This window comes from Maylandia zebra, linkage group LG6 (genome assembly GCF_041146795.1).
Source record: "Maylandia zebra isolate NMK-2024a linkage group LG6, Mzebra_GT3a, whole genome shotgun sequence".
In the NCBI taxonomy this organism is placed as follows: Eukaryota; Metazoa; Chordata; class Actinopteri; order Cichliformes; family Cichlidae; genus Maylandia; species Maylandia zebra.
In genome coordinates, this window is record NC_135172.1 from 610,620 (window position 1) to 682,708 (window position 72,089).

A 72,089-nucleotide genomic window follows, 5' to 3' on the forward strand; every position below is an offset into this window, starting at 1 on the left:
TCCTGCATTCAGAGTAGTGAGAACTAGCCTCAGAGTGAACAGAGAAAGTGTCTTTGTCACTCACCCCAGCCGGCTGCCCAGTAGTCCCGGAATCCGACTGAGGAGAGGACCGGCGACGGCGTCTCCTCCTTAATGAGGGAACGGAGGTGACGGGGAAAACCGGTGATGATGCGGGGGTGACGGTCTCCTCTTCATCATCCGACCACATCGCTGCTAGGAGAGCAGCGGGAGAGCGACGGTCAGAGCTGAGAGGGGATGGAGAAGGGCTCTGCGGCAGCGGCGCCAAAAAACCCTCTCGTTTTAGCAGCTGCTGTTGCGACACCGAGAGCCCCGTCTGCTGCTGCGGTACCGTTGCGGCGAGCTTAGTTTGCTGCTGCTGCGGCGGCTGATGGGCGGAGATCTCCGTCTGCAGTCGCTGTGGCGTGGAATCCCGGGAACGGACATTGTCTGCCAGCTCACGGGCTTGTAATGCCTCCTTAGCTCGGCTCAATTCGTCGATAAAGCCTTCATAGCAGGTGAGCTGCTGAAGGAAAGGGTTTCCCTCGATTATTGCCTTTATGGCGTTAAGTCCGACGGAAATTGTCCGTGAGTCCGAGGCGTGGGTTATTCGTTGCACCAGACTCTGTACACGGAGAATATCTCCCTCACGGGCGGAGCCTGCTGGGTCCATTTCGTGGTTGCGTCGTTCTGTCATGCGGCGGCTGTGTGAAGGCAAGAGAGGACCCAAATGCACGGCTCTAGACACACGGGGATGAACTCAAAGGCCGGTCTTTATTAACAGGAACATAAGAAGTCATATAAAACTATACTGGGAGCAACTAAAAGCTGAGGCGCTGGGAAGACACGGAAAATGCACACAACCTAGAGGGACGACGCAACACAGAACAAAGGGACACTCTGACATAAATACACAGAAGGTAACGAGGGGAGTGGGAACACACGGGGAACACAGCTGAAGACAATTACTCATGGCCGAGCAGGGAGGACACGAAACTGACGATACTGACACCAAGATGTGGACCTTAAACACAACACAGTACACAGAGATGAGCACGGAGAGAGAGAGGCAGAGAGAGGCAGAGAAGAAGGATGAATACGAGGGGATGAGGAGAACACAGAACACATAGGGTGGGAACACGGTACCAGAGCAAACACCACAATAAAAACATGGACACAGAGGGAATCCAAATACCAAACCAAACAATCCAATGGACATAAGAAACAAAATACAAAACTACAGAAAAACTAAGAACACTGGGTCAAAATGACCCAGGACCATGACACTAAGGTCTCAAAAGGCACCTCTGAGAGCCCCTTATAACCTGTGGGAAAATCCCAGGAGGAATCAACAGGCTAGTGTGCGAGTCCCTTTCATTAACCTACTAATAAGAGAATGCTGGCAAGTTGGTGGAATGGCATTCATGTCTTGTTTGATGGTAAATGGTAAATGGACTGGTTCTTATTAGAGATGGCACGATACCACTTTTTTATGTCCGATACCGATACCGATATCATAAATTTGGATATCTGCCGATACTGATATGAATCAAATATAGTGTTTTTTAATCAACAAAGCTGTTTTTTTAAATATCTTGCTGCATTTTGTATAAGTTCATACTCAAGTTTAAAACAACAACTACACTAAAGCTATTCTGTTATACCTGTATGCAAAAAAACATATTTCATAGTTCAGCAATACTGATCAATCTAATAAACTCAAACCTACACCATCCTCCCTATTCTGGTATTTTAAAGAGTACTTAGCGTAAATATTAAGCAACTTAACTAATAGGGTTCCAACTCTCAGCAACAACAAAAATAAATAAATAAAAAATAGGGAACCACCCCTCACGCTCCACCTCATGATGCTTAATCGATGTAATCAACCTTAATTTGATGCAGTGTGAAAAAAAATGTACAGAAATCAATTATTTTTCAAGAAATATTAATTCAACATCTTTCTTCAACAAAATTGCAGACTGCACAGATGGTACCTTCCCAAAGTAAAAAGTACTATAGCTTACTAGGGTATATATATTAGACTTAATAGTCACTATATACAGTAATTGACTTCTATTCATTTTACATCAAATTAAAACTTTGGGTGTCAGATAATTATTTATTAAAAGCTAGACATTTTAAATGAGAATAAGAAAGAAAAGTATGTCTTTGTGCCCCTTTTCCCTGTTCATGCCCTATCGGCCCCCCTGGCTAAACTTTGCTAGATCCGCCCCTGCACAGTTACCAGCGTCAGCTATGTAGAAAAAGATCCTGGTGTAGAAATTAATATTAAATACATTCTAACAACAGCTTATCAAGCTTAAACGTGCTGCTGTTGTTCAGTCGCTGGTTTCCTCTTTCTGGCGTGAAGTGGGCCAAAAACAAACAAGAGAGACGGACTCGCACAGAAAAGCCGATCAGCTGATCATTAAGCAGTTTCATGATTGAAGTAGCAGCAAGAAGCGGCAGTCACTTGTTAAGCTTAATGCAAGAATGCTTTACAAACATTCAGAGATGGACTTACACACTTGCTTTACTTCTCTCGGGGATAACTTTGTCGGAGATGAAATGCCGGGTTGCTAGCGAAGCTCCACATGCTATCCAGACCACCACAGGTCCCGCATGCCACAGCTGCTCTATCACGTGATGCATACTGCTCCGACGTGCTAACGTTCTGAGGTGAGTTACGGCGTGTTGCAAGTTTTGTGAGGTGCTTTCGTGATATTTAAGATAAGATAAGATAAGATAACCTTTATTAGTCCCACACGTGGGAAATTTGTTTTGTCACAGCAGGAAGTGGACAGTGCAAAAGTTATGAGGCAAAAATTAGAATACAATAAGAATAAATACAGTACACAACTGTACAGAATAGAATAAAATACTATATACAGTAGAATAAGATAAAATAAATATACAATAAGATAAAAATAGAATACAAATACAAATACTATATACAACTGAGTAAAAATACAACGATGGATCAGATTACATTTTTTATTTTTCTCCGATATCCGATCCAGTAATTTAGGTCAGTATCGGACCGATACCGATACGTAATATCGGATCGGTCCATCTGTAGTTCTTATATAGCGTTTTTCTACTCTGAGAACTCAAGCGCTTTATACAACAAAAAAACAAACTAAAAACCAGCAAAAAAATGACTTAAATATAAAAAATCACAAAGAAAGAACAATACAGTTTCCCTATCTGAACCAAAGAGTAAAACAGTGAAATGTGGATTATTAAATATTAGGTCTCTCTCCTCCAAGTCTCTGTTAGCTCATGACTTAATGATTGATCAACAAATTAATTTACTCTGCCTTATAGAAAAAAAGGGCCTCAAATCAGAAGTACCTGACTCCGTGGTATAATTCTCAAACACGTAGCCTAAAGCAGTTGACTCGTAACCTGGAGAGGAAATGGCGTGTCACAAATTTACAGGATCATCATTTAGCCTGGAGAAATAGTTTGTTGCTTTATAAGAAAGATCTCCGCAAAGCCAGAACATCTTACTATTCATCACTGATTGAAGAAAATAAGAACAACCCCAGGTTTCTCTTCAGCTCTGTAGCCAGGCTGACAAACAGTCAGAGCTCTGTTGAGCCAACCATCCCTTTAACGTTAACTAGTAATGACTTCATGAACTTCTTCACAAATAAAATTCTTATCATTAGAGAAAGAATTACTCATAATCATGTCACAGATTTAACATTATCTACAGCTACAGGAGTGGGGTGGCATGGAAGACCCGAGCCTGGATCAGCCAGGGAAGGTGCTGGCCCGAATGGTGGCCAAACTCGTGGTCACACAACAGGAGCCGGCATATGACCAAGCGTCATATGGAGGAGGAGAATCTGGCAGCTTGGATCTGGTCCTGGATGGTACCACCGCAACCCCCACTGGCGGTCCCTGAAAGCGTGGAAGTGGCGGAGGTCCATACTATTCTGACCAAGCTGCAGATGGAGGACGAGGCACGTGGGAGTCCTTCGAAGCTTGAGGTCAGTGTGTTGGCCAGAGTGGCCTCACCTACACCAGGGACCAGGACACCTGCCCAGCCACCTGCAAAGCCGCCTGTGGCTCACGACCATGCCTGCTTCACTTGACCAGCATCACGCCATTGATGCTGGTCAAGCCTGACACCTGGAAGGTGTGCGTGTCGCTACCTGATCCGTACCGGAAACCAGATCGGTACCCCGCATATGCAAATCTTACGTCACTTCCTCTCTTTGCCAACATTGCGACATTCATTATATTTGAATGGTGGCGCCCAGTTAGCTCCTAGCATTTCTCAACAGCTCTGCCTCCTTTTCGACTGCCGGGACATTTAAACAATGGATAATCCGTATACAAACAAATTCATGCTTTTCTCCTCAACAGAGAGCATCCCCCGATTGAGCAACAGCGCCGTAAAATAAGAAGAATGGCGCCTAATTACAGAGTTAATAATGCAGACTTTGTAATATGTCACGCGAAGATTCATCAGCCAGATTAAGTGTTTAATGACAATTGACAGTGATAGCGCACATCATCATCACTATTCCAACAATCTTCTCCTCACAGACAAGCATAAACACACGACTATCGCTAAATCAAATTTAACACGCATTTGAAATGACGAAAATTCAGTTTACAATAGGGTTCATTTGCTCGGTCAGCAGGTGGCGGTATCCTCGTACACTGGGGAGTAAACTGCCATTAAACGAACAGAAGAAGAAGAAAACATCTGCACATGTGCAGTACGGATCGGGTAGACCCGATTTATACGGTCCGACTTTATACATGCGCAGTAAGGATCGGAGAGTCCTGATCCGTAACTATCGTTTTATTTTTAGTTTTTGTCTACATTGTACTGAAATGCTTCATTATTGCAAACATTTTAAGATATACTTATTATTCTTAACATCTTAACAGATACTCTGACCCGTAACTATCGTAAAAGGCTTCGACCGGAAGTAGAAGCCTTTCACACATGGGTGGTACGGAAAGGGTTTCCGGTACGGATCGGGTAGTGACAGTGCGTTCAGGGGTCTCCCATGGTGGGTGGGTTGGAGTGGGGTAGGTTTGGCCGGATTTTCCCACGGCCTTATTCGAGCGATAGCGGTTTGTGGCGGGCATGGTCTGCAGTGCTGCTGCAGGTGAGATTAAAGCACCTGCACAGCATCTGCAATCACACCCAGATTTTCCATCTGATCCATCAGAATCGTCAGGATTGAAATGTCAATGCAAAATCAGTGTTGAAACAACATTAAAATACTGATGAAACCTGACATTGACATTGAAATAAGATTGATTCACTGTTGTTCTGTTATTGTTGATTGTTGATCTTTTTATAGTTGACAAGGTAACAACAATCACATTGAAAAATCATCGATTTATGGTTGAGCGGGAAATTAAAGCTGCTACCACGTAAAGTTGCCTCTAGGAATGCGTACACAAGGGAAGGACAACATCACACGAACATCAACATCAATGACACGACAAAGAACTGGTGAAACCGAGGAACTTAAAGGGTTGAATAATGGCAATGATTGGAAACAGGTGAGTACAGGGCTGAACATAATCTGACTAATGACACAAGAGACAAGCTGACACGGGGAAAAAACATGTGATCAGGAGATATTTTATTTTGTATTCTTATAATCAGTTATCATTGATTAATCATTTACCATTGTTGAATCTGTTGACAGAATAATCTTTTAATTACATCTGTGTTACTCTGAGCAAATATTAATGCACACTGACTGTTTATTGAGGTTCTGTATCATTCTTGTTATCTGCTTAAGTTGTTGCACTTTAGTGCAGTCACACCGCTCAGACCCACCAGTCCTGTTGGGCCCAGGCCCGTCTGCGTTCAGTTCTGCACGTACGCCGGCCTGTAACCACATGCACGCACTTATGTAACACACGCACGTTCACCTACACACTTAGTAATAATAGGAGGGTCGTCTGAGGACAGTTTCTCTGATAGATACACTTTCACAAAATGCACAATGTAATACACACTTGTTTTTCTCTTAAGAGTAGCAGTTGATGTCTATATAAGGGAAAACTCTTTGAGAGGCGGGGAATTGTTATCATTTGTGATCATTTCCAGTAAAGATCCAACTGTGATGTCATGATGGCAATATAAGGAGACGGGACGGTCCAGTCGACGAAGGATTGTATTGCAAATTGTCTTTCCCACACTGACTGCGCAAAGTGTGTAATAAAGATCACTATTTTTTGACACCTACTTCGGCCTGGGCTTGCTTTCTTCTCTTCCCTAAATCGAACGAACCATAACAAACAGGAAGTGAGAACATTGATGTGGCAACATAACCTAAATGTGACAAAACTGAAAACACAGGGTCACCGACCCAGGAACCCTGACAAACTGCTGTATGTTCTGATTGAATATACAACAGCAGGCTATCATTGGAAGATCCAACAAATAGGAATAGAAATGCATTTCACTGCAAATAGTTTGGTTTATATATTTTATCTGTAGAAAATTAGGCTTTGAGCTTTTTGGCTAATGGCTCTTTGAGAATCAAAGTGAAGTAGCAGTTTGCTGATTATTGCCGTGTGACTTTTAGATTAATCCCATAATTTCTCCCTGCTGAAGACAATTGACAAGATGTTACTCATATTTAAGCTCTAATTTGGCCTTTTTTTCTTTTGTATTTTGTCGCGGTTCGAATTTTGAGGAAGAGACATACGACTGAAAGTCCATAGTGGGTCAACACAAATTATTTTATTAAAACACATATATGTGGTGAAGATAGGCTCTGCAAAACATCAAGCTCCATCTCCCCCTTACAATAGGTGGGTGATGACCAGTACCTCGCGTCACTAAAACAGAACAGTTCCTCTTTCAGTTCCTCCAGATGCATCCTGTTATTCTGCTTGTCCAGACTTAAACAACACTTGCAGTCAGTTTACCCAGACAGGCTATGTGTCTGTGTCGTTAATCTAAGTGCATGACCCCCCTCTACGTCATCTGTTACCAGGCAAACTCCAGTGCAGCCTGCTGAATGCACACAGGCAACATGTAGTAAATTATACTGTAAACATGTAGGCAACCTTTCAATAGCTGAACTTTGCTCCATTGATCGGCCAGACATCGCGCTGCCCGTAGCTTCAATTAATTAACTTAACCGAGCTTCAACCCTTTAATTATGCAATATGTGTATAACATGATTACAGTTGCACCTGCAATGAAAGATTATGTGCTTATGCTAACACCTGAAATACAGACTTTAATATAACCTCACCAGTTTCAATAAATGTGTCAATGAAATGATAACAATGATAAATCATAAGTGATGCCCCAGTAATAATAAGGATCATGGATGTAAAATAATATTTCATCTCGACAATTTGTTTGTGTTTTAGATAGCCTGACTCAGCAGGTGGGGGTAAAGGCTGTTTCTGAGTTTGCCTTCGGCCAAGCAGTGCAGAAATGTCTCTGCTATGCTCCAGATCGCATGGGTGGTGCAGGATGCCTAATATCCAGCTCGATCCCAGAGTAAACTAAAAAAACTAAGTGACCTGTAACCAATACATGTTTTTAATATAATAAATTACTTTTTAAGTTGATAAAGAGATGTCAGTCATTTTTTTATTACATAATGCCAGATGCTTCATATTATAGGGATATTATTATGGACATGACAAATTGTAAGACTATGTCCAGCATATAATGGGTTTCCTATTTGTGGATCATACACAAATGTCTTTCTTGCAGGTTTAAATATTGCTGGTACTTTGCAGCGGTTTAGTATTAATACAAATACTGATTTTGAATTATGACTTTATTGTTGTTTCAATAGTAACCAATGGTGCAAAAGTGATGGAAAATCAACATCCGAGTTCAAGAGTGATTCAGCGGAAAAATGTGAGTTTCATGCCTCAACTGTCTCTTTTCTGGGTTTCATCATTGAACAGGGCCGGTTGCGAGCGGACCCGGATAAGGTCAAAGCTGTGTTGGAGTGGCCTGTGCCCGGCACCCGGAAGAAGTTGCAAAGTTTTCTGGGATTCAGCAACTTCTACAGACGTTTCATCCGGGACTTCAGTAAGGTGGCATTGCCTCTTACTCAAATCACATCGCCCAAACAGCCGTACCTGTGGTCTCCAGAAGCTCAGCAAGCATTCGACAGTCTCAAGAGCCTGTTTGCCTTGGCCCCCATCCTGGCCCAGGCTGACCTCGCCCTGCCGTTCGTGGTGGAAGTGGACGCTTCTGATTCGGGAATTGGGGCGGTTCTCTCTCAGCGCAAGGAAGGTAAATTACAAACAACTCTCCCCGGCCTCCCCGTCCTGCGACCTCCTTCTCCTCCGTTCTCCTGCTCCTTGCAGGGGAGGGCTTAGCTGGACGGGTCCCGGGTTACGCGTAAACCGGCCTAAGTGAGGACCTCGGACTCTCACAGCCTCCTAGTTCTCCTTGCTCCTTCTGCTCCGTTCTCCTGCTCCTCGCAGGCGAGTGCTTAGCCGAATGGGCCCCAGGTTACGCGTAAACCGGCCTTCATGAGGACCGGGGGTGCTCTCTGCTCCGTGGGTACACTGTGACCCCTTTGTAATCGCGATGGGGTATTTCGCAACCCCAATGCACATTCGTAAGTTACGATGGCAAACACTGGGGTCTGGAGGGACCCCGAACCGCCGGAGCAAACAACTCTCAACTTCACATCATCATAATCATCATCATCAATGTCTCCTTCTTGGCAGTGTTCGCGTAAACTGGCCTAAGTGAGGACTTCGGACTCTCCCTGCCTCCCCGTCCTGCGACCTCCTTCTGCTCCGTTCTCCTGCGCCTCGCTAGTGAAAGAGCAGCTGCTTGGCCTGCCTATTACGTGAACACCGCCCTCCAGTTGGACCTCAGGCTCTCCGAGCCTCCTCGTCCTCCTTGCTCCCTCTATATCCTTGTCACGCTCCTTGCTAGAGTACGCTTAGGTTTGCAGAGGGTGGGTTTTGCGAAAACCGCCGTCGGTGAGGACATCGAGCTCTCCGTTGCTCCTCGTCCTTCTTGCTCCTTCTCCATCGTTGTCCTGCGCCTCGCTAGTGAAAGAGCAGCTGCTTGGCCTGCCTATTACATGAACACCACTCTCTGTTTGGACTTCAGACACTCCTTGCCTCCTCCTCATCTATGCTCCCTTTACGTCGTTCTGATGCTCCTCACTAGCGTACACATAGGTCTGCAGAGGGCTGGTTTCGCGAACACCCCCTTCGGTGAGGGCCTTGGGATGTCCGTTGCTCCCCGTCTTCCTTGCCCCCTCTACATTGCTCTTATCTGCCTCGCTAGTGAAAGAGCAGCTGTTCGGCCTGCCTAGTACGCAAACACCGTCCTCCATTTATGCTCCTCGCTAGTGTATGCTTAGGTCTGTGGAGGGCCAGTTAAGATAAGATAAGATAAGATAAGATAAAACTTTATTAATCACTCGGGTGGGTTCCTCTGGGAAATTCGGTTTCCAAAAGCACAGCACCGACAGAAGTTACAGTTACAGAATATTATATATATATATATCAGGGCTCTAGAGTGCGACCAATTTGGTCGCAAATGCGACCAAATTTTTCAGTGGTGCGACTAAAAATAAATATTTGGTCGCACAGGTGCGACCAACTGTTCCGGTAACAAAAAAAAATCTCTGCAACTCTCCGTGTGGTCAACAACAGACACACATTATGCCCCTATCGTGGACTAAACCAATCAGAGATAGTCAGGGGCGGGACCTCTCTGATTGGCCGTGGTCCAGTTGAAAGTGCAGGTGGAAGAGAGAGGTGAGTAGCTTGAATAAAGCGATATCAATTCATTAACGGATTCCACACAAAGACCTAAACACGGAGCGGACCCAACACATCAGAATCAGCTTCGTCTTTCTCGGCTTTCTCACCCGACGGCCCGAACACGGACACGCTGTCGGAGCTCAGCGATTCTGATGCGTCAGGTCCGCGCTGTGTTTACGTCTTTTTGCGCTGATTCTGAGCTGCAGGTTTTGCCTCTCTCCAACCAAAATTCACCGAGCCAGCAGCAAAAGAAGCAGCAAACTGCGCTTCACATTTGATCAATGTCGTCATGAATTCCCTCTGACTTTTGCTGTTTTGCTTCCACCACGATAAAAATCACACTTCCTGCACAGCTCTCTCTCTCTCTGTACTTCAGGAACAGTTTCCCGTCTCAAATCTGTTTTCTGCATTATTCATTCGCTTATTACCCACCAGTCTAGAGTTGTTTACAGCGCTTTTTATTTTTTCACTTAAATGACCTCGGACAAGAAAGCCTAATTTCTGCTGTTCAATACTGAAGAAATTTAAATTTCTTAAAATTATGCAAAATTGCAGAATATTACAGAATATTTTTAAGGTTATCTGCTATAAAAAGCCAGACCAGGAAAATCTCCTTCATGTTTTCCTGTGTTTTATTTTCAGTTACTTTCACACAAAGGCATCTGCTGTGATTTTCACAATTCTGATGAAGTCTCATGTGTATCAGTACTGATAAATGATCAGAATTATAATATTTCTGACTGTCTGAGGCTAAATAGAATCAAATCAGGACTTTGAGAACCGGAATTGAATGGATTATAGAAATCAGTGATGATACTCAGCCCTAGTGAGCAGCCTAGGCCTGAGAGAAGTGGATGTAGCTGTGGGTAATAAGAAAAGATGAAAAGAACTATTGATAACTTTTTTGTTAAATTAAGGCCTGATCTGTCTGAAATTCATAGCCAGTGCTCTGACACGGTGCCATCAATATTTGAATGCTGAAAAAGCACAGTGTATCCAGAAAACACATTAGATGCTGCAATAAATGCACTGCCCAAGTGTCCCCTCTCCCCACGGCCTTTCAGCAGCAGACAGCAGCAAACAGGTCGTCAGAGGAGGCCAAGATGATGATTAAGTTTAACATTTTCTACAATATTGACATAGCACTTTAAGCACAAGTTTGTTAGTTAATAATCTAGAAATTAATATTGTCTGTATGGACTCCCCCCCCCCCCCCCCCCCCCCCCCCCCAAAAGAAAGTGCACATGTAAAACTGCGGTGTTAAGCGATGCGGTTGAAAAATTTGAGTGCGCCTAACTTTTGTGCCGGTGCGCCTAAATTTTTAAAGTTAGGCGTACCGGTGCGCCCATGTCAAAAAGTTAGTCTAGAGCCCTGTATATACACACACACACACACACATATATAAATACAGAGACATATATAAATAAAATATACGAAGGGGATAAATAGAATAAATAGGAATAAAAATAAAAATACAAGTGAATTGCACATTTCAATTATGGAGTCTATTGCACCGTTGACTATTAACAAAAGTATTGCATTAAAGTTTCGCGAACACCCCCTTCGGTGAGGACCTCGGGCTCTCCATTGCTCCTTGTCCTCCTTGCTTCTTCTCTACCGTTGTCATGCGCCTCGCTAGTGAAAGAGAAGCTGTTTGGCTTTCCTACTATGCAAACACCGCCCTCCAATTGGATCTCGGGCTCTGCATTGCTTCTCGTACTCCTTGTTCCCTCTACATCGTTCTCAAGTGACTCACTAGTGAAAGCGCAGCTGTCTGGCCTGCCTATTACGCGAACACCGCCCTCCATTTATGCTCCTCGCTAGTGTATGCTTAGGTCTGTGGAGGGCCAGTTTCGCGAACACTCCTTCGGTGAGGACCTCGGGCTCTCCATTGCTCCTTGTCCTCCTTGCTTCTTCTCTACCGTTGTCATGCGCCTCGCTAGTGAAAGAGAAGCTGTTTGGCCTTCCTATTACGCGAACACCACCCTCCAGTTGGACCTGGGGCTCTCCATGCCCCTCGTCCTTCATGCTCCCTCGCCTTCGTTCTCATCTGCCTCGCTAGTGAAAGACCAGCTATGTGGCCTGCCTATTACGCGAACACCGCCCTGCGTTTGGACTGCAGACACTCCTTGCCTCCTCCTCATCCTTCCTCCCTCTACATTGTTCTCAAGAGCCTCGCTAGCGTACGCTTAGGTCTGCGGAGGGCGGGTTACCTGAACACAGCCTTCCGTTTAGACCTCGGACCCTCAGTGTCTCCTCATCCTCCTTTCCCTTTTTTAAAACATTTTCCTCGCTCTCACGCGCCTCGCTGGCGAGCCCTTAGCTTTGGGGAGGGTGGGTTTCGCGAACACCACCGTCTGTGAGGAACCCAGTACCTCCTACACACACACACACACACACACACACACAGGAGGCAGTGAGGAGTAGAAGGAGGTTGTTGCTACGCCTGCGTCGCGAAACCAGGGCTCATTGTGTTTGCGCCCGGAGCAGCTACGGGCGAAACACATGGGACAACCGACCAGTTTGGGGCCATGGTTTATTCAACGTGTATTTTCAGTGTGGTTTAACTTGCTAATCTGATCTGAAATACTTTCCTTGAATATGCCTTAATTTCACCTCTTTTTTCTTTCTTCTTTTCTTAGCTTACTGAAAATGTTGGTGACCAAAGGCCGGATCCAGGGATGTGTGCTGCTTGTGCTACTGGCGTTATGTGGGCAAACTGCTCGCTGTCAACATCGATACAAAGGTAAAGTGCAATCCCAGGGTTGTGTGCTGCTTGTGGTACTCGCTTTATGTGGACAAACTGCTTGCTGTCAACATCGATACAAAGATAACAAAAGAAAAGCCTAGTGTAACGTAGTGTTTTATGGGTTTTTATTTCTGGAATGATTCAAACGTTACTATCATTTCCCCAACCCCGCAGGCTCTGCGACCCGTGAAGAACTGAGACTCCTTCTGGTCGCTAAAACAGGATCGGGAAAGAATGCATCCAGAAACACCATCCTGGGTGATGCGAACGCTTTCAAAGAAGACGTTTCGCCTGAGTCTGTCACCGACAGCTGTCTCAGAAAAGAGGCAGAGGGCGACGACGGAAGAAATATCGCTGTGATCGACACTCTGGGGCTGTCTTTTGGATGAAATAGATGAAATGGAGGATTTCAATGGAGGAAACCACTACACCGACGAGATGTATAAGGCAGCCCAGAAGAAACTCGAAGGAGAAAGGCTGAAGAGGAGAAAGGAGGAAGAACAAAGAAAAAGGGAAGAAGAGGAGAGGATCGAATTGAAGGAGTGGTGTAAATTCTTCTGCCTCGCTTCCCTGGGATTATTTGGCACAGGAGCGTACTTTACATCTTATGTTCTCATGGGGCTCGGTGGAGCCCTTGGATATTCTCAGTTAAAGACGCCGAGCTTGACGGTTGGGCGTCTTCTTTACTCGTTGATACTGTGAAAACTGCGTAGGTGTATCACCTACTCGACCTAGTGATCAACGAGTACCGCACCGAAGCATGCAACGGGTGCAAGACCAATCACCCCAGCCAGAGACAACATGAGTGTCTGCGAGTCTTGGTGTCAGGGTCAGCTCACCTGTCAGCTCACCTGTGGGCTTCTGCCCTTGGTCCACGCACCTGGTCGCCATCACGCACCTGTGGCTCGTTACGAGAGTGTTCCAGCTCCTTTACAAGACGGCAGCTGTGTTTCTCGTCGCTGGACCGTTGCCGACCCGCATTCCCTGGACCAACCCCTGAGTTTCCTGACTGATTGAGTGTGCGAGGAGTGGAGTACGTCATCGTGTTTTCTGTGGAGTGTGGAGAGGAGCGTGAAGAGTGGACGGAGTGCGTGTGGACTTTCAGCGTCTTTTCCGTGTGTTTCCCCGGACCCCGGAGCCCGGGGTCCACACACAAACAGAAACACACAAACTTCCCCCTCACCTCTGTAAATAGATCACCTGGTGTGCTGTAATAAAGATTCTTGTGTTTCCCAACTAAGAGCCTGCGCGTGTGTCCGTTCCATCCCGCTGTGACACTTGGAGGATGACTTTTACGCTGAACATTATTACAGCATCAGGAAAAGACTCCTCACGCCGTGTTTCATTCCTTCCATTCAACGTCTCCTGATCATGTATTCACAGCCACCGAAGGCGCTGTACAGCACCGAGCACCTGAAACACGGACAGTTTGTCAGGCCCATCTTATCTTAATGACCTTGTAGTACCATATCACCCTATTAGAGCACTTCGCTCTCGCTCTGCAGGCCTACTTGTTGTTCCTAGAGTATTTAAAAGTAGAATGGGAGGCAGAGCCTTCAGTTTTCAGGCCCCTCTTCTGTGGAACCAGCTTCCAGTTTGGATTCAGGAGACAGACACTATCTCTACTTTCAAGATTAGGCTTCAAACTTTCCTTTTTGCTAAAGCATATAGTTAGGGCTGGACCAGGTGACCCTGAATTGTCCCTTAGTTATGCTGCAATAGACGTAGGCTGCCGGGGGATTCCCATGATGCATTGAGTTTTTCCTTTCCAGTCACCTTTCTCACTAACTATGTATTAACAGACCTCTCTGCATTGAATCATATCTGTTATTAATCTCTGTCTCTCTTCCACAGCATGTCTTTTATCCTGTCTTCCTTCTCTCACCCCAACCAATCACAGCAGATGGCCCCGCCCCTCCCTGAGCCTGGTTCTGCCAGAGGTTTCTACCTGTTAAAAGGGAGTTTTTCCTTCCCACTGTCACCAAAGTGCTTGCTCACAGGGGGTCATATGATTGTTGGGTTTTTCTCTGTATCTATGAAGCGCCTTGAGGCGACTTATGTTGTGATTTGGCGCTATATAAATAAAATTGAATTGAATTGAATTGAATTTGTTGATACTGTAATCAAAAATACAGCCCCGGGGGGGGGGGGGGGGGGGGGGCATTTTAAAAATGCACCCTCCCTATTGCGCATGTCCCTAAAAGGTATGGCCTCCCAGATTGCCTCAGTTGTATCGTGAGTGTAATTTCAAATAAAATAAAATAAAACTCAGAAGCGTCTGTGTGTTGTATTCTTCTTTTTCTTCTTCTTCATCTTCATCTTCTTCTTCTTATTATTATTATCATTATTATCATTATTGTGATTATGCTTCATTTTCATGTACTGGGGTATCAATGACCCCCACGCTGCCGCAGCGGCTTCTGTGCGTGGCCCCCAAGTGCTACGTTTTCTTTCCCGATCCCCTGACGAACCCATTAGAATCGCTCTGGGGCACTCTTCGACCCCAAATGATCGTTCTGTTTTTTTCATTTTCATTCACCTGTCTCTACTGAGGGTGGGGTACTTTGGGACCCCGGGGTCTGGGGCTGCCCCGAAGGGGAACACAAGGGTTAAAACACCTGAGACAGGGACTATCAGGGTTCCTGCAAAAGAAACAGGAAGCACAGTGACATTGTCACTGCCCCACAGCTTATGCTGACGGTGATGCTGACAGTTTTTATAACCAGTCAAAATGATATCAGCACACTCACACAAAAACTGCAATTAAATGAGCAGGCACCTTCTCCAAAGGTTAACTGGTTGAGAAGGTCTCATGTTGAGAGGGTGGGTCAATAAAGAGGAGCCAAAATTACCAGCAGGATTACAGTGGAACAGGGAGAAATTTAAATATTTGGGTGTCTTTTAGAGAAGTAACGACTTTAAGGGTAAAAATTGGGAGGGTGTTGCTGAAAAAAAGAAGTGCTGTCAACTTGGCCGCTTGGCTGATGTTGTTGAACCTCCAGACACACTTATCATGGAGGTACAAAAAAGACTGGTTAATTTCTTCTGGGGAGGATTTCACTGGACCAGGTTTGCTGTGCTGTTTCTAACTGTGTCAGAGGAGGGTCAGTTTGATTGACCTTCGTACACGGGCGTAGTTTTGGCATTGGTGGGGACGGATGATTCAACCACCGAACCCTGCCCTGTTTCTTTTTCTTTTTTTTCATTTTGTCTTTACTTCGTGATAAAAAAGGAGAAATATACTTGCCTACATATGCTATTCTACATGCTTTTAAACCATTTAAAATCACAATTCATAGTTTTATATGTGAATTATATAATGTTAAATTACTATTAAACAAATGACTAAGTATTTTAGACTTTAGTTTACTTCAGCCATATTCCATATAAATCAGGTATCATACAAAAAGAAAAATAGCTTCAAATACAGTCATGACAATAAAAGAATATGACTTTAAGGACTTAACAACATTACTTCTACTATCCTTTATTTAAAATGTATTTAGTGCAATAATAATAATAATAATGATAATAAAAGTAAGAACATATTTTGTGTACATCTGCAAAAAACAGTTGGATTCAAACAAAACAAGGTCAAAGGTCTAGCAAGAATTGGGTTGTTTATCCATTTGCTTACAGTATTTCATATTACACAGTATCTCACTATAATGTAGCAGTCACTTGACTTTGAAATTATCTGTCAGTGATACAGTAAACACTTCTTTCTTTCTTCTTTTGGAAATAGGCTCATTCTCCAGCTCCCTCAGAGTTACAAATACAGCGTCTTCTTTCTAGATCCATACGTTAATAGGACTCTGGAGCGTGATCTTATGGGATGGGGCGTGGCCAGGATTTTTGGTCGAGGCACCATATACGAGGGCCAAACAAATGCTTGCTGTGTGGTTGGTTGTAATGTTAGATTGCACTACCGGCAAAGGAATAAGCTTGAAAATGGGCTCTCTTTTCATTGTTTCCTCACCTGGAAGCATCATGAGGGAGCTTATGTGTTGGATGTTACCAAAAGAAGCCGTCTAGCCTGGATAGCAGCTGCGAGACGAGCTGATATCCAGTTCTCTACCATCCCCAGATATCTGTTGGTGTGCTACAGTATTTTCATTCTGATAAGTCCTAAATAAGTTCATATTACTCTTTATAACCTATTAGTTTTATTTTCAATTCGCTCTGAGGTCACAGCAAATTAGAACAAACATCCTAACGAGTGATTTTGTAGATAAACATTCTATTTATAGAGTTGCTAATTATTTGGCATTTCTGCAGCAAACCAGCCTATGAAATGGATGAAACAAATCCTGCTTCAAACTACATGCTACATACCACCATACCAATCAGATTACTTCTTCCATGTCAGGGTGAAGAGGTGAGCCTTCTGGATAAGATGGTGAAGGTTTGCTGTGTTTTGGTGAACATGTGCCCCAGTGTGGTAGTAAAACCAGGGAAAAATACTCTTGTTACATACTCTTAAAAGTCTTGTGCTGTATATGTAGTGATAAGTTTTCTTTTTTTTTTTTTTTTTTTTTTGCCTGTCCCGTTTGGCTCTTTTGCATCAGAATTGTTGTCTAAAGGCAAAGAAAGATGCCCAACGGATTTACTTTACCAAATTGACCATCCCAGCCTTGCTGTAATGGTCCATTTGATTCACCTTTTATTGTTTATTTTATTTTCACTTACTGAATACGGGACAGACTTGACTGGGGGAAAGAAGGGGAGAAAGAAAGAGGGAAAGAGAAACAGCTGAGAAGAGGGACGGGGGAGAAGGGCAAAAAACAAAAACCAACAGAATGAGCAGGAAAAAAAAAAAGAAATAAAAAATGCATTTATCAATCACCTGGATCACCTGCTGAGAAAGAAAAAAGAAAACAAGCAGAAGAGAACAAGAGTAATACAATAAACAACATCACAATGATATATGGGGATATGACAGTAAATACTAAATATTAAACATTATTGTGCAGCACATAAGATCAACAGAACAGTGTGCTTTGAGGTAGGAGCCAAAAAGGGTGTAGTTTGTGGGTGTGATCGTGTGTACACCTGTGAGCATGGACGCGCTTGTTTTTTTAAAAGGTTCCTTCATGTAATGATCTGCTAGAGGGTGTAGGGGGGCCACAGCCCCGTCCTCCAGGGCATGAAGCAGGTATGGAGGAGATCAAAACTCCAGACATCCAGAGGCCCCCAGAACACAAGAGACCAAGGAAGACCAACAGAGGGGCAGCCGCGCCACTGTCCCAGAAAGAGCTGAGGAGAGTCCCAGATGAGGGCTCACTCAGCAGCCGCGGAGCAGAAGCCAGGGGGAGTTGCAGTGACGCGCCCGTGAGCTCCGCCGGCAGCCAGCCGTGCCTGAGTGACCGAGCCCCAGGCCGAGAGGCCGGGGGCACCCCACCTCCGAAGTGGCCCGAGCGAGCCCCAGGCTCCAGGCCCCGATAAGCGGCCGCCAAGGAGTGAGCCGGTGTGTACCTGGACGCCCATCCCCGGACACAAAGAACCACCAACGCACCGACACTTAAAAGTCTTGTGCTGTATATGTAGTGATAAGTTTTCAAAAGAGACAGTGAATTGCAGAATGCTAGTAGTGGGTGATATTATTTAAATGCTGCCATGATTTTATGTGAACATTTTGTCATTTGTAAACTATACATGACATTGATTCTACATTGTAACTGATGTGATGTTCAAAAAATTGGTTTTAATTAAAAATAGGAGAACATTTGTTAGTTTCTTTATTCAACTTTTGAACAGTGTTACTTAGTAAGTACATATTTAGTAAATGCAAATTACATTGCAATGCACTTCAGGCACAAAGGTAGACCCATTAATAAAACATTATGGTTGTTCAGAACAGAACTATGCTTGGAGAAATACTTTCCCATCAGTTCAGACAACTCCTCCACAGTAGCAGGTGGGATTTCTGTTTTGAGGACAGCTTCTTTTACCTTTCACTACGGATGGTCTTATGTTTTGATTGAGAGCCTTTTTTTGGGCAGCTGAAGAGGAGAAATCTATCTTATGGCCAACCTCTGGCTGTATTTTTGTCATATTACCCAGCAAAACCCAGTATGCAGGTTCATCTGTAACAGTCCTTGTACCACAGATCCGCACTGTTGCTTCTACTTTAAACAGAAGAGCAGTGCCATGGCTGCAGGTCTCCACGACTCGGGCCATGCAGGTGCAGCGGGCGGCTTCAACCTTCCCTGTGATGCTCACAATGACCCATGGCTGCAATGCTGGTTCATTCAGTCTTTGAGAGTGCAGGACCTGAAACACACACACAAAGTTCATTTAAAGACAAGAACTATGAGCCAAGGCCATGTATAGGAATTTCTTTTATTTATGTATTAATCACATTATTTTATTGTATGATACCTTGGTGCCACTGGATTTAAACATGTTCCACACCCATACAGTAAGACAAATGGTGGGGGTGTAGTAAGGAAGTTGGGGGAAGCAGACAACTCCACAGGAAGAGTCTTTTGTGTCTTCGAGGACTCTGGGAGGTAGCAAGGGAGTGTGAAACAGCTGTGTACTGCCTTTTGTTCCTGGAGAAGGTATTTAATTAAACTCCCGGAGAGCAGCCATTTGGCTTTTCTACCTTTAAAACCTGGAGAGCAGCCAAATGTAACCCCCCACAAGATGACAATTGCAATAAATGCCATTAGTTCAGGGAGGTCCATGAACCAATGAACATGCTCCGTGCACCACTCAGCAGGCCATTTGTAAATATGTGTACAAATGGTTGGTTTTTTGTACTTTTTTATCAATAAATCTCAGCAACAAAGGACATACACCCACGTGTGTTGATTTCTCCCTAAGATGGCAAACTGAAACACTCCAAGTTGGTGACTTTTGGAGATTTATTTCCCTGGATGATTGAGAATGCATCAAGATGAAACACAAAAGGAAGTGCACAGCTTTTAGCAGCTCCCCCACGCCCTCAATCACACACCCCCACTCCCCTCCCTCCAGAATTCCCAGGTAACAACCTAATTTACATATGAATGACTAGCCAATTTAGCTTCCACTTGGCTGAAGCTAAAGCTTAGCTAAAAGCCTACCAGCCATTTGGCTGCTCTCCGGGTTTTAAAGGTAGAAAGGTAGAAGCCTGGGGGTGCTACTGTTAACTGAGAGCCATGCTGGGCTCAGACTCTGCTGACCGTCTGTCCCGCGGTCATGCATGGACTTCATCAAGCTTGGTTGTCTGTTCTTTGTGTGTTTGATTAAAGAACGTTAGCTACCGCTCACCGCTTGTCTGCAGGCTTTATTATTATTTATTATTATTATTATTTATTGTGTGAATGTGAGAGTGAATGAATAGTGGCATTGTAAAGCGCTTTGGGTGCCTTGAAAAGCGCTATATAAAACCAATCCATTATTATTATTATTAACAGCCGACACTGTTAGGTTTTGTATAGGGCTTTGGAGCGTGATGTCACGGGGGTGGGCGTGGAAAGGATTTTGGCCCGATCCGCCATTTTGGGGGTCTAAGTAAGGAGCGAAAGCATAGCCATGGTTCGTACTTGCTGTGTGGTCGGCTGCAATGTTCGATCTTACGACCGGCACGGGAGTACGTTTGGATTGTCTTTTTATGCTTTCCCAACCTGGAAGCAACATGAAGGAGCTCATGTATCGGATATTACCAAACGAAGGCGTCTAGCCTGGATAGCAGCCGTGAGACGAACTGATATCAAGTTCTGTTACGTCTCCAGATATCAGTTGGTGTGCTCAAGACATTTTCATTCCGGTAAGTTCTAAATATGTTCACATCACACTTTATAGCTGAATAATATCATCGTCGGTGGTCTCGGAAGTTATAGAAATTGCAATCAAACATCGAATGGAGTGACTTGATTGGTTGATGTAAAGACAATAAATGAAATGAGACAGGGAGGACACAAATTGGCGTTAATAATTTGCCCGATTATCAAAGTGTTAATTGGCATGTACTTTACAATTATGGGCATATAATATGATAACGATATTTTAGCAGTTCAATGATAAATGTATAACATTAATTATGGTGGGGGGTGGAAAATGGCTATTTCACTCGATGCACTCCAGCTGACTTACTTTGACGACGTACTCAGAGTTTGGCGGCTGGAAAATAGCCAAATCTTGCGCCCAGCCATTTGTAAATTGGATGTGCGCCTCCAGTGACTTGTAATTACGAAACTGGTTCACTGTGTAAGCGCTTACTCCACAAACAAGATACGTGAAGATATCGGGGTAGGACAGTGGCGGTAAGTCGTCTGGGTCTTTACTCCACTGCCGTATTTCATATGGGTCCAGATTTGCGATGCACTCTATTTTTTTTCAAGTACCGCTGCTTCGCCTCTGGACGCAATCGGTCTCTATATCGTCCATTTCCTTTTGAGCTGCTTTTAAGCGTGTTTCTTGTCGTCGTCGTTCCAACACAGTGTGTTTGTTTTGATTCGTAGACCCCGAAAATGGAGCTGCGCTCCCACAATGCATTGCGACGTGACGTCAACTCCAAAGCCCTATTGTTGATTGTCATTTATGCTTAGAAATATTTAACCATATATGCTTAGAGGTGCACAATCGATTGTGTAGTGATAGGATGTGTGATCTTTGGCAGGCTGCAAAGGCTTGGTGTGTATTCCACACTGGAGTCCACACCTACATCCTGGGAGCATGCGAAGAGGTCGTGCCCTGTTTTATTGTTTTGTGGTAGGATAAACGTGGCTATGTCTGTTTTAGGCTAAGTGCCTTTTGTTTAGATGAACTGTTTGACTTCCAGACCAGCAGGTTTAGGGAAGTCATTTATGGGGTCACACTCTGACCCCCCCCCCCCCCCACACACACACACACACACACACATACAGTATTCTTTGTTCACATGTATACCTATGTAAGATGCCATATGTTAATGACCCTATGCATATTCATGTAACCACAATAAAAGGAGGACGGAGGTCAAGTGGTGGAACGACACTTGGCTCCAGGCAGGTCTCCCTCATGCATGAGTAACAAGAAGAACTTTGCTTACTTCGTGTCTTGCTTGCTGTGTAATTATATTGCCTTCAACGTTCCAGCGAATAGGTTCAAGCTACAAACCTATCAGACACAAATGTGTTTTATCTACTTTAAAGAACTTTAACATTTAAGCCTATTTTCTTCACATTCCAGCACATAAAATAAAATAGGTTTTTGTGTTTACTAGTGATGGTAAATTTGATTCTTTTTACTGAATCGAGTGTTAATGAGTCACTCACCAAAGTGAATCGGATTTTTTGAGTCATTTGATTCACTGAGTCAGTTGACCAGAGAGTGCAAAAATTTTACATTTTCACTCAAACTTAATTTGTTTCCCTTTTCATGTAAATCCGACTGCTAAGATGAATGATTAAAAAAACAAACAAAAAAAACCTATTTTATAAAGAAAAAAGAGCAAAAACATTTCTAAAATTAAGCAATTTCCTATCAAAATTGCTTAATAAACATTTATTTTGTTTATTTGTATTTTATTAGTATTTTCCTTAAGTGTGTCAAATATATATTTTCTCATCTAAATGTCCACTGCGCTGTGAGCCAGGGGGCGGTAATGCGCCTTAACATTGGTTGCCAACCAAGAAGAAGAAGAAGCTGTGAGCCAGGACGGAGGGGGTGAGTGACTGATTCGTTCGCTCGCTCTATGATTCAGCACAGGAGGGAGGGGGTGAGTGACTGATTCGTTCGCTCGCTCTATGATTCAGCACAGGAGGGAGGGGGTGAGTGAGTGATTCGTTCGCTCGCTCTATGATTCAGCACAGGAGTTAGGGGGTGAGTGAGTGAGTGATTCGTTCGCTTGCTCTTTGATTCAGCACAGGAGGGAGGGGGTGAGTGAGTGATTCGTTCGCTCGCTCTATGATTCAGCACAGGAGTTAGGGGGTGAGTGAGTGAGTGATTCGTTCGCTTGCTCTTTGATTCAGCACAGGAGGGAGGGGGTGAGCGAGTCCTGAGTGATTCGCTTATGCTTACGATTCAGCACAGGAAGCGAGGGGGTGAGTAGCTCAAATGTGTTGTTAGCATGTTAGCAGCGCGATGCTACTCTGAACCGAGGAGCTATTTTCTTGATGTGAGCTTCTACTCAGGGTTTTTTCTTCCAGTTCAGAGCAGAAATGCTTTTGTTACGAAACTGGCTGTTGTTTTTCCCCCCACAATTTTAATTACAAGCTAGATATATTTCTACTAATGGAATTAATTTGCTAACAGCAACAGGGATGAGTCAGTGAGTCAGTTGGGCTTGTGAATCATGATTCACGAGTCAGTAAAGTGATTCTCGAGTATTGAACGATTCGTTCACGAATCAAACATCACTAGTGTTTACACTCAGTCTTTCAAATAGATGCAAGTAAAACACAGCAGAAAATAAATGAAATCAAAGACTCGCGGTCCTGTTGCTCTATTTTCACCTGTATAGCAGGAGTGGGGCAGGCGGAGGTTTACCCTGGTGCGGGTGTGCCACAGTGGTCAGTGGATGAATCCCCAGGTTTGTCTGTGAATTTCCCAATACGTCGTAGCGTATTCGGTGCTTGCTCGGAAGTTACAGGGTTTTTTGCTGTAAAAAGGGTTTTTTTCTTTTTACAGAATTAAAATCAAAGTAAGGTCAGTACTTCCACGCTTTACAGGGAGTGCAGAATTATTAGGCAAGTTGTATTTTTGAGGAATAATTTTATTATTGAACAACAACCATGTTCCCAATGAACCCAAAAAACTCATTAATATCAAAGCTGAATGTTTTTGGAAGTAGTTTTTAGTTTGTTTTTAGCTTTAGCTATTTTAGAGGGATATCTGTGTGTGCAGGTGACTATTACTGTGCATAATTATTAGGCAACTTAACAAAAAACAAATACATACCCATTTCAATTATTTATTTTTACCAGTGACACCAATATAACATCTCCACATTCACAAATATACATTTCTGACATTCAAAAACAAAACAAAAACAAATCAGCGACCAATATAGCCACCTTTCTTTGCAAGGACACTCAAAAGCCTGCCATCCATGGATTCTGTCAGTGTTTTGATCTGTTCACCATCAACATTGCGTGCAGCAGCAACCACAGCCTCCCAGACACTGTTCAGAGAGGTGTACTGTTTTCCCTCCTTGTAAATCTCACATTTGATGATGGACCACAGGTTCTCAATGGGGTTCAGATCAGGTGAACAAGGAGGCCATGTCATTAGTTTTTCTTCTTTTATACCCTTTCTTGCCAGCCACGCTGTGGAGTACTTGGACGCGTGTGATGGAGCATTGTCCTGCATGAAAATCATGTTTTTCTTGAAGGATGCAGACTTCTTCCTGTACCACTGCTTGAAGAAGGTGTCTTCCAGAAACTGGCAGTAGGACTGGGAGTTGAGCTTGACTCCATCCTCAACCCGAAAAGGCCCCACAAGCTCATCTTTGATGATACCAGCCCAAACCAGTACTCCACCTCCACCTTGCTGGCGTCTGAGTCGGACTGGAGCTCTCTGCCCTTTACCAATCCAGCCACGGGCCCATCCATCTGGCCCATCAAGACTCACTCTCATTTCATCAGTCCATAAAACCTTAGAAAAACCAGTCTTGAGATATTTCTTGGCCCAGTCTTGACGTTTCAGCTTGTGTGTCTTGTTCAGTGGTGGTCGTCTTTCCGCCTTTCTTACCTTGGCCATGTCTCTGAGTATTGCACACCTTGTGCTTTTTGGGCAGTGATGTTGCAGCTCTGAAATATGGCCAAACTGGTGGCAAGTGGCATCTTGGCAGCTGCACGCTTGACTTTTCTCAGTTCATGGGCAGTTATTTGGTGCCTTAGTTTTTCCACACGCTTCTTGCGACCCTGTTGACTGTTTTGAATGAAACGCTTGATTGTTCGATGATCACGCTTCAGAAGCTTTGCAATTTTGAGACTGCTGCATCCCTCTGCAAGATATCTCACTATTTTTGACTTTTCTGAGCCTGTCAAGTCCTTCTTTTGACCCATTTTGCCAAAGGAAAGGACGTTGCCTAATAATTATGCACACCTGATATACAGTGTTGATGTCATTAGACCACACCCCTTCTCATTACAGAGTTGCACATCACCTAATCCGGTTGTTCAGTGATGACGGGACGAATCCTACTTCCGGGTCTAAAGTAGTCTGCGTTTAATATGGCTTTTGTGTTGTTAACATGTTTAATGTTATGTATTTTCTGATATTTGATCTCAAAAAGCTCCTAAAACAGTCAGTGATCCCTGTTGACCTCCCTCGGCTTTTATTACCGCTAATCATTTATTTAAGCTCAGTTTTTAAAACCTTAGGATGTAACTACAGCCCAGCCCATGCAGCAGTATATGAATGACTAACCTCGTATTATGGATGGATTATCTCAGTTGTTCTCCTGGCTGAAGTTTGGTCCTTTTACAGCATCCTGCCATGCGATTACATTTGTTCCTGACCACCGAGAAAACTCACGTTAACTTTTATCGAGTGGAAAAAAAGTTAGCTTGTTTATATTATGCTAACATAGCTATGTCGCTAGCGGTCACGTAGCAAATCATTATATACCAGCTAGCCCAACTTCAGTAACCCTACAAACATCACTGCTGTTTAGTTTTCTGTCTTCATTTATGCTGGAAGTGATAGCAGAGCTGTACGTTTTAATTTGTTTCCAAAACCCCACAGTCAGGACATGCTATATTGTATTTAGATAGAAGCTAGCGAGCTAACTCCCTGCTAACCTAACTCCGTTAAATGTCATAAATTCCGTTTTCATGGATGCCTGGATGTTAAACTCAATTGTTACACCTGGTAGAGCAGAACGCTGATCATTTTATTAAAGATGAAAGACTTTAGACAGTTTTTCAACTCTCAGTAATGCCATAGTGATCGTTTGATATATGGACCTGCAGCGGAGTTTAGACCCAGACACGGCTAGTGACGTCAGACTGAACAACCGGATATGCTTAATTGGTAGTAGGCTTTCGAGCCTATACAGCTTGGAGTAAGACAACATGCATGAAGAGGATGATGTGGACAAAATACACATTTGCCTAATAATTCTGCACTCCCTGTAAACACTACACGGCCATACTCTCTCCCGCACTCAATATATTATCCATCGTTGATCTGCACACAGCTGTTGCCACAAACGTCACACTCGCTTACGTCATTGTCATGAGACACTCACAAAAAAATCACGGTTTTAGTAACGCAGCGTGCTTACAGGAAAGTAACGGTAATCTAATTACCGTATTTGCAATCCCTTACTTTACTCATTACTTGAAAAAAGTAATCGGATTACGTGTTACTACGTTCAGGACAATGTCACATCAGTACACTGAACTCACTATGTTATCCCTCTAACAGCCTCCACATGTTCTCACTGTAATTTCCCCTCATGAATGAATTTATGCTTGCACTAATGTGAATGTTCGGAGGGAAATCAAAAGCATTTTACTCGCAGTACTCAAGATTACTTACCTTTGTTTGAATAATGACGTATTCACACCGTGGAGGCTTAAAAAAAGCCAAATCTTGTACCCAGTCCTTGGTGGATGTGCACCTTCAGAGATTTATAATTGCAAAATTGGGGCACCCTGTATGCGCTGACTCCACAGACAAGGTACGAGAATATATCATTGTAAGTCAATAGCGGTTGGTCTTGAGGGTTAATACACCACTGCTGTATTTCATATGGGTCCACATTTCCAATGCATGCTATTTTTTGCAAGTACCGTCTCTTTGCATCTGGACGCAATCTGTCTCTATAATGTCCTTTTTCTTTTGAGCTGCCTTTTAGAATGGTTCGTAGCAATTTTCCTTCCAACACAGTGTGTTTGTTTTGATTCATGGCCTGCCAATATGGTGCTGCGCTCCCACAATGCATTGCGGCATTACGTCAACTCCAAAAGCCTATGCGTGCAGGAGAGTATGCGCATGCGCACTGCCATGGTGATTTTAAAAATAAACAAAAAAAAAAAAAAAAAAAAAAAAAAATATATATATATATATATATATATATATATATATATATATATATATATACACACAAATGTGTGTGTGTGTTTCTTTTACAATGTTTAAGTATGTAATGAGAATAAAATTATAAAATGTATGTTTTTTGCTTGATTGATATGCTATATGTATGTTTTAGACATCAAATAAAGATTTTTTTTTCAGCTGTTACATGTGAATGTGTTTGCTTAGATTGAAATATATTAAGGGTAAAAAAAAAAATATATATATATATATATATATTTATATATATATTTTTGAATAATTTTAAATAGTTTTAATTTGTATTTTGAAATACAGTGGAACCCCAACTTACGAAATTAATTCGTTCCCGAGGGTCTTTCGTAAATCGAAAATTTTCGTAAGTCGAAGCACCCATCGCGCGTTTTGACTGAGGCGATGCTGAACGATAGCTAGAACAACTAGAACAACAATACGTCTTTCAAGTGGAACAGCGAAGCACAAGTACGGAAGACAAGGGGTTGTGACATGATTCGGAAGGCATTGTGGGCATTGTAGGCTCAGCCAATCAGAGCCAGCGGATTTCGCTACACGGGCATTTTGCCGTAACACGTGCAAAAATATTGCCGTTCAGTGCCTTCGTAACTTGAATTTTTTGTGAAACGGGGTATTCGTAAGTTGGGGTTCCACAAAAAAAGGCAAAAAATACATGTGCTAAAATACATTTCTTTGAAAAATACTTTCTTATATCCAGGTTCTTCCTTTTTTGCTGCCATCCTACACCCCCCTTCTTTGTAGGTCCTCGCAGCGCAGGATTGCCACTTTTGGAGTTTTTACGTGCTTCGGGGTTTGTATGTGTGTTGGAGTTCGTACGTGTTTTGGAGTTTGTACGTGCTTTGTCTCTAGGGGCGACCACAAATATACTTTTATTTATTCACTCCACATAAAATGTAATAAATAAATCATATAATACAAAAACTGTCAGGGTCCTGGGTCTGAGCGACCAAGGATCCCTGAACAGTTATGGACTTGTTATTGTGATATGTATTTTTAAGTCTATGCTTCTGTTCGGTGTTCCACTTATTGTATGTGTAGGCGTGTGTAGGTATGTGTGCGTATATATTTGTGTGGATGCCAAGCACCTGCAGGCCTGATGGGCGTGGTCCTGCTAGAGGATTGGCCACGCCTGAAGCCACACACACACCTGCTGGTGATCAGGCTCGTCGGGGGAGCTTTTTAGGAGACCGATGGAGCTCCCACTGACTTCATGTCAGTCTTAGCTCAGTTAAAGTCTGTGAGTGTATGCCTACTGGAATACAGTGTCTTTACGGCTGGCTCTGTTATTTTCCCCTCAAGAGGAGCGTGACACATCGGAGGGCAGCAGGCACGGGGTGTGTGTGGACACACGAGAGTGGAGAACACAGAGCACGGACTTTTTGAGAAGACACGACACGGGAGTCACGGGAGAGCATGGAGATTTACTGTTATTGTTTCATTCACCATAAATAAACGCACTGCTTAGACAGAGTACCGCAACTGGGTCCTCCTTTTCCCACATCCCCACGGTTTGCCCTGCCAAAACTGTGACAGAGTGATCCCGCCAAGCATGGACCCAGCGGTCTCTGAGGAGAGGCTCAGGAGGGAGGTAATGGACACCATTTATAAACTGTATGACTTATGGTGGGAGAAGCCCAGGGAAGGGTTTTGTCGCGCTGTAGAAAGTCGGCTGCAGGAGACGTTTTTTAAGTTCCCCTGGCTGGTGGACTCCCTCAACCCAGTTGTCCTGGACTTTCTGCTTTCTATCCTCCGCCACCACTCTCCTACTCAGGCTGCTCACCGGCCTGGACAGCCGGTGGATTTACAGCCTGACGTGCCGGCACCGACATCTACACGGAAACTACGTTCACGCCGCCGGCGCTCCTCGCCGCAGCCGGATTCCCGGACATCTCCAGAGCCGGCTGTGGTGAGTAATAAGGACGATTTTTCGTTTTCCTTACCATCTTTGTCTGTGTCTACAGTGGGTGATGACGTCGCTGACGCTGCTTTTAGCCAGCCGTTAGCTCAGGCAGCGTTACCTCAGTCGGATGTCTCTACACCCCTCGCTGCTCCAACATCTGCAGCTGTGGCGCCTCTGTCGTCTCATCTGCCTGTAGCCACGGCTCAGCCATCTTTTTCGCCACCCGGACCTGCTGAGCCCGAGCCGGAGGAGCCCGTGCTGCTGCCGGAGGAGCTCGGCGATGACCAACCTGGAAGCGTCCAGGCACCAGACTGCCATCGACGGTTGGAAGCCCATGGGCCGCGTCGAGTTCCGAGCCTACGTAGGGCTTCTGATACTCGCCGGTGTGTACACGTCGCGAAGCGATTCCTGTGAGAGCCTGTGGGACGCAGAGAGTGGCAGGTCCGTGTTCAGCGCCACCATGCAGCTCAAGACCTTCCGGGCCTACTCGAGCGCCCTTCAGTTTGACGACCGAGAGACCAGAGACGCCAGGCGTCACGACGACCACGGTAGATACGACAAGCTTGCCCCGGTCAGAGCGGTGTGGGACGAGTGGTGTGGGCGCTTGCCTCTCATGTACCGACCGGGGCCCAAGGTCACCGTGGACGAGAGACTGGTGCCGTTTAGAGGTTTGTGTGATGATGATGATGATGATGGGACATATAGGATGGATCGGTTTTCCTCAATGTATTTTTGGGGGGGCTTTTATTTGGTTTTTCTCCCTGCGTGCTTGTGAAACTGAGTTCTGAACTCTTTCTCTCTCTTGGTGTATGTGTGTCCAACTGTCTGTCTCTGTGTGATGATTGTGATGATAATGATATTGGCACGTATGGGACGGATACTCAGTTTTCCTCAATTCCTCAATGTATTTTTTTGTACTTTTTGTATTTTTGTGGGGGGCGGCTTTTATTTGTTTTTTTGTTCTCCCTGTGTGTTTGTGAAATTTGGACACCTTCTGAACTCTCTCTCGGTTTCTCATCGTCTCACCTACAGGAAGGTGTCCGTTAAAGCAATACATGGCAAGCAAACCGGCCAGGTACGGGATTGAGATTTGGGTCACGTGCGACACCCGGTCCAGCTATGCATGAAAAATTGATGTGTACGCCGACAAGCCCAACAAGCTTGGTCCTCCCAAAAAGAACCTGGTCGCTCGAGTGGTCATGGATCCGGACGCAACATCACTACGTCGGGCCCTCCGGGTCGCCACTGGAGCCGAGCATCAACCCTGACGGCGGTGGCCCCGCGAAACCCTCAATGGTGCTGCATTACAATCAAACCAGGGGAGGTGTTGACAACCTAGACAAGGTCGCGGGGACCTACAGCTGCAGAAGAAAGACTTCTAGATGGTTTTCCACAACATGGTGGACGTGGTGGCCTACAACGTGTTGGTCCTCTGGAGGGAGATCCACCCGGACTGGATGTCAGGCAAACTCAACAAACGAAGGCTGTTTCTCGAGCATCTGGGCAAAGCGCTCAGTCTCCTGACGAGGAGGAACGCAAGGAGGAAGGCGAGAAGGAGAAGCTCTCTCCGCTCTCGATTTCCGCCGCAACAAGCTACAGGAAACCCCAGTCAAGAGGCCGCGGCCCCCTGGGGTCCAACTGACCCCTCTCTCTCTATCTCTCTCTCAAAACCGAAGATGGTTGAAAAAAGCTACCTATTGACACACTGGCTACGTTCACACTGCAGGCGAAAGCGCATCAAATCCAATTTTTTTGACTCTATGCGACCCATATCCGATCATGGTCTGACAGTGTGAACGGCACAAATCCAATATTTTCCAATCCGATCTGGGTCACTTTCGTATGTGGTACTGAATCCGATACATATCCGATGTTTTAGAAAGCGACTGCTGTTTGATGGTCATGTTGCATTAAATACGTCTTTTACGTCACTGACACAAGACAGACGACAATTATCAGCTCCGGAGAAGCGCCCGAGAAGACATCGCGAACGCTTCCTGGCCGTCCAGCGTAGATGTCAGTGAAAGTGTTGGGAAGACAACATTGGAGAAATGTGAACATTTTATTTGTACTGTATAATCTGCAGATTCTGACAGAAATCTGCAACTATCCTTTGAAGCACCGCTTCTCTCTAAAACAGCAATAAGGATCATTATTAGGTTATTAGGTAAATAAAATAACTTAAAGTAAAAATTGGGAAACATAAAGTCCGAAGTCTTTATATTAAGGGCCATCAGTCAAACAATACTGTTTGCTCTGGGTCTAAACAGAGCGCGTTGTGTGTGACGTCTTCTTTTGCGCATGTGGGCGCTTTGAGCGTTCACACTAGAGAGCATTTGCTGTTGCATTTTATTTGTAGTGTGAACGAGCAGACAAAAAAATCGGATTTGATCAAAAAATCGGAATTGAGCATCAAGACCTGCAGTGTGAACCAGGGTTTTAATAGTTTTGCAATTTTCATTAGTTTTTATTTTTATTTAGTTTTGACTTCAGATTTTCAATTTTATATCAGTTTTAATTAGTTTTTACCAATTGTTTGCTAGTTTAGTTTAGTTTTTATTTTTTTGAAAGTCCTTAGTTTCAGTTTAGTTTTGATTAGTTTCAGTTATAGTTTTAGTTGTGTTTGCAATAATTAAGTGTAACAAAATCCCAGTTTCATCACATCAGTCATGCTCTTCTGCTTATCCTTGGGTATGTTGCTATTCAAGCTACCATACCCTGCACCCTGGACAGGTCGCTTGTCTGTCACAGGGCTAACACGCAGAGACAGACAACTCACATTCCCGCCTATGGGTTCTTTAAATAAATAAATAAATAAATAAAGGCAGGTGAACAACCATTGATACCAGGCAACTATAAAAGCTATATCTTGGCCCCAATGAGACTATTAGCTCTTGCAACACCGGGTGTTCGTAATTTTGGTTCAAGTGAATTGATAAACTTTTTGAAGGCAATTGACTCACACAGTTATGTAGATGTCCCCGTCCTGTTGTCTCGGGATGCATCACGCTGCCTTGCCTGGGGTTAGCTTCTGTTTCTGGGGATGAGGGTTGAGTGTGCTCCCGTACCTTCTCAAGGTAAGCTAGGTTAGCCTTCTTGTGTGAGCTTTTCAAGTGCACTTTAAGGTTTGTGGGATTTTTTCCCTTTAGAAATGTCCCTCATAATTTGTCTCTTTCCACTACAAGACACTTGCTTTATCCAAAACACAGTCATATTCAAAGTAATCCCAAATTGGACTCTGGCGCTTTCTCCCGACTTTTCCTGACATGATTCTGCGCGTGGACGGAGCAGCAACACAGACGACTTGACTAACATGCTGCCACCTGCTGGCATAATGAGACACAGCAAGCAAAAATCTGGAAACTAAACTTCATTTTCACCCTTGGCTATTGTAGGACACGCACACATCAATGAAAACTAAACACATTTTTGCTATAAATTCAGTTAACTTTAGTTAGTTTTGTGAACACTCATTACAGTTTTAGTTAGTTTTCCTTTTTTTCTTTTTCTTTTTATTTCCGTTAACGAAAATGTTTTTCACTTCTAGTTTTCGTTATTTCGTTAGTTTTCGTTAACGATAATAACCTTGGTATGAACGTACCCACTGACTACTTGTAGGCCGAGTGCATCTGCGTCGATGACTCGGGACATTTACGAGCTCTTTCTCCATAGCTCACGTAACCGGGAATGGAGCCGTTTGGTCGCAACGGCAGCGAGAACGGTGACGAGGGGATCTGCATCTCTGAATCGGACTGCGTCGCGATTGGAGAGCGCGAAAGGGGGGAGCAGCGATTGTCGCGGAAACCAACCGACCGTCCCCGTGTACTTCAGTGGTCACCCGCCAGTCGCTACTGGGACAAACACAAAAGAAACGCACCGGTTCAAGCAATCGATGGAGGGCTACAGCCGTTTAGGTGTCTTTGTCCGATGCTGCGACGAGACCCGCTATAGACGGGGTTCCGCCTGACCCCCACCTCCCCCACCCCGAGCCGCCGCCGCGGCCCTTCGTCCCGTTTCATGACGAGGATGATTATAATGAATGGGTCAAGTATTTTTCATATACAGGTCAGTGACGTATCCGGCTTAGGTATTGATTAATTACAACAGCTGTAATTGGGCTTATGTGAACTATTGGCAGCATTATTTATTTATGTTATATTTTGATCAGCTGAAAGACTCAGTTTATTTAAATCCAGGTTGAAGACTCACCTATTCTCAGCTGCATTTGAATAAAGCACCAAATCCACATTTTTAAGCTTAAATTTCAAAACTTACATTTAACTACTGATTTTATCTGTTTTGATTTTATATACTGTTTTGTTTGTTGTTAGTTAGTTAGTTAGTTAGTTTGCTTGTTTTAATCAATTTTAAATCATGCTTTTTATTTGTCTCTGTAAAGCACTTTGAATCACCTTGTTGTTGAATTGTGCTATACAAATAAACTTGCCTTGCCTTATATTTTGCACTCTGTTGACATGGTGTGCAGATCTTCAATACATTTGCCATTTTAACTGTCTTAAGGAGTGTAATGTCCATTCAAAAAGTAAATAAATAAACAAAATCACAGTAAATTTTGGAGCACAAAAGGTGGTCCTTTGGATGGCTTTCACTGTCTTCTCTATTTTTCTCTTATCTCTGTCTTATATGGCAGTTTTAGGAATAGGTACATTTAACATAAATGGGGGTAGGGATAAACTAGGGTGACCAACCGTCTTCTTCTCCCCGGACAGGTCCACTTTTCACGTTCTGTTGGGGGGGATTTTTGAGATTGATGAAAATGTCCGGGTTTTCCTACAGAAGACCCATATGTGTGATGTCATCCCCGAGCTGCTGCTTTGTGAGTTGATGTTCTGCGCTCACAAATGGGACAGACAGTGCGCAGCAGTGCGCCTGATGATCTTTAAAAGATGCCAAAGCGCAACTGCAGCTTTTCAGACAGAGAAATTTGTTTCTGTTATGTGTACAGTGACAATGACTGTTCAGTTGTTAAGTGATGACATATGAACCCTGCTTCTGGGTCCAAACTCTTCTGCGTTTATTAAGGCTGTTGTCACGTGGCCGGGTGGCCGGTACTGAACAGGACTCAGGTGCAGAAACCCAGAGCGGAGACAGCAGATGATGCAACAATTTATTAGGTTTAAGTGCAAGAGAAAAACGTGGCAAAGACAAAAAACAACGAGACGTGGAGTCTTGGTGCAGCGTGGCCTGGGGAACGTGGCTATGGCGAGGGAATGAGGCCTGAGATGCGGAACGGAGCTGAGTGGGGAGCAGTCACACTGAAGGAAGAGGATATAGGAGTTAGGTAGGTAGTGAAGGCAGCTCTGCAGTGGCCAGTTGTAAGAGCAGCAATTCTTGCTTGCAGTTAGGGACCTGGAGTGTTGAGAGGGGGGTGATGAAGATCCAGGGGAGGCTGAGTGGCGTGGAAAAGCTGGCCTGAGATCCGGGGCTTCAGATGGAGTGTGATGGCAGGAGGGCAGGCAGGTGAGGCACAGAGAGATTTCCAGAATGATTACTAGGTATCCTGAGTCCAGAGGTGGAGTGTGAGCCAAGGTGGATACAGCAACTGTAGCACAAGAGAGTCGTGTTAACAGGATGAATCACAGCAAGAACTTAACGTATAAGGCCTGTTACCAACATGTGTTGATGACGAACTGGCAGTGAATGAACATCAACGTGTGGTTTAAATCCCTCTGGCTTGATTGCCTGCAATAGGCTCCAGGTGTGAGGGAGCTGGAGTTGGCCCTGCCCAGGGGCGGATCCCAGGTCAGTTCAGGAGCCTTATGGAAATTCCAGCCACCCACCGCAGACCATGACAGCTGTTGTGTTTTTAACACTTGTTTTTAACAGGGCTCAGGTGGTAGAGCAGGTCATCCACTAATCGGAAGGTTGGTGGTTCGATTCTTGCCTTCCCCTAGTCTGCATGCCAAATATCCTTGGGCAAGATACTAACCCCAAATTTCTCTCCGATGCTGTTACGTTTGGGTGTTGTCGGTGTGTTGTTTTTGGCGTGACTGTTATGTGTTTCCTGTTTTACTTTGAAAGTCTGTGTTATCTTAGTGTTTTCAGTTTACGTTTCCCTGTCTCGTCAGTTCTAATTTGCCCCAGCTGTGTTTCCCTCCTGTTGTCCATTTTCCTGATTGCTCCCTCTATGTATTTAAACCCTGTGTTTCAGTGTGTCATGGTCGCGATCTCCCCCGTGTTGTAAATAGTTTGGTGTTTTGTTGTAAATAAATAGTCTGTTGTAAATAGCTGTGAATGGGTTTGTTAATATTTTCGTTTGAGACACCTTCGTTTTGGGATTTTGGTGGAGAGCTTTAGTTTTTTTCTCGTGTGTCTTTTTCTTATTTTTATTTTCATACGTTGCACGCCGGTTGCCTAGGCCGGGGTGTAACATATGGGGGCTCGTCCGGGATCGCTGGAGGGTCCGAAGGAGGGATTGCCTTCGCTGGGGGGTCCGGGGACCGCCCCAGCCTTTGTCGTCTGCTGGAGGGTCCGTGGGACCGCTCCAGCCTTCATTCGCCTTCGCTGAAGGGTCCGAGGGACCACTCCAGCCTTCATCCGCCTTCGCTGGATGGTCCGTGGGACCGCTCCAGCCTTCGTCGTCTGCTGGAGGGTCAGTGGGGCCGCTCCAGCCGTCATCAGCTTCGTCTGCCTTCGCTTCAGCCGTCCGTCTCCGCTGGAGGGTCCGAGGGACCGCTCCAGCCTTCATCCGCCTTCGCTGGAGGGTCCGTGGGACCGCTCCAGCCTCCGTCGTCTGCTGGAGGGTCAGTGGGACCGCTCCAGCCTTCATCAGCTTCGTCTGCCTTCGCTGAGGGGAGGGTCCGTGGGACCGCCCCAGCCTTTGTCGTCGCTGGAGGGTCCGTGGGACCGCTCCAGCCTTCATCCGCCTTCGCTGGAGGGTCCGAGGGACCGCTCCAGCCTTCATCAGCTCCGTCTGCCTTCGCTGAGGGAGGGTCCGTGGGACCGCCCCAGCCTTTGTCGTCGCTGGAGGGTCCGTGGGACCGCTCCAGCCTTCATCCGCCTTCGCTGGATGGTCCGTAAGACCGCTCCAGCCTTCGTCGTCTGCTGGAGGGTCAGTGGGACCGCTCCAGCCTTCATCGGCTTCGTCTGTCTGGATCAAACTTTTCACTTGGTGTTAAATGTTTGATTTTTGGGTGGGGGGAACTGTTACGTTTCGGTGTTGTCGGTGTGTTGTTTTTGGCGTGACTGTTATGTGTTTCCTGTTTTACTTTGAAAGTCTGTGTTATCTTAGTGTTTTCAGTTTACGTTTCCCTGTCTCGTCAGTTCTAATTTGCCCCAGCTGTGTTTCCCTCCTGTTGTCCATTTTCCTGATTGCTCCCTCTATGTATTTAAACCCTGTGTTTCAGTGTGTCATGGTCACGATCTCCCCCGTGTTGTAAATAGTTTGGTGTTTTGTTGTAAATAAATAGTCTGTTGTAAATAGCTGTGAATGGGTTTGTTAATATTTTCGTTTGAGACACCTTCGTTTTGGGATTTTGGTGGAGAGCTTTAGTTTTTTTCTCGTGTGTCTTTTTCTTATTTTTATTTTCATACGTTGCACGCCGGTTGCCTAGGCCGGGGTGTAACAGATGCATTCATCGGAGTATGAGTGTGTGTGAATGTTAGCTATAAAGCACTTCAAAAAACGTGCTTGTGTGAATGGGTGAATGCACAGAGCAAGATGAACAGGTTTACTGATATTTACATTGAAATTTAATATTTCATGTGAATATTGGTGATGACAGCTTCAAGACACCTTCTATATGGAGAAACTAATTGCATGCATGCTCAAGTGGGACTTTGGCCCATTCTTCTACACAGTTTTCAATTCCTGAAGGTTCAGTGTGTCCCTTCTATGAAGTCTGAACCTTAGGTTCCCAGATTCTCTAGGTTTTAAATTGGATTCAGGTCAGTTGATTGGCTGGGCCATTCAAGGAGCTTTATTTTATTTCCCTGAGTTGGCTGTGTGTTTGGGATCACTGTCTTGGTAAAAAAGCCCACACTCCTTTCATTTTCATCATCGTGGTACACTGAAGCAGATCGTTTGTCTCCGTACATTTTTCCATTCATCCTTCCTTCAATTATATGATGCGTGCCATTGCTGCTGAAAGATTGCCTCATCGCCAAACTTCACTGTTGGTATGGTGTTTTGGGGGTGATGTGGACTATGGCATCCAAAGAGTTAAATTTTCTCCCAGTATTTAACAAGCTTGTCTAAATGTTCTTCAACATGCTTTTTCCTTCAGCTATGTGTGATGAGCGTGCATACAGGTCATGGTTAAGTGGATTACTTGTGTTTTCTTTGAAACTATTGCACCTGCTGGTCCTAAGCCTTTCTGTAGCTCTGCACATGTCGGCCCCTCGGACAACTCTCAGTAATTCTTTTCACTCTGTCTGAAATCCTGAGGGCAGCAGCTGGTCGAGGCCAGTTTATGGGGAGCTGATGTTCTGGTCTCCAGCAGTTTAGAAATTCTTCTGTAAGCGATGCCATCAGTATGTTTGCAACAATAAGGCTGTGAAGTATGATTGTTTCTTGTGTGACACTTTGGTAATGACACACCTTTTTATAGGCTATCAGTTGGGACTGAACCCGCTGATATGTGCACTGAGTGTTGCTTTCTGATTACTGATCGGGTTCAGCTGGCGCTCCCTGTTTGCAGCTCCCTTTCTTCATGTGTTCAGTACTGTGTCCCTGTGTCATTTCATCATTTATGGAAATCTATGGTTTGATTTCTTTGCATGTGTGGTTGGGATTCTTACAGACATCTGGGCCCTATTTCAGGAAGCCGGTTTAGTGCAAACTCTGAGTAAGTATACCCTGAGTTAACGAAAACTCTGAGTTTTCGGTTTCACAAAGCGAGTTTAGATTAATTCTGAGTGAGTTACTATGACGACACACTCCGTGAAGCTAACCTGCCCCCTAGCAGGTTTACTTCAACTAACCCTGACCTTCTCCGCCTCTTTGTCGGAAACCTGACTGTAGGAAGTGTCAGACATGGCGTGTCCCTTCCTTGAAGAGCCAGTAGATGTTGAAGCCCAAATTCTCTGCAGAGCTCTCCGCCGGGAGAGAGTGATTAGAGCGCGTTCGGACATTTTATCATTTCCTGATGATTTTCTGTGTGAACGTTACCGTTTTTCAGCACAATCTATAATTTATTTGAATAACATCCTCAGGCCTAATATTGCTCATGTGACACATCGCGGACATTCTCTCAGTTCTGTACATATTATTTGTATCGCACTTCGGTTTTTTGCAAACGGGAGCTTTCTGTATAATATTGGTGACGCTGAGCACGTTTCCAAGGCTACCGTCTGTCGGGCAGTCAGGAATGTTACAGTTGCACTGAAACGTCTCCTGCACTCGTTTGTGGTGTTCCCCGGTCATAGACCCACAAGATTTATCAAAGAGGGATTCCACAAAATTGCAGGTATGGTAATAGCAGGATGAACAAAACTTAATTCATGATGTGGTGATATTTGAACTACTACTTAAATTTTACATTTATTCCCACGGTTCCCAGGCGTGATTGGCTGTATAGATAGCACTCACATTCCAATCATTGCTCCTTCAGTAAATGAAGGAGACTATGTGAACAGGAAGTCTTTCCACAGCATTAATGTACAGGTACATAGTTCCCTGTAGCATTTCAAACTAACAAATTATTTCATTATAGTAATGGATGCTAATTTGTGTTCTCTGCACTGTGAAGATCATATGTGATGCTGCCAACATTATCACAAATGTGGAAGCCAACTGCTCAGCCTCTGTGAGTGGTGGTGGTGGAGGACCCCCACCTGTTTTTCGGGCCTCCGCTTTTTTCTGTTGGCTATAACGGGTCGCATTTGAGCATACAGAGTAAGCAAATATGTACTTGTAATGTGCTCAGATAATTTCAATAAGCTTACAGAGGGGAAATTAATGTAGCCTCTAACTGCAATTGATTTACATCGGACAAACAGACCAAGCACTATGGCTCACAATACAATTACACCTTACCTGTTTGGACTATATTTTTATATTTCATTTTTACTTGCTGCCAGGAACGTTTGGGGCCTGTTGGGTTGCACCTGCGCTCACATCACATCACAAAATAAAATGTAAAAAATAAAATAAAATATAATAAAATAACGTGTTAAATGGGTGGAAATCCCTAGATCAATGTTTAAATTAACACTCACGCATTGACTCTGTCGGCTATGTTTTGCCATGCATGCTCCCTTTCTTTTGCAGCTGAAGCTGTGTTACTTTTTTCCGCACAATTTGCATGTTATCGGCATATGCTGCCATCAGAATTTCGGCCTCAAGCGCTGTAAAATACATTGACCGCGCCTTCTTTCCCTCCGTCTCCATGGTGACTTGCTTAATCTGTGCTCCACTAATCAGGGCTTTATGTATCCTCGTGCGCGCCCTTAACTCGGGGTTAACGCAACTCCACGTTGACTGAACTAATTGTTATCAGCCTTTCTGAAACCGAATATTCCGAGTTGGACAGTTCGGGGTTACTCAACCCTGAGTATCGTTTTTCACTCTGAGTTTTCTAAACCGGCTTCCTGAAATAGGGCCCTGGTGAGAATTTTGTGTCAATAGAAATATATTTAATATATTTAAATAAATAAATATATTTATTTAGAAAATGTGTTATTTTTTATTTTCTGCATATACCATGCAAAATTATTATTGAAGTGTTAGCTAAAATTTCATCTTTAAACTTTTGAAATCTCATGCTTTTATTTTGGCACACACACTTCATTGCTTAATAGAATCAAGATACCTTGCACACATTTTCTTTAGCTTAGCAGATGTTTCCACAGGATAATGCTTTATGTAACAAAATAAGATAAATATCTATATATGAACAACTCTGTCATTATGATTACTGATTTGAACAGTAGAAAAGGGTTAAATCCAGAAGAGAAACTGAATTATCATCTGTTGTTTAAGCCTTGTGTGGTGTTCATATTTTTGTTACTCAGCCAGTGTTCATGGGTCTGGTGGACCCGCTAGAGTTTTGGCTTTCCAAATTAACACTATCAAACAATTTTATGTTAAATTACTCAACAGATGTTTACTTCATCCCAATTACAAACCATATGAACAGCAAACATGGTTAATTTTTTCCCTTTAACTTTGTTAGATCACATTTATGAATTAATGTGCTTCTCGTTTTTTTTTTTTTTTTTTTATAAAATGTTATAAAAAAATAAATCCGTTATAATCAAGTGGAGTGAGTGTAAAGACACAACACATTTACACGTGAAGCAATATGTTTCACAACTAAATGGGATCAGCTGCTCATCAATGGTGACATTAGGCCCAGGTTTGTAAAACAGGGGGAGGTGGTGCACACACTTATCCCACACTGTCCTGATGGCAGCTAGCTTGTCTCTCTGCCGTCGAGCTGGTCTGTCGTCTCGGTTATCAAAACGGATAATCCTGGAAATTTTGTGGAAGTTTTCCAGAGACACTGATGCACGGTTTCTGCATCCCACAGGGATTCTGTCGATTCCCCTTTGGACCTGAAAACTCCTGCAAGGATAAAAACCCCAAAGTAGGTCTTTGGGGTTCTTAGATGAATTTGGTCTCCTTCCACCTCTCTCCAAAAAAAACACCTTCCTTCTAGATTACTGCAATCCAGAATAATTTTCTGGATGGAATCTGGGATGAAAAGCTCAAATGAAGACTTGATGTCCTGCACATGAGTAACTGCCAGCCGTGTTGGCCCTGGCTTATCACAGTAACAGCTCTGCAGGGTGGCTCATTTCTTGGGCAAGAAGACCATTCAATTTCACCATTTATTGACATCCATATTTCTTCACTTGCTGTCTGGTGGGCTTGTTCTGGTCCTGGAGCTGGCTGCAGATGGGGTACTCGTCTTCGTTTTGTTACTAAATGGTGCTCAACCTCATCCTCTTCTTCAAAGTCACTGTCAGACTCTGAATTTTCAGAAATGTGAAATATTCTGAAACCTCTTTGTCAACATCATCATCCGAAGCTCCTCTCTCTTCCAAAATCAATTGGATGGCCCTCGCAGCAGATAATCTTTTGCCATCTTTATCAGTTGTGATAAAGAACCACACTGGCAAAGTCTTATTTATAGTATTATGCCCCTAATTTGCAGGTGGGACAGGGTATGAGAAAATAAAATTTGGATCCCTCAAGAAAGAGGGTAAAATGTGCGGGAATGTCAGAGCAGACGGTGTTGATAGTTGAATTTTCAACAATGTTGCAACTTTGTGCGGAGCAGGAGGGGAAGAAAACACTATCAGCAGCACCAGAAAGGAGGAAGACAGAGTGTGGGAACACAGGACCTGCACTTTCAACACTTTTATTAGGCCTGGGTCCAGTGGACCCGAACACCTTGTATGTAATGTAAATGCGTGGGGGGAGGTACAGTATGAGGTCATTGAAAATTAGTTCGGATTTATGTTCCTCACAGAAAATAAGCCAAAGCCAATGAATTTCAGGTTGAAAAAATAATAAATTGTTTAATTTTTCTTTTGAGAAAAACTGAAAACGGGTCTCACAGACCCGAACACCATACAAGGGTTAAAATGTTGTGCAGGCTTGGCTACAGCTGCAGGTGGCGCTGTGACTCCAGGAAGCAGATTGTGAGGAAGCCTCCAGGTTCTGAAGTAACTCTGAGAGGAAGGGGCCTCTAGAATGTAGTCAACAAAAGCAGATGTTTCCATGTGAAAGTTTGTTAAAGCACAGAGTTTAAAATGCAGATACATGTATTTCAACTTAGGTTTAGAAAAAGATCATCTAGGTTTGAGTTCAAATGTAACAGCTGCTAAAAAATTTATATGAGTCATATATACATACACACACACACACACACACACACACACACACACACACACATATACAGTATATATACATATATGTATATATGTGTATATATATATATATATATATATATATATATATATATATATATATATATATATATATATAAATTTCCCACTCGCCCCTGTGGGCAGTCAATTGAGAAGGGTCTGGCTGCAGCCACTGGGGAGCGCCATATTGGGACCTCCACACTAGCTGGAAACCGGAAGTGTCTTGTAAATTATGTTTTTGTAAAGAATTTTCTCTTACATGCTAACTGTAATGTGTTATTTCTGCTAAAACCTGAACTTAAATGTGTATATGGTGTTTATCTATTTATCTCCAAGCCAGAATCGCAGGAATGCTCCACGTGTTGGCCCCTTCACTGCCCTCTGTGCCCCACTTTCAGCCCTACTGTCAGGGCAAAGATTGAGGAGCATATAAATGGACACATTAAAAATGCTTTGCCTTTAAAGGTATGTTGGTACCTCATAGTTAAAGTTATAAATATGCACTTCATTTCAGCACCTCTGCAGTCTCTTTGTTGACTTAAATGTTGCTTTTCACATTGTACAGTTCAGTTCATTCATCAGCATGAGAAAAAAGTGTTTTCATTAAATGTTTTTTCCTGTTCACCACATTTCCTGACAGCTCTTGTGATCCACACCATTTTGCTTTCAATATTGAGGATGGCTTGGATATTTTTGTTAATATGTACAATCTGATTGTTAGATAAATTGATTGCATTCTATACAACTGCATTTAAATTACATGTTCTTACAGACAAAATGATATGCCGGTGCACTTTCACTGCCCTGTCTGCAACAGTCATACAGCGTGGGGATATGGCAAAGCAATTATTGTCATGTCAGCGTTTAGGACTGCTCCCCACTGAACTCTCCGTGGAGCCCCATCTCCCTCTCCATGTCTTGTCTCCAGTATCTAATTTATTTTCTGAATCTTCAGTAGAACATTCATGTGCTCCTCCCTCTGTGCTAAATGAAACTGCGGCTTGTGGAAAGTCCATGAAAATGAAACGCCCTCACTGTGGTCTTACTCTTCTTACAAAAAAAAAAAACTTCAAGGCTGACATGATGAGGAGGCATTCAAACAGGTCAATAGATGTTTGCCTGGCCTGTCATCTGCCGTGTTTTTGTGTAGAGGGACTTCTTCCTCTTTGTTTTTCAGTTTGCAGAGGACATGGAGCTCTTTTTAAATGTGCTGACGAGCAGAGACTACGGGTCAATGTGATGTTTGACACTTAATGGACAGATGAAGGCACTGGCTGTTTGTTTGTGGTTTTTATGTGTTGTTTGTTTTTCAGAATTCAGAATTCCAGTTAAAATTATTATAAAATGTTGTTCACTTGTTTCCATACTTATCGTAAAACATTTAAGTGTAGATGTAACATCATTGTTTATACTTCAGAGTACTTCATTTTTGGCAACGGACAAGCTGAGAGAGAGTTTTATATTTTTTGCTGTCCTTGAACAAAAATAATAGTGCATGATAATCAATGTTGATGTTAATCAATTAGATGCCCCAGACTCTACTATTAATAATACAGTGGTCCCTCGTTTATCGCTGGTGTTACGTTCTAAAAATAACCCGCGGTAGGTGAAATCTGCGATGTAGTAAACTTCATTTTTTACAATTATTGTAGCTGTTTTAAGACTGCAAAACCCCTCACTACATGCTTTATACACTTTCCTCAGACAAACACGAACATTTTCACACTTTTTTCCTTGTGCTTAAACACTCTTAAAGTTCAAACCTTCGTAGAAACATAAGTCCGTTATAAAATGAAACCGTGCAAAACATTGCCGCAAAACAAACGGCATTGTTGTGTTTGTTGGGGAGAAAACTTACAAACACACAGTGCAGCACTTCAGAGTTACACTGCTAGCGATTGTAGATTTATATAAATTCGACAAACTAAACTCATTATGTACTGTACAGCAGCGGTCTCCAACCTTTTTTGCACCATGGACCAGTTTAATGTCAGAAAATATTTTCACGGACCAGCCTTCATGGTGTCGCGGTTAATACAACAAAATAAAATGATACAAACAAAGACAAAAACTGTGGTATTTTGTAAATATAATAATAAATGTGAATTCACTGTGTGATTGTGTAACTTTATTTGCAGCGTCCTCCTGAAATGCACCAACAACATTGAGAGTAACATCCTCCTCTCTGCTTCTTGATGCTCTCTGGTTGCTATGGTAACGCGTAAATAGTTCTTTCAAAATATAACACACGGCTATAACACGGGAAAAGACCCAGGGAACCCGACTTAATGATTAAAAACCCTGAAAACCATACACTTCACACCCGAGCCTCAACTCTCGCGGCCCGGTACCAAACAGGCCGGGTGTTGGGGACTGCTGCCGTGCAGAAGACACGGCACTAGATTGATTGACAATGGTCTACAGCATAGGTGTCAAACTCTGGCCAAATTTGGCCCGCAGCCTAATTACATTTGGCCCGCGAAGCCATACCAAATTACTATTAGAGCTGGCCTACTGGTATTATACAGCTAATATATATATTGTTTAGTATTAAGCTTTGCTTGTTCAATATTCAGTTTTTCAGCAAAACGTGTTTGAGTCCATAAGAAAAGATTCATTCTTATATCTGGAGGAATAAATATGTTTCAATAAATATTAACGTTAGCCCGCGACTTTGTTCCAGTTTTGAATTTTGGCCTACTGTGTATTTGAGTTTGACACCCCTGCTCTACAGTAATCAGAACGCACAAAACAATTTGCTGTTAAAAAAAGAAAAGGGTGTTTGAAGGATTAAAAATGTAAAAAGTAATGACTATTTTATATTTGTGAAAAAGCTTTATGCAGAAAAAGTAGCAAAGAAACAAAAACATAACACATAGACACTTTTGGCCACGAAAAAGTTAGAGGGATGGGGATTCTTTTTAATGAACCCAGATTGTTAAAAAATCAAATCAAATCACTTTTATTGTCACATCACATGTGCAGGTACATTGGTACAGCACATGTGAGTGAAATTCTTGTGTGCGAGCTTCACAAGCAACAGAGTTGTGCAAAATACAATAACGTAAACAAGCAAAATATAAGAATGGCTACATCTGAAACTAATAAATATATGTACAATATATAATAGTATATGCATTTCTGGATGTAAAAACATGTAAAATCAAATTTATTTATCAGCAGCATCAATAGTAACAAAAATACAATTTAGTTTTTGCTATCAAAGTCGATTTAACTGAAGTTATGTGTTTCCAGTTAAACAAATTTCCCACGTGTGGGACTAATAAAGGTTATCTTAGTGTGGAGATCGCAATATAGTGCTCCCCAGTGGCTGCAGCCAGATGCTTTTGGGTCAATCCTTCAAGCTCGGGTCCTCTACCAGAGGCCTGGGAGCTTGAGGGTCCTGCAGTATCTTAGCTGTTCCCAGGACTGCTCTCTTCTGGACAGAGCTCTCCGCTGTTGTTCCCGGGATCTGCTGGAGCCACTCGCCTAGCTTGGGAGTCATCGCACCTAGTGCTCCGATTATCACTGGGACCACCGTCACCTTCACCCTCCACATCTTCTCGAGCTCTTCTCTGAGCCCTTGGTATTTCTCGAGCTTCTCATGTTCCTTCTTCTTGATGTTGCTGTCATTCGGAACCGCTACATCAATCACTACGGCCATCTTCTTCTGTTTGTCTACCACCACTATGTCCGGTTGGTTAGCCACCACCATTTTGTCCGTCTGTATCTGGAAGTCCCACAGGATCTTAGCTCGGTCATTCTCCACCACCCTTGGGGGCATCTCCCATTTTGACCTCGGGACTTCCAGGTTATACTCGGCACAGATGTTCCTGTACACTATGCCGGCCACTTGGTTATGGCGTTCCATGTATGCCCTGCCTGCTAGCATCTTGCACCCTGCTGTTATGTGCTGGATTGTCTCTGGAGCATCTTTACACAGCCTGCACCTGGGGTCTTGCCTGGTGTGATAGACCCCAGCCTCTATGAATCTTGTGCTTAGTGCTTGTTCCTGTGCTGCCATGATTAGTGCCTCTGTGCTGTCTTTCAGTCCGGCTTTGTCCAGCCACTGGTAGGATTTCTGGATATCAGCCACCTCCTCTATCTGCCGGTGGTACATACCGTGCAGGGCCCTGTCCTTCCATGATGGTTCCTCGTCTCCCTCCTCTTTCTTGGGTTTCTGCTGCCTGAGGTATTCACTGAGCACTCGGTCAGTTGGGGCCATCTTCCCAATGTATTCTTGGATGTTCCTTGTCTCATCCTGGACTGTGGTGCTGACACTCACCAGTCCCCGGCCCCCTTCCTTCCGCTTAGCGTACAGCCTCAGGGTGCTGGACTTGGGGTGAAACCCTCCATGCATGGTAAGGAGCTTACTTGTCTTGATGTCAGTGGCTTCTATCTCCTCCTTCTTTCATCTTAGAATAGAATAGAATTCAATAGAATAGAATTCAACTTTATTGTCATTGCACATGCACAGGTACAGGGCAACAAAATGCAGATTGCATCCATCCAGAAGTGCTTTAGTGATTGTTAGATTATAATATTATTTTATGCCATGTTATACCCCTAATTAAAGATTGTGAATTATTATGTAGTTTTAGTTTGCATTATTCTCCTGAATTAGAAGAAGCTGATAACTATTGCATTAGTTAAACTGATTTGCATTACATTAAACTGCTGACTTGTTGTGAATGAATGATATTGTTTTATGATGCATTATACTGCTGAGTTATAAGAAATCTAATTTGTCTGAGTAGAAGAGAACAGAGTGTGCTGGAGTTTTCTGCCCCATTTCAGCAGGAGCAGATAAACAGGGAGCCAAGGTCGTAGCTTAGGCGCTGTGTGAGAGAAAGCATGTGAATGTTTAGGCTTTGTATGATAAGGTGGAGGCACCAGAGGCTATAAAAGTTTGAGCAATGCTCCACCATTTTGAGATTTTGAGGCTGTCTGCATCAGTGTCCATCTCCCACGCGTGTGATCATTAAAATCATCGTTTGACTCAACCCGGCCGGACCAGTGTTGTTATTGTGGTTTTTCTCTTGTTTCCATCCCCAATATTTTGAACCTTAACATGATATAGATATATTACAATATATATTAGCAATAATATAGATATGTGAGTATATTACAGAAATGGGTCTATTATGGTATGTTATAATGCACACGGTATGAAGTATGTTGTGAATATTCTATAACTATAAGTATGTACAGGCTGTAGTGAGTACAAGCTATGAACAGGATATAAATATGAAAAACTATACAGAATATGAAATAAATAACTTTACAGAATCTGGGATATACAGCTATACAGAAATGGGAACTATGCAAGTTGTAAACAGTTGTAGGATTAAAGATTATCGAATGTACAGAATGATTATTTACACAGAGCTATACAGTAGTGCAGTTAAGATAAGTGAGGGTGTAGATAGTTTCTACAGAGGCTATATAAAGTGCTAGTGGTTGTGAGTGGTGGTTCAGTCCATGTTATTATTGTGTGTTTGAGGGTACAGTTGTCCATTGTGGGTGTGTGTATGTTCAGTCCATGTGTTAAAGTGGGTCAGATGTCAGGAGGCAGAGTTCAGGAGTCTGACAGCTGTGGGGAAGAAGCTGTTCCGGTACCTGGTGGTCTTAGTCCGGAGGCTCCTGTAGCGCCTCCCAGAGGGCAGGAGGGTGAAGAGTCCATGTGATGGGTGACTGGGGTCTTTGATGATTTTCCCAGCCCTTTTCAGACACCGCTTGCTGTAGATGTCATTTATGGCAGGAAGTGGTGCTCCGGCGATGCGCTGGGCAGTTTTCACGACCCTCTGCAACGCCTTCCGGTCCGAGGCAGAGCAGTTCCCGTACCAGACTGTTATACAGTTGGTCAGGATGCTCTCGATGGTGCAGCGATAGAAGTTCACCAGGATGTCTGAGGACAGGTGGTTCTTCCTCAGAGTCCTCAAGAAGAAGAGGCGCTGGTGAGCCTTCTTGACCAGCTTGGAGCAGTTGGTCGTCCAGGTGAGATCCTCGGAGATGTGGACTCCCAGGAACTTGAAGCTGCTCACACGCTCCACAGCCGTCCCCTTAATGTGGATGGGTGGATGTGGGTCAGCATTCCTCCTGTAGTCCACGATGAGCTCCTTGGTCTTCTCGGTGTTAAGCAGCGGGTTGTTTGTGTCGCACCACTCAGCCAGACGATCCACCTCCTCCCTGTAGGCGGCCTCATCGTTGTCACTGATGAGGCCAATCACCGTGGTGTCATCTGCAAACTTAATGATGGTGTTGGAACCATCAGCAGGTCTGCAGTCGTGGGTGAAGAGGGAGTAGAGGAAAGGGCTCATCACACAGCCTTGTGGTACACCGGTGTTCATCGTGATTTTAGATGAACAGCGGTTATCCAGCCGGACATGTTGGGGGCGGTTGGTCAGGAAGTCCAGTAACCATTTGCAGATGAGGGAACTGATGCCCAGGTCTGTCAGTTTCCTGATGAGTTGTCAGGGGTGGATTGTATTGAATGCTGAACTGAAGTCTATAAACAGCATTCTGGCGTAGGTGTTGTTGTTGTCCAGGTGTGAGAGGACAGAGTGCAGTGCGATGGAGACTGCATCCTCTGTGCTCCTGTTCTGGCGGCATGCGAATTGGGCCGCTATGATGCCTCACAGGAGCTTCCACGTAGTGCTGAGGCAGGTTATTGGTTGGTAGTTGGAGGGGACCGGTCCCTTCTGGGGGTCCTTGAGGATCAGGACTGTCTGGCCTTCGGTTAGCCATTCTGGGTGTCTCTCGTCAACTATCAGCTGGTTCATTTGTGCTGCCAGGCGCTCGTGGAGTGCAGTCAGCTTCTTCAGCCAGTAGGCGTGAACCACGTCAGGGCCTGGTGCTGTCCAACTCTTCATACTGGAGACCCTTTCTTGGATATCTGCCACTGTGATGGTTACTGAACCCTGTTCGGGGAGGTCGCTGTGGTCTGCCCTCAAATCCACTAGCCACTGAGCATTGCCGTTATGGGTTGCGTCCTTCTCCCATATGCTCTTCCAGTATTGCTCCGTCTCCAGCCTTGGTGGTGCTGTTCTCTTATTGTTCCCTTGCCACTGAGAGTACACCTTTGCTGGTTCTGTGGAGAACAGCTGGTTTATTCTCCTGCCTTCTATCTCTCTGATGTACCTCCTCAAGCGGCTGGCCAAGGCTGTGAGTCTTTGCTTGGAAGTTTCCAAGGCCTCAGGTATGGACAGTTTCCTGTACTTCTTAGGCACCTTCCTCATCGTCCCTTTCTGCAACTCCGATAGTTGGCTAACCTCCCTCCGTGCTACCTTGATCTTAGCCTCTAGCCTCCTTCTCCATGGAGGGTACTGCCCCTTGTGGCTGTTCAACTTGTAGCCAAGCATTTCACTGATCACTGCTGCCGTATTGTAGATCAGCTTGTTAGTGTCGGTAATCGTGGTTGTAGGTATCGTCCGTAGTGCTGCCTTAACATCATCTAGCAGACCTTCTGAGGGTACTTCACGTAATCTTGGTAACCGGCTACGGGAGGTCCAGGTTTCAAGCTTGGCCATGATCCTATCTTTCAGGTCAGTTCCTCTCGCACTCAACGATCTGTCGCACTTGGGGCTTGGTACCCAATCTCGGGTGGGGGTGATGATATCTACCCCCTGACCTGGCGTCCTGGCTCCCCCTTTACCATAGCATTTACCTCTCTAGCTGTGAGAGCAGTCCCTTCTTTCGAATGTTGGAACACTGAGCTACTAGTTGTTTCGCCGCCATTGTGGATGTTTGGTATCGAAGAATCCATAGGTCCCCCATCCTATTCATGTAACCCCTTCTGCCAGGGTTACTTGCATAGTAGCATTCCAACAACGCCTTGTTTTTGTCTCTTGCCCACCGATGCCTTCTTGTTCCAGTAGCCCACTTGTCGTCAGGGTGCCCTGGTTCCTCAACACCTGACGCAGACCTTGTTGATCCGGGCGACGTCCGAGCCGGCATGCCTTCATATTTATCTGTCTCGCTCATGTCTGCGGTAGGCTTGCTTAGCATAGGGGGTCTAGCCTTAGGACCCTTACTGGATACAGACGCCCCAGGCAAGAATCGAACTGTGCCGAGTATAATCTGGAAGTCCCGAGGTCAAAATGGGAGATGCCCCCAAGGGTGGTGGAGAATGACCGAGCTAAGATCCTGTGGGACTTCCAGATACAGACGGACAAAATGGTGGTGGCTAACCAACCGGACATAGTGGTGGTAGACAAACAGAAGAAGACGGCCGTAGTGATCGATGTAGCGGTTCCGAATGACAGCCATATCAGGAAGAAGGAACACAAGAAGCTGGAGAAATACCAAGGGCTCAGAGAAGAGCTCGAGAGGATGTGGAGGGTGAAGGTAACGGTGGTCCCCATGGTAATCGGAGCACTAGGTGCGATGACTCCCAAGCTAGGCGAGTGGCTCCAGCAGATCCCGGGAATAACATCGGAGATCTCTGTCCAGAAGAGCGCAGTCCTGGGAACAGCTAAGATACTGCGCAGGACCCTCAAGCTCCCAGGCCTCTGGTAGAGGACCCGAGTTTGAAGGATAAACCGCCCGCAGGGGCGTGCTGGGTGTTTATATATATATATATATATATATATATATATATATATATATATATATATATATATATATATATACATATTAGAATTATTAGGCTAATGAGTATTTTGTCCACATCATCCTCTCCATGCATGTTGTCTTACTCCAAGCTGTATAGGCTCGAAAGCCTACTACCAATTAAGCATATTAGGTGATGTGCATCTCTGTAATGAGAAGGGGTGTGGTCTAATGACATCAACACCCTATATCAGGTGTGCATAATTATTAGGCAACGTCCTTTCCTTTGGCAAAATGGGTCAAAAGAAGGACTTGACAGGCTCAGAAAAGTCAAAAATAGTGAGATATCTTGCAGAGGGATGCAGCAGTCTCAAAATTGCAAAGCTTCTGAAGCGTGATCATCGAACAATCAAGCGTTTCATTCAAAATAGTCAACAGGGTCGCAAGAAGCGTGTGGAAAAACCAAGACGCAAAATAACTGCCCATGAACTGAGAAAAGCCAAGCGTGCAGCTGCCAAGATGCCACTTGCCACCAGTTTGGCCATATTTCAGAGCTGCAATATCACTGGAGTGCCCAAAAGCACAAGGTGTGCAATACTCAGAGACATGGCCAAGGTAAGAAAGGCTGAAAGACGACCACCACTGAACAAGACACACAAGCTGAAACGTCAAGACTGGGCCAAGAAATATCTCAAGACTGGTTTTTCTAAGGTTTTATGGACTGATGAAATGAGAGTGAGTCTTGATGGGCCAGATGGATGGGCCCGTGGCTGGATTGGTAAAGGGCAGAGAGCTCCAGTCCCACTCAGACGCCAGCAAGGTGGAGGTGGAGTACTGGTTTGGGCTGGTATCATCAAAGATGAGCTTGTGGGGCCTTTTCGGGTTGAGGATGGAGTCAAGCTCAACTCCCAGTCCTACTGCCAGTTTCTGGAAGACGCCTTCTTCAAGCAGTGGTACAGGAAGAAGTCTGCATCCTTCAAGAAAAACATGATTTTCATGCAGGACAATGCTCCATCACACGCGTCCAAGTACTCCACAGCGTGGCTGGCAAGAAAGGGTATAAAAGAAGAAAAACTAATGACATGGCCTCCTTGTTCACCTGATCTGAACCCCATTGAGAACCTGTGGTCCATCATCAAATGTGAGATTTACAAGGAGGGAAAACAGTACACCTCTCTGAACAGTGTCTGGGAGGCTGTGGTTGCTGCTGCACGCAATGTTGATGGTGAACAGATCAAAACACTGACAGAATCCATGGATGGCAGGCTTTTGAGTGTCCTTGCAAAGAAAGGTGGCTATATTGGTCGCTGATTTGTTTTTGTTTTTGAATGTCAGAAATGTATATTTGTGAATGTGGAGATGTTATATTGGTGTCACTGGTAAAAATAAATAATTGAAATGGGTATATATTTGTTTTTTGTTAAGTTGTGTTGAAAACACGCAGTTCTTTGAATCTTTGGGCTGAAGGAGGGACAATACTCGGTGTATAAATGCTCAATCAACAATCATTTATTTCCATACAATTCAACAGTCAGAGCATTACAACGTCCGGACGGGAGAGATGCTACCAGAGGGTCAGGCACATGTCTCAAAATGGTGACGGGTTGCTCAGCTTTTTATAGTCTCTAGTGGCCCCCAGCTAGTCGTAAAAGCCAAAACATCACATTTTTTCTCTGTTACAGCGCCTAAGTTATGACCTCGGCAGTTGTTTCTCTGCTTTCTGTAAGGTGGGGGTGTGGAATGTGGTCTGTCTATCTCCCCTGTCTTTAGACACAGAGTCTCCTGCTTACAACCTTCTCTTCATGATTCAACAATTAAGCATGTCAAGAAAACAGTGTAACACATTCCCAGCAGATCAAGGATACAGAGTGATGCACATTTATCCAATGGACTAATATGTGAATATGTTCTGTTAACTCAAAAGTATAATGAGAACTAAACTACATACAGATCACACACTCTATTTTAAAGGGTATAATATGATCTACAGCAGTATTCTAATTCAACTACTTTGATTACATATATAAGGTAACATATAATAACAGAATAATATCACAATACCCTCTTTTGATCTCTCATTAAAGAGATCACTAATAACAAGCACTTCAGCGTTGCAAGGTCCAGGTTTTCTTGATCCTGAGGCCCTCTGTCCCCCCTTTAACGGGTGGACCATTATTCTGCCCCGATTTCAAACAAAGATCTGTGTATTTTGGGGTCACCGGCGTGTCCCCCTTTCTGCCAAGAGCCTCTCGAACCTCGTTGGTCTGGTGTTCCTGGTTTTCGCCAACCCCTTCATGGTTATTGCTGTGTCTGTGGGATCCATCTTCTCCAGGAGCCCAAACGTCATGACACTTGACCCCAGTTGCTGTCTCGGCAGTCCCTACATCTGTCCCTGCTGTGAAGGGTCCTCACATCTCCGGGTCCCCGTCTGGTGTCTGTTCCTTTCTCTGCAAGAGACAGAAAACCAAAACACCTCTCTCCCTAGCCTTGATAATCTAATATTGTTATCCATTGTTCTTCTAATGATTCAAATTTGGTTTAAAATATTATGTTCAGGACCTATTCTAATCATAATCTATGTGTGTGTAAAAGAAATCAAAAATTAGTGAACCCTTTCTAAGTCTAACACATTATAAGCTTAAGTTTTACCATAGCTAAATTATTAAACACAGAAATAACGTCATAAGATGTTCATAAAACCATTGTTTGATGTTCGGACTCAACTCCCCCTTTTTGACACACTCCCATGTGTCAATTCATTGGAGCTAGACAATTAAAAGAGAAGGTTAGTGACATCATATCTCAGAAAGTATCAGAAATTCTTCTCTCGAGTACCGTTGCTCCAGCCTTGTCATCCCTGAGGATCTTCGATCCCGAAAATGTCCCTTCTCCTCATGTAATAAAGTCTGTCATCCTTCCATGCCCTGGTAACTGGTCCATCCAGAGCTGTAACATTTTGAAATGTACATACAACAAGCCAAACCACACCTTGGTCACACCAACCCTTTTCTGCCCCGAAGATGTCCAATGCCATCCTAGTATGGACTGTCAAAAGTGGCTTTAACGCTGACTATCCTGACAATCCATTTTATAACGTTTCCTGGTCAGATTTGCCAATCTCTGCACCAGGGTTGTAATAGTTTTGCAATTTTCATCAGTTTTAATTAGTTTCTACCAATTCTTTGCTAGTTTAGTGTAGTTTTTATTTTCTGAAAATCCTTAGTTTCAATTTAGTTTTATTTGTGTTTTGCAAAAATTAAGTGTAACAAAATCCCAGTTCCATCATATCAGTCATGCTCTTCTGGTTATCCTTGGGTGTTGAGACTAATAACTATTAACTCTTGCCGCACCGTGTGGTCCTAATTTTGGTTCAAGTGAATTGATAACCTTTTGAAGGCGATTGTTTCACACCTTTATTTAGATGTCCCAGTCCTGTTATCTCGGGATACATCACGCTGCCTTATCTGGGGTTAGCTGTTTTCTAGGGATGCGGGTTGAGTGGGTGAGCTCTTCAAGGAGGGGGAGTGTGCTCCCCCTGATGAGGTCTTCTAGGTAAGCTAGGTTAACCTTCTTGTGTGAGCTTTTCAAGTGCACTTTAAGGTTAGTGGGACTTTTAGTTTTATAAATGTCCCTCATGACCCCCTGATGACCCAGTATTTCATTTTTGCACACTGTAGTACACATTTTAGTTTTTGCTTGTAGCTCGCATACGCTACTTGCCACTCCTCTCAGTCCTGATGTTTCTTAGAGAGGGCAACAGTACCTTTAAAATTATATCACACGTGTGGGGGTGTGGCCTTGCCAATTGTTTTGCCCACCTTTTCAAAATGGCTGGCGTGCCCACAAGCACATTTCATGGAAAAAGAAAGGTAAGCTTGATATTTACATTTAAAATGTTTTGTTAAACTCAGATTTTTATTTTATTCCTTTTTGCAAGTACCCCTCCTCGGTGGCGAGAAACTGTTGGTGTGGTCAAGTGGGTGCTCTAGAAACAAACGCTCAGGACAGAACAGTTATCAGTCATGTACTTCCTACAAATTTTGCATATGTTTTATTCCATATTGATCCTCTGAGTGTAATGGTACATTTTAATTTGAATTTATCCAAACTAAACACAATATTTTCTTTATTTATTTTGCTCTTGTTCTTTTGCAGTACCACATCCTATCAAATGTCCCTGTCGATTATATTCTACATTTAATAACTTACTATTTCAAGTGAGAACCTAAATCACGTGGACCAATGTTTATTATTGCATATCTCTATTCTGAATGTGGCCAGTCATTCATAGGTATTGTTCAATTTTGGCGATTTTCCTCTATAAAATTTAATTGACTTTTTACAGTGGCCTGCTGTGGTTAATAATAACATATTCCAGTCATGAGTGGTATCAAAAAGTCTTCTCCACTGTAGCATTTGGCATTCCCAATAATATAACATGATACCTTACTCAAAACACAGCTAATATAGCACAGTTTTCTTAATGCAAACATCAGTAACTCAAAATCAGCAACCACAGTGTTAAGTCTGCAGTTCATACTTATGTGAAGCTAGAGTCTCCTCCTCCAGTCTCTCTTATCCTCCTGCTCCTGAAAAAACAAAACAAAACAAAGCGAAGCATCCACCCTTCTCTTGTCCGCTGGGTGAATTGTTTATGAATTGTTTATTGGCATTTACTAATCCTAAAGTGGGTGCAGTCATTGTCTCAGTATCAAGTCAGTCAAAACTTTTAGTCGTCAGTCCATCACAGTCCATTCACATGCATACCTCCACACACATTCATACCAGATGTTGCTGATAATGGAGTCTCACGCGCAACCTATTCGAGCATCCATCACCAGCAAGATGACGTCATCATTTTAAAGGAAAACAATTCCTTGTTGTTTTTTTTTTTGTTTTTTTTTTTTTTTTTTTTTTTTTTTGGGCCGGATTGACTCGGTGCAATCCTTTTAGACTTAGAACTTCTCAGTGTTCCCTATAAGTGAATTTCTCCCAAGCCAATTACAATCATGGAGAAGCACACTTTGCAACTGTTTACAGTAATAATATTTTATAGCGCTTTAAATTTCAATCTTTCAGGCCTTGTTTAAAGAGCTGATTGTTAAATCATGAACTCACAAAATATCAACATATCACCACCGGTGGATCACACCTCTCAGATGTTTTTTCTCCAGTGCACTGTAACAAAAACGAAAACAGACATAACCAACAAAATACTACTAAAATAACTCAAACTAGGGCCCGTTGCAGACATGTCCAAGCATAAAACTATCCCTCTCTCGCTTACGAGAAAGAACACAAGCCAAAGCTCACTGATAAAATCAAGCTAGCGCTAAACAAAACCAAACAATCAACCAGAAATTCACAGGAACATTTTGCTTCCTGCCGGGACAATATTGTGTGGGAATGAGAACCTCAGGTGCCGTAACACCTTTTGTTCCTCCTTGAATTAAAACTCAATCACAGAAAATGCCGTACTCCAACCTAACCTTACACTATTAATTCATCATTTTCACTCTGTGCCACTGTTCCTCATCAGGGCTGTGTGAAGCACAGCAAAGAATTCAGTCAAGGCCTTGAGCCATAAACAGACATCACGCACAGACATTGTTTTCATAACCAAACCGTTTTAGAGCTTATTCCTAAAATCTACATAAATGCCCTCTGGGTGACATATAACACATTCTAAGTATTTAATGGTAATCAATGGCTCCTCATAAAAATTATGCATTGGGATGTTTGTGTGCAGCATTTTGCATATCAGCATAAGCAAAGCATTCTTCATTGCATCAGCGTGTGTGTGTGTGTGTGTGTGTGTGTGTGTGTGTGTGTGTGGATCACTCTTCATTGCACAAGCGTGTGCATGTGTATGTGTCTGCATCACTTCTCAGTGAATCATCATTCCCGTGTGTGTGTGTGTGTGTGTGTGTGTGTGTGTGTGTGTGTGTTCGTTCATCACTTTCCTGTTCTGGTGTTCTGGGTAAACCACGGCCTGAAGCGTGCCCTGGGGTCCTGCCCCCCTCCTTTTTCAGTTTGTTTGCGACCATTGCTGCTGCTGCTGCTGCTCAAAATTCAGTCCGTCCTGGTTCTGACCCCAATTGGGGCAGTCCTTTCTCCAGTGTCGATGTTCACCGCAGGTGAAACCTGCATCTTCTTCTGTGTTTTTGTCCATGCTGAGGTGCCTTCTGACCTCAGTTACTCCTCCTGTCTCGGTCACGCCCTTTTTCGCCACCCGATCATCCGTGTTGGTCCATCACTGTCCTGCACAGTGTGAATGCAAAGTTATCAAGGTCAGCATTCTTTCGCTCGGCCTTACTTTTCATTCGGGCTTGGCGGGCGTCTCGTCACAGCTCTGTCAGCTGACGCAGTCTGGGAATTTTCCCCCGTGTAGTGAAACGGGCCTTAGGTTTAGTGCTCTCCGTCTCGGCTGCCTGAGATCACATTCCTGCAGGTCTGTTGACATTCTCAGGTCGTTGTTGTGGGTCCAGCTGTTGCAGCCTTTGGTCAGTGTCACGTATGGGGGAGAGCAGGAGTCCAGTCAGCCTCGGCTTTCAGGGCCGGCAAAGCAGCCTGTAATTAAATATGTATAGAAAAAACAAAAACAAAACAAAACAAAAACAAACAAAAAACAAAAACAAACGAACAGGAAAATGTTGTTGTGTTGGCTGTGTTATTCAGAGGGGAGGCAATGGGGCCAGGCCCTGTGTCAGCCTTCTCTCCCCCTTTTTTTTGTTTTTTGTCTCCCGATATAATCAACTCCTAACCCACCAAGTTGACAGGACAACACCGGTATATGTTAAAATTCTTAAGATCATGTTTAAAAGCCCAAAAATGGAACTTTCTTTCATTCAGTAATCACTTTTATTAATCAATCAACAGAAAACATGTCACAATTTGAATCTTTTAACCACTAAATTTGTTGTGTCTTGCCTGGTTGGTTAGACCAGTGTTCCTTTTTTTTTTTTTTTTAGTTAAATTGTTGTCCTGCAACCCAGAGGGTTTCTTTGTCAGTAATGTATAGACTTCATCATTTAAGTATGTTAATTTTTCTTTAACCTTGCTGGAAAATCTTCACGTGTTCATGAGTGTAAGCTGTTTCTTCATTGCGTGTATGTGCATTTGTATAAAAGCAGGTTAATTTTATCTTTTCTCAAACTAGGCGTTACCTTAAAAGGAGCCTTTCTCTCAGATTTCTCTGCTTGTGTGTGTTTTTGTTTCACCTTTTTGTTGTGATGCTCCGGACGCCTTCCCAACCTCCACAAGTCCGTTGGCCCCAATTTTATGTGTTAAAACTTCTCTTAATTTCTCCTCTAATTCTCTCCTCGCTGCTGTCTTTTTCACAGCTGCTGATTCGTGCTGGGTGTGGTTCCCATTACCTATAATTTTGCTTCGGCCGCTGTGCTTGTGGGGGCAGTTGGTCCAGGTCCGCAGCTTCCTGTATTAACACACTAAGAGATTTATTTTAATTTCATTTTCATCACTTTTAAACAGATAAGCAGGCAACACGCCTACCTTGACAGCGTAAACTGTACGCCAGTCTCCCAACACATTCCTCTCTGTACTCCTCCATAATTCTCCACTGCACACCTCTTACTATCTCTCCTTTTTATTTTTATTACACCACAGAGTAATACACCCAATTATGCCCGTCTATCTCTATGTGGCTCCAAATTCCCTCTTTATTTTAATTTCACACTCGTCAGGGGACAGGCACACAACAATTTCAACCACTGAAACGAGGAATTCAACCTTTTTATATTTCTTTACTAATCTAGACTCAACGTTTGTTCGCAAAATGTGTCTTGTTCTAGTCCGGAAATAAATGTGAACCCGTGATTACATGGCCGTTCCAGTGTTATTTCCGTGGCTATGCGGGGGCCCTCACCTCCCCAAGTCACCACCTCAGCACCCGGACAACGCCGGTCCTGGCCACGCGTCCACGGACAGGAGGGTCGCTACTCCATAGGCAAAGTTCCACAGGTACACTAGGCATCAACCTTTGATCCTAAAATGTGTATTTGCTCTAATGTCCTCCTAATCAAACACATTAACCGTCACTGTCACTGTGTTCACGCTTCACACTCCACACAAAAACACACTCAGAGCGCGCCTCACTCACACTCTCACTCAGTGCGCGCTTTACCCACAAGACAGCACCCAGAGCGCGCCTCGCAGCTTCACACACACTCTCTCACCCAGAGCGCGCTTTGACACTCACACACAACACTTTTCCTCAGCGGGAATTTTACACAGAAACCTCTGAGCTCAACTATTAGATCTTCTTAAAGCACACTGCACCATAGACCAAAATACCCCTTTCTCTGCGATTATGACCGCCACCACGGGGCAAAGTCGCATCATAAAAGTGATGCTTGCATCCCCGAAGTTATACCTGACATCATAAACCAGGTGTTGCTATTTACTTAAATTTTTACTTTGTATTATGGCCGCAGCCCTTTATACTCGACTGACGCCACAAACCACCGTCAAAACCTCTATCAAATGTACTAAAACTAGCACCAACCACTACTGCACTTCACGGCCGCACCACCGGAACACGCCGTATCATAAACCAAACCTACGGACGTGTTTCGCTCTCGCGTTGCCAGCGTCCAACTGCACCGTGAAGCCAGCATCTGCTTGTCCTTAAATCAACTTCTATTTCATAGCCGGCAAAAGCCAGGACATCACTGACACCATAAACAAAATAAACAAACCTCGACTTCAATGTACTGAACTAATGGCCGCGTCTTCAGAATAAATTCTAATGTATTATTGCTACAGAAGCCAGTATTAGACAAAATTAAATGTGGAAGGTAAAGTGGCTGCATCTAGTCCAACGTAGTATGTTATTAGTATCTCGGTAGAAGCAGATTACTGCAACTAGACCAACGTAGTATGTTATTAGTATCTCGGTAGAAGCAGTTTATTTAACACACTGGAATTCAGCCTCAACTTATGTTGTTAGTATCTTGCGCCAAAAACCAGACACCGACAAATTTACTGTGAAAATACATGTGACTCAGCGAACAGATTAATTTGGAAAGCCCAATATGCACATTTGGTATTTATAATACAACAGGCTGTGCTTACCTTTTTATTTTTGGACCGGTCCTCTGTTCACCTCGCCTCACGATCTCACCAAAGGTCAAATCTGCACCTCCTCAGCACACCAAAGATCCGGGTCACACGGCACCAAGTTGTTGAAAACACGCAGTTCTTTGAATCTTTGGGCTGAAGGAGGGACAATACTCGGTGTATAAATGCTCAATCAACAATCATTTATTTCCATACAATTCAACAGTCAGAGCATTACAACGTCCGGACGGGAGAGATGCTACCAGAGGGTCAGGCACATGTCTCAAAATGGTGACGGGTTGCTCAGCTTTTTATAGTCTCTAGTGGCCCCCAGCTAGTCGTAAAAGCCAAAACATCACATTTTTTCTCTGTTACAGCGCCTAAGTTATGACCTCGGCAGTTGTTTCTCTGCTTTCTGTAAGGTGGGGGTGTGGAATGTGGTCTGTCTATCTCCCCTGTCTTTAGACACAGAGTCTCCTGCTTACAACCTTCTCTTCATGATTCAACAATTAAGCATGTCAAGAAAACAGTGTAACACATTCCCAGCAGATCAAGGATACAGAGTGATGCACATTTATCCAATGGACTAATATGTGAATATGTTCTGTTAACTCAAAAGTATAATGAGAACTAAACTACATACAGATCACACACTCTATTTTAAAGGGTATAATATGATCTACAGCAGTATTCTAATTCAACTACTTTGATTACATATATAAGGTAACATATAATAACAGAATAATATCACAGTTGCCTAATAATTATGCACAGTAATAGTCACCTGCACACACAGATATCCCCCTAAAATAGCTAAAACTAAAAATAAACTAACAACTACTTCCAACAACATTCAGCTTTGATATTAATTAGTTTTTTGGGTTCATTGAGAACATTGTTGTTGTTCAATAATAAAATTATTCCTCAAAAATACAACTTGCCTAGTAATTCTGCGCTCCCTGTAGGGGCCAGGACTCTCCTCTTCAGGCTTTTGGGGGATGTTTCTAACTCCAGGTCTGATAACAGGCACCACACCCACAGTAGATGTGCTCGGTGTGAGGTCTCGCAGCAAGCTATCAAATACGGCGCATTTCTCGGCTTTAAAAAACCGCTATGCGTCACCAGGTGTTTCATCAGATTTGAGGTGTTGCCTCCTTTGACAGTATCACAGTATCAGCTTAAAGCACTTGTTGCTGCTGAGTTTGCATCTTTTGCTTTGAAGTACAGCCAGACTTTTGACCGCTTCGCCTTGGGCATTTTTAATCTGTAGCTCTGCTCTAAAAGAACGTACGTACCTGGGCCCACCTACTAATGTAAAATGTGACTTTGTCCAAAATAAGGATTTTTCTGTCTGATGTTATTGACCTGACTCCACAGTGCATCCCACTGGCTAACATCAAACAGATGCCATAGCGTACATTTCCAATGCTATGAGATCTAATGATACCCAACGTTATCTATACATGAAGCCAAATGGCACACTGATTAGGTAAACTGCAGGAATGTCTTAAAGGCAAAGACCTGGATACCCACCTCATTCTGATCAAATTCAGATCAAACTAAGGTTATTGTACTGAGCCTAAAAACTTAGCAGTATGCTTGTCTAACCAAGATGCTTACTCTCGATAGCATTACCTTCAGTAACACTGTGAGGAACCTTGGAGTCATCTTTGACCAGGATATGTCCTTCAGTGCACATCCATCCATCCATCCATTCGCTTCCGCTTATCCTTTTCAGGGTCGCGGGGGGCGCTGGAGCCTATCCCAGCTGTCATAGGGCGAGAGGCGGGGTACACCCTGGACAGGTCGCCAGTCTGTCGCAGGGCTAACACATAGGGACAGACAACCATTCACACTCACATTCACTCGCACATTCACACCTAGTGGCAATTTGGATTATCCAATTAACCTATCCCCACAAGTTGCATGTCTTTGGACGGTGGGAGGAAGCCGGAGTACCCGGAGAGAACCCACGCAAACACGGGGAGAACATGCAAACTCCTTCAGTGCACATATTAAAAAAAATATGTAGGACTGCTTTCTTCCATTTGCACAATATCAAATCAAAAATTTGAAATATCCTGTTTCAGAGTGACCCTGAAAAACTAGTTCATGGATTTATTACTTCCAGGCTGGACGACTGTAATTCATTATTATCAGGAAGTCCTAAAAACTCCCTGAAAAGCCTTCAGCTGATCCAAAATGCTGCAGCAAGAGTCCTGACAGGGACTAGAAAGAGAGAGCAGATTTCTCCTGTTTTGGCTTTCTGTTAAATCCAGAATTCAAAATCCTGCTCCTCACATACAAGGTCTTAAATAATCAGGCCCCACTTCCTCTCTTTGCCAACATTGCGACATTCAATATATTTGAATGACATGGTTAGCTCCCAGTTAGCTCCTAGCATTTCTCAACAGCTCTGTCTCCTTTTCAACTGCCGGGACATTTAAACAATGGATAATCCGTATACAAACAAATTCATGCTTTTCTCCTCAACAGAGAGCGTCCCCCGATTGAACAACAGCGCCGTAAAATAAGAAGAATGGCGCCTAATTACAGAGTTAATAATACAGACTTTGTAATATCTCACGTGAAGATTCAGCAGCCAGATGAAGTGTTTACTGACAATTGACAGTGATAGTGCACATCATCATCACAATTCCAGTCAATCCTCTCCTCACAGACAAGCATAAACACACTCGACTATCACTAAATCAAATTTAACACACTTTTTTGTAATCACGCTAATTCAGTGTATAATAGGGTTCATTCGCTCGGTCAGCAGGTGGTGGTATCCTTGTACACTGGGGAGTAAACTGCCATTAAACGAACAGAAGAAGAAGAAAACCCCTGCACATGCGTGGTACGGATCGGGTAGACCCGATTTGTATGGTCCGACTTTGCACATGTGCAGTAAGGATCGAGGAGTCCTGATCCGTAACTATTTACTTTTCGTTTTTGTCTACATTTTACTGAAATGCTTCATTATTGCAAACATTTTAAGAGATACTTATTATTCTTAACATCTTAACGGATACTCTGACCCGTAACTATCGTAAAATGCTTCGACCGGAAGTGGAAGCCTTTCGCACATGCGTGGTACTGATCGGGTTTCCGGTACGGATCGGGTAGTGACAACACGCAAGCCGAGTTGGCAGCCGAGCCGAGCCGCTTCCGGGTCAGGGGTCGGCCACTCTTACTCTCCCAGAGGCGCGGCTCCTAGACAGCCGGAGCTGGAGAGTAGGGAGAGGTGGGGGACAAGGAGAGGGACACACGCACACGCAAGCAAACAGGTCGTCCGGGGAGGACTGTCCGACAGTGACACTGGTATTTAAATTTAAATCCGCATAGATCGTCATTATTTCTTGCTTACAATCTAAGTGCTTTTATTGACTCAGCTGTATAAAAGATGTATAATGTGTTTATCTCAAAGCATCAACTGATGCAAACATTTCTTGATTGAGCTTTGACCTTTGGCTGACCTTTTGTCTGACTTCAGAAGAAGACTTTAGTAGAAGGTGTCTGCAGGCTCTCCATGATGACCTCATGATTTACTGTGAGCAAACTGGATTGTCTTCAAGTTCAGAGTGAGTCTGCAATGACTCACTGCTGGTTCAGACACATTCGCTGTTGCCAAACAAACAGCAGAACCTCTTCAAGCTGATGTCGCAACACTAGAGCGCTTCCTCTGCAAAATCGAGCAGCGTTTCTGTGGCTGTGCGGTTACACTCGTGTACATCATGTGTATCAATACCGTTCAGTGACGTTCACTTCTCCATAGTAGAGCTGCAGAGATGGAGGTCAAACACAAAGAACCCTGCAGTGGAACTTTTCATTATCCTGTTAGTAGCTGAAAAAAAACACCCTGCTCTCAGAGTCATAAAGATTTAGTTTCTTAGGCTGTGTAACTGTGAGCTTCACATTTACTCTTGGCTGTACTCAGCTCTTATGGTCCTATAGATTTTGTTACTTTGCGATAGATTCATTAAGACTTTGATAATACACTTTGAAAACACACGGGCTTAAAATTAACTCCCATAATTCCAGATATAACAATTGTTCCTTGGATGAAAATCCAGAAAATGACTGAAGACTAGAACCCGTGGACAACACCTCATGCCGTGTTTCCTCCTCTGACGTTCTCTGTCTTTACAGCAGCCATCTTCTGTTGCTACTCGCGTGTGGGTCTTTCTGTGTTGAGTTTGGTATTTAATGACTGAAAAATGTACTCTAATTACCTGAGATCAATTCTTTGCCTTGTCAAACTCTTGATTTGAGTTTTTCAATATGTTGTAGGTCATTTTGTCTAATCAGTCCTTCCTGCTCTCGAGTGTAACCAGAGGTTTGCACGTTGTTGTAAACCAGTATTCGATTTCTATTCATGATGGCATCTACTGATTTTAAACTATGAATAAAAATGTCTGTAATTCCTATACAGGGAATATTAAACCCCTTGAATTAAAGCTAAAAGTCTGCACTACAGACTGAGCTAAAGTCCACTGTAGTAGATTTTAATCAAAAAACAAAACACTTTATTAATATCAGAGTGCTAATGTAAGTACCTGTCCATTTACCAACATATCAGGAAAATGCTGATGTAATCTTTTAAAATAAGATTAATTTTAATTATTAGAATTAACCTGAAATTGCATCTTTCTTTAAACATTAAAATGTTGCCTTCAGTGACAACTTTTGTACTCAAACATTAACTGCAGGATGTGTTGTGCGTGAGAATAGCACTCACTGCTGAACCCACATTTCACACTGAGATCTGAATTTGCATTAAAGCTGACCTGTCAAACCAAAAGGCTCACACATGCATACCTGTATTTTTCCTCCACCTGCCGTGTCACTGATTCACATGCTCCTGTTCGACTGACACACACACACACACACACACGCACATGCACGCACACACACACACACACAATGTGGTCATTGTGCAGCTTGCTTGCCTGGCTGCTTTAAGAAGAGCACTGATCCAATTCCAGTCACGTCAGCCTGCGTGGCAGCTGAATGCTCAGCCTTGTTGGAGAGAGCTGCAGGAGAAGGATAATGGAGAGCAGTTTGATCTGTTTGTGAGGACGTGTGTGTGAATATGAGAGCTTTGGAGTTTTCAAGTGAGTAACGACACATCAGGAGAGCATGGAGGCTGCATAACCTCACTGTCACCCCCACAGAGTGCCAGTCATGTGTAATACAGTGCGTTGGTTGTTCATGATTAAATAGCATCTCTGGGTGGATGTGTTTGTAACTTGCATGTAATTACAGCTTTGTGTGTGCGGGTTTTTTTTTTGTTTGTTTTTTTTTTTGCTCTTATTTTTGTGTCTCTGAGAGAACATGCATTCTCAGCCAACAGTCTTCACTGGGAAAAAACTAATTTCTCCACAAACCTGCTCCTCTGATCTGTTTGTTCAGAATGGTTTGTGGTGATAAGTCATTAGAAGGGGAGGGGGGATGCTTAATTGTCTTGTCAGTGATTCCCCTCAGTGTCCTTTGGGGTGGCTGTAGCTCAGGCGGTAAAGCAGGTCATCTACTGATTGGAAGGCTGGTGGTTCGATTCCTAGCTTCACTTAGTCTGCATGCCAAATATCCTTGGGCAAGATACTAACCCCGATGCATCCATCGGAGTGTGTGTGAATGTTACTTAGAAAGCACCTAGAAAAATGTGCTGAGAATGAATGCAGAAGTTGTGTAAAGTGCTTTGCGTGCTCAGAAGAGTAGAAAAGCGCTAAATAAGAACCCGTCCATTTACAGTCCACATGAGAATTTATACAGTGTTAAAAAATGTTCATTTATAGACACACTGCCAGAAAACAACTCTCCCTACCTACACACACATGTTGGTGGTTCACTGTGTCCATGGCAGGTTACAAGCATTTGAAAGCATAGAATAAATATAGTCTACTTTGATCCTGTGTGTGTGATCTTAGTATTGAACATGCTTTGAGTCCTCAGAATAGAAACGCACTACATAAGATGTGCTGCTCTCTTTACGTCGTCATCTTGGACCCGAGTGCCTTTTGAGGACATGAACCAAGCAGCATTATTACATATTATGGTTCGGTGTTTATAGGGAAACAAAGTGTCTCTAGAATAGGTAAAATCAGGCCTCTGTGGAAAAGACAGCTACTTGGCTTGCAGAGCCACGCTCTCATTAGACTGCAAGTGCATGACTTGCTCTGCAGCTGAACACAGCTTGCATTAAATACACCCCCTCCTTCCTCTACTGACACAAACACACATTTATACACGTTCACACTCCACTGGGAGTCATGACAGAAATAACTCTGTCTCTGCAAGTTGTTCTCAGCCTCTGAGCCTCTTGCTCTGTGATGACCGTGATGATGTAATGTCCTTGCTGTCAATTCAGTAATTTGTTGTTTGTTGTTGTTTGTTATTGCAGAGCAGGAACTGCAGAGCTGGAGGTCTACAAACTGCCTCCTTGACATGTATCCCTGCTCACATTCTTAACCCTTTAAGACCTACCATAGAACCAAGTCCGCCAGAGCTTATATTATATTTTTACATGCTGTAGTGCCATTTTTGGGAGCATTTCAAGTTCCTATACATCAATACAACCATTATAGCCCACATTTTAATAATATGTCTGCATTAAGTGTATAGTAATTACATAAATTGCAAAAAAGTGCAATAAACTACAAAAAAATTGAAAATCGTTTTTGTTTTTTTAACATATATTTCTAGTTAGAGAAATTTAAGAGGCCTATCCCTCAAAACTGTAAATACAAAAAGTTGCACAAAATAGATTGCCACCACAGGAAATTTATTTTAAGTGTCTTCATAGTTTTATTTTTGAAATACACCAATTTTTATATACTGCAGGAAAAATGAAAATAAATATTATGATGCAAATTTGCAAAAAGCAGCATGTGCATCAAAATAAACTATTTCCAGCAGTGCAATATGAGTCCTAAGCATCCCAGAAATGACACAGAAAGTCATAAAGTCAAAGATAACTTTTAAAAACACCAGTATAGGCTCATGAGACCCTGAAGATAAAAAACTACATTTCTGCGAAAATGACGTCACTTCCGGTTTCGGGCAGGTCATGGCGGACATGCGAAAGTTCACTCTGACGTCTATTCCAACGTAGGAAGTGTTATGAACAGCTGATCGGATCGGCAAAGCGTGTTTCTGGAATATTGGGTTTTTGTTGCTGCAAGTGCTTTTTATGCAGTTTTTGCAAAGCTATATGTGGAAGGAAACTGTGACCGAGGACAGGCTGATGGCATAAGATATAAGTACAACTCCTCTGGTTTCATATGCAAAAAAAAGTATCGCACTAGCTTACGTGGTTGCAGTGCTACCAGGATTTAAAGATAGTTACGCAAAACAGAGCGTGCCCGCTCCAACCGGTTTTAAAGGGTTAAACGTTGGACAAAAACTTCCCTTTTTGTCCAACGTCTTGGATAAGGCTGTTTTATAATCAACTTCATTGTTTCTTAGAAGATTTCAGCATTGATGAGAAGTTTCAGTCAGGCTTTAAGCCCCACCATAGTACACTTAGGAGTTTTTAACTTTTTCTTCTTCCTCCTAACATTATTCCCACTCTGCGGGGTCTGCTTTTCTGCAAAGCCACCTCCATTCGGCTTCTTCACATTGTTTTTATTTTGGTCCGTCCAAAATGTCTGCCTCTTGGTTGCCGGCATTGGGGACTGAGTCGCAGTGCTGTTCTTGCCACCAAGTTTTTGCCACTTCTGACCATGTGCCCACGGGAGCTTGGAGGTCAGCAGTCACGGTGTCCATGCAGAAGATGAAGAGAAGCAGGGACAGCGCGGAGCCTTGGTGCATGCGCACGGTGATGTTGAAAGGTGGTGATGTTCCCACTGGGCTTCTGACTGTGCTGGTCATATTTCTGTACAAGAGCTTGATCCAATCGATGTAGGCCTCTGGTACCCCGTGTGATCGCAGAGAGTTCCAGATCAGGTCATGAGGGACTCGGTCGAAAGCCTTTTCCAGGTCAAGGAAGGCTATATGGATCATCTTGGTCTTCTGTCTGTGCTTCTCCAACAGCAGGCGGGCGGCATGGATGGCATCTATTGTGACGCATCCTTTGATGAAGCCACACTGGTTGGGCGTTATTGTGATGATTTCTCGCAGCCTGGCATTAATGATCCGCTCGAATATTTTCATGGTGTGGCACAGGAGTCGGATTGGGCGGTAATTGGAGCAGTCAGCCACATCGCCTTTGCCTTTCCAGATGGCCCTGTGGTGCGGGTTGACCAGGCTGCTGGGATAGCCCCATCTCTGATGATGTTGTTGAACAGGTCGGTGAGGACTGAGGCACCCTGGCAGCCGTGTAGCTTCTAAACTTCGGCTGGGATGTCGTTTGGTCCAGTTGCTTTGCCATTTTTCATTTTCTTGGCGGCGGCTTCTACTTCCTTGGTGGTAGTTGGTGGGACGGGTCCTGGGATGGGGTTGGTGCTGTGGATTGGCTGGTGGGGGAACTCCACGTTGCAGATATCCGAAAAGTACTTGCTCCAGCGTTTGAGGATGGTGGGTGGGTCATGGAGGACCTGGTGGTTGGCATCCTTGATATGTTTGACCTGGCCAATGTCCTGCGTTGCTTGATGGCGATTTCTGGTCAGGCGGTAGACTTTGTTCGCTCCTCTGGGCATGTCCAGTCCTTCATAGAGTTGGTCATAGTGTGATGCCTTTGCCGCTGCTCCTACCTTCTTCGTGGCCTATTGAAGGGCCCTGTAATGTTGATAGTCGCCATCGCTGCGAGACTGAAGCCACATCTTGAATGCTGTTTTTTTCCCCCTGATTGTTTGCTGTACGCTGTCGTTCCACCACCACACTTGCTTGTCGATGAAGTGCCTCCCCGGCTTCATCTTCCCAAGTGTCGCGTCGTGTATCTGACTGGCGATGTTATCCCAGATGGTGTCTACTGGTCCATTGGGGTCCATGAGCCCAAGTGCAACCACTAGCTGGCTTTTGGACTTGTAAAGGCGCCACCATTTAATCTTCTCTATTGAAGTGATCGGTGGTTGTCTTTGCTGGCCAAGGTTGAGTCGTAGGTCCATCATGAGTAGCCGATGCTGAGGGCCGAGGCTGTTGGTTGATGGGATGACCTTCACGTTGGTGACCAGGTTTAGGTGGGGTCTTCGGATTAACCAGTAGTCGATTTGGGTGTCCCTGCCGCCTCTAGAATACATAATGAGATGCGCTGGCCCTTATTCTGAAGAAAGTGTTGGCCACGGCAAGATCCTGTGCCTCTGCGCAGTCCAGAATACGGCATCCGTCGTCGTTTCGGGTCCCGAATCCTTGGCCGACATGTAATTGCACATATCTGTCTCTCTCCTGACCGACGTGTCCATTTAGGTCACTGCCTATTACCAGGTGTTCTTCGGGGCCAAATGACTACGTGGTCATTGAGGTTGAGCCAAAATGCTTCCTTCTCACCATCCTTCTCGTTGGTCTGCGGTGCATAGCAGGAGACCATCCATATGATGACGGAGCCAGTGTTGATCTTGAGACACATAAGACAATCCAATATGCGGGTCACTTCAATCACACTGTCCTGGAGCTTCTGGCTCAGCGCTATACCCACTCCATTCTGAGCTTGATTGACGTTGTAGAAGAGCTTGAATCCTTCTCTAATGTCCCTTGCCTTCACGCCTTTCCATTTCGTTTCTTAAATACATGCGATGTTGATGCGGCAGTTTTTGAGAGTGTCAGCTAGTTCGCAGCTTCGTCCGGTTAATGTACAGGGTATGTTCAGGGTACTGAGGCATAGTAACGTTGGAGTCTAATCTAATTTAACAAGCTATCGACGCAAGTCGGTATGCTATGTTGGCGCGTCTATCCTCTGCTTTTGATACATTCAGCCTATTCTATTGGCCCGTTCTATTGGTCCTATCTGTCTGGATCAGGGGTGTTCAACTTCAGGCTTCGAGGGCCGGTGTCCTGCAGGTTGTAGATGTGTCCTTGATCCAACACCGCTGATTTAAATGGCTAAACGACTTCCTCAACATGTCTTGAAGTTCTCCAGAGGCCTGGTAATGAACTAATCATGTGATTCAGGTGTGTTGACCCAGGGTGAGATCTAAAACCTGCGGGACACCGACCGTCGAGCCCTGGAGTTGCCCACCCCTGGTCTGGATGGGGGTTTTCTATCCACATGGCTGATTTTTCTTCCTCTGTGACTTTTCTGTCGAGTCCTGTTCCCCTAGGGTCAGTTTGGGCCTTATCTGGTTTTCTTTATATATGTTGCTCTTGAACCTGATTTTTGAGAGGCATTATCCCCCCATAAAAGCAAGATTAACTGCTCAAGGAGCCTAAAAACTTGGTTATCAGCCACCTCCTCTATCTGCCGGTGGTACATACCGTGCAGGGCCCTGTCCTTCCATGATGGTTCCTCGCCTTCCTCCACTTTCTTGAGTTTCTGCTGCCTGAGGTATTCACTGAGCACTCGGTCAGTTGGGGCCATCTTCCCAGCTGGATAGCGTAGTGGTTAGACTACACGCCTTTTGGAGCAGAAGATCGCAGGTTCGATTCTTGCCTGGGGCGTCTGTATCCAGTAAGGGTCCTAAGGCTAGACCCCCTATGCTAAGCAAGCCTACCGCAGACATGAGCGAGACAGATAAATATGAAGGCATGCCGGCTCGGACGTCACCCGGATCAACAAGGTCCGCGTCAGGTGTTGAGAAACCAGGGCACCCTGACGACAAGTGGGCTACTGGAACAAGAAGGCATCGGTGGGCAAGAGACGAAAACAGGGCGTTGTTGGAATGCTACTACACAAGTAATCCTGGCGGAAGGGGCTACATGAATAGGATGAGGGACCTATGGATATATATATATATATATATATATATATTGGGGACGGTGAAACAGATGGAATCTGAAAGATCTGGAGATCTAGAGCTACGAAAGCAGGAGGGCAGGCAGGTGGTGAAGAGTGAGTCCATCCACGAGAGACGGCGAGTAGAGTCCATGTCTTAAATACTGACTGTAGATTAGCCTGGATCTCCAACAGGTGACTATAGCAAGTGTACTGATGAGCGCTCCACCCAGGAAAGGAAACACAGGGACACCATGTGAAGTCCAGATGACTCACCCAGACCATGACATCAAGATTGCTTATTTGGAAGAATAGGCCAAAATCCCACCTGAGCCACAAACCTTGCATATATAGTTGAATTTGTAGACTTCATCCACTTCCTCAATTGATTTTTCCTCAGATCAGCACTCCGCATCATTCAACCTTCCGATTTAGAACTACAATTTAAAAAAAGAACTAACACAAATGAAACCCACTTCAATTAGTACTTAGAATTTATTTTCCCAAGGATAAAAGAGCCGCATGCAGCTTTGGAGCCGCAGGTTGCCGACCCCTGCAATAGACAGTAAATTTACTATTTATAGGTACATTTTATTGTGCAACAGCTTTTGGCATATGCATTTGTGATCTCTCATGAAGTTTAGAATGAGAGGCATGAAAATGAACTACTTAGAAACCAACAGGCTAAACTGACAACTAACCTTTAATTAGGATGTTTGCAGAATATCCATAGTGGGGAAAATCAAACAGCACACTGTAGATGTTAAAGAACAAAGGAAATGATGCAAAGGAAGCAAAACTAAATGCAAGACATAGAAGACAAATCACTGCTAAAAAAAACAAAACAAAACAAGGCAAAACAGGAAGTGAGAATAATTTGAAACTTTAAAATGCAGAGATGATAACAGTAAAGTAACAACAATAATAGTAATTAACAGTAAAGGAGCACATGGAAACTGAGGGCTTGATGCATTCTTGATCACTTAGTCGCTTTGTCTGAGCACATTCTACCAAAGGAGCTTCCATTAAGGTCTCCAGTGACATATTAAGGTGTAGTTATGTAGGAGAATATTCTGTTTTCATGACCTCTGACCTCTGCCTTGGATGCTGTTAATCATCAGATTATTCTCTGTAGACTGAAATACTGGGTGGGTATATCAGGGTGCATTTCTAAATAAGTATAGCTTTTAAGTACAAATCCTCTTCCGCGTCTCTTGCTTACAGTGTGACAGATCTGTGCCTAAGGTAATATAGAGACTCTAGGTCCCATTCTGCTTTCACTTTGGATGCTACACATTAAATTTCTGGTTCACACTTGCTTTTATTATTTAAGAAATATTGTCAAGTTGCGGTCCATTGTGTCACTTAATTTCATCATGTCTGGATTAATGTGACTTATTGTTCACTTGTCTTATGAAAACCTCCCTGAAATGTCTGGTATTTAAACCAGAGAAAAATGTTGAATTCTGCAGTTATTAAACCAGAGTGTTGGTGACTGTTATGCACTACGCATTTCAGCGTTCAGTGAGCCCACACTGTAACTTCATGTTCCACTTCATGGCTGACTTGCTGTGGCTGTTTTTTACACACTTTGATTTTACAAAAACTTGTACCACTTAGAGTTGATCATCTAGAAAGGAATACATTTTGAGTTGTTCCAAAGAACTCTGATATTTTAGTAAGATACCACTATTGCAACAACTCATTTTTAACAGATGTTTGTAAAGGCACACCGCATGGCCATGTGCTTTGGTTGGTTGCAGGCTTGGATCATTTCTGCAAAAAATACCTACTTCCTTACTACTTTTATTATAGTAAAAATTTTAGTAAATATTTTTAACTTCAGTGATGAAAACTTCCAACAAACTGTCATCTACTAAAATGATGTAGACCTGAATGATGTGGCATAAGCATTGGCTGGTTGGTGATTTAGCGGTATGAGGTTTTATAGAGTTTGAAAATGTTTCACAAAACCTCAGTAAAAAAACATGTGGGATGGTCTGCAGCGCTTTCATTACTTTGCATGGTGTTCTAAGGCTCCCCTTCAGCCCTACTCTTGGAAACTAAGCTACACCTGAGCACTGTTTGTTTTTCTTCTTCTTCTTCTCTTTTCTTTCAGCAATAAGATCTGTCTGAGAGAAGCTGAGCTGCTGCTTCACATGGTGTCGGGTCACGGCCATACTGGATCTGAATGGGAACAGCAGTGTTGGTTTATGTTCTTTTCTCCAATAGTGTTGGAACAATGGAAGCAGGACAGGCGAGAGGCCTGGCCTGCCCTGGATGCACAGAGGCAAGACAGACGGGGTATTGAAGGGTATGAGGCTCAATCAGAAAACCAGCTTCAGATAATGTGAAAGTCTCAGGTTCGGTGTCTGGAGACAAGGTTTCTGGCTGGTAAC